We start from the raw sequence: 57559 nt of genomic DNA on the forward strand, positions 1-57559 counted from the left end.
CAAAATACGTATCTTGATATTTTGTATTCAGTCTTTAGTAATTTGACAGTGATAAATGATCTTTCAGAATTATATTTGTGGGCTGTTTTTGGTTTTTTCACTAATATGTGATGGAGTAGGTCTCAGTGTTTTATACCTGGTCATCTCTATATCCTAAGGGAAGAGTATGGAAATATGTTTGTACATATTTTTAAGGAGCAGTTAAGAGAACTTGCTCGCAAAGTTATCATTCAAAGACACATAATAATGCAAGGGAGGAAAAATGTATCTTAGAGAGTCAATTTTGTGTGTCATGGCAAATTCAGAAATTATTTTGGAGAAAATTCTTTCCCCAACAACCAAATGCAGTGAAAGGTCAAGAGTGAGGCCCAAGTGTGTCGGGGAAAGGGAATGGTGGAAGAGCAGGTGGTGGGGGATTGAGCCTGTGCTATCTTGGTCCTTAAACCTTCTGCTGCCGTGTTGGCTTTTGCCAGGGACACCGTGTAAATCTCTCCAGATAATACACTTAACTCACCAGCCAGCATCATACAGCAAGGTGCTGGCCCTCTGTGTCGGGGGTAATTTCTCTGGTTCTCCGGCAGAGGGAATGGACACATTTTAGGGCCCCGGTGTCTGATGCGGAACGGCTGAGGGAGCTGGGCCTGTTTGTCTGGAGAAGCCTGAGGGGACCTCGCCAGTGCCGATCAGCTTTTGAAGGGACGGCGTCAACAGGATGGACCAGGCTCTGCTCGGTCGTGCCCAGCAATGGGACAAGAGGCCATGGGCAGAAACTGAGCCCCAGGAAGTTCCATCTGAACACGGGGAAGAACTTCTTTCCCGTGCAGTGACCGGGCACTAGAACAGATTACGCACACATGGTGCGGAGTCTCCCGCACCGGAGGCATACTGTGCCGTGTGTCCCGGGCTGCCCCTGCGGGAGCGGGGCGGTGGGAGCAGTGCCCCGCAATGCCCCGCAGTGCCCCACAGAGCCCCGCAGGGCCCCTCAGAGCCCCGCAGTGCCCCTCAGAGCCCCGCAGTGCCCCTCAGAGCCCCTCAGGGCCCCACCGTGCTCCCGTGGCCGCCCCATCCCGCCGGGGTTCCCTGGGCGCCGCAATCCCAGCCCACCGACCCCACCAGGGCGCGGGGCCGGCGGCGGGGAGGCGGCCAATGGTGAGCCGCCGTGCCCCGTGACGTCACCCCGGTTACATAAGGGCGGCGGGTGCCGGCGCCTCCCGGCCGTCCGGGCCCGGCCGCCCGCCCGCCCGCCGTGAGGGAGCGCAGGCGGGCCGGGGCCATGGCCGACGGCAACGCCGACTGGATGGGCTCGCTGCCGCCCGCGCTGCGCTCCCTGCCGCTCTCCAACCTCGCCATCCCGGGTAGGGCGGTGGGACGGGGTGTGTGGGGCCGGGGCTGCCCGGGCGGTGGTGGGGGAGTCGCTTCGGCCGCGGCGTCGCGTCCCCCGTAATAAAGTGCTGGGTAGAGGCTGGGGCAGGTGCTGGTGCTGAGAGGAGCCCTGTCCATCGCAGCAGAGAGCAGAGGGCTTAATCTCCCGCAAATATCGCTGTGAGACTCTAACCAGTGACCTGCTGCTTTCACTGCCTGTAGAAAAGGGAGCTGTGACCGCTGGCGGCCCTCCTGAACCTTTGCAGGTACTTTAAGTAAGGCTGAAGTCGGGTAGGGAGAAAGGCTCGGTTGCGTTGACCCAACAGCTGGAGGCTTATCAAATGGAAGGTCTGCCATTATCAAATGGGGCTCTGAGCAACCTGCTCGTGTGAGAAGTGTTCCTGCTCGTGTCAGGGGGCTTGATCTTCAGGCTACGTGATCTTCAGGCTTCCTTCCAACCCAGACCATTGTATGGTATGTATTTTATAGCCTGGTTTACAATAAACTTATAAATGACAAAAACAACAGATGATCTGGAATTTACTTAGGCTGATTTTCCATCTGTAAAGGGCAAAAAATGCTCTTCCTTGCAAATGTACATAGAGAAGATTTATGGGGTGGTTACTGTAGTTCCTTCTGATGCTGGATGTTACACTCTGGTACAGGCTTGGTTTTAGTTTTAATGCTTTAGCTCATCACTAGCACTTTGGATAGGTGATCTAGCACACATACAGTCCCAAGTTGTGCTTGGGGAGGTTCTGGATGGGCATTAGGAGGAGTTTCTTCGTAGAAAGGGTGTTTAGATATTGGATGGGCCTGCCCAGGGAGGTTGTGGAGTCACTGTCCCTGGAGATCTTTATGGAAAGACTGAATGTAGTGCTCAGGGCCACAGTCCAGCTGGCAAGGTGGTGGTAGAGCTTAGGTTGTGCTCTGTGATCTCAGAGTTTTCCAATCTGATTGATTCTGAGTCTATATGGCAGACATTCAGAGATACTTCTGTAGAAAAAGAGTAACTTTGTGTCAGAGAGAATTTAGCAGCTTCTCTAAATGCTCAAATGCCCTTGAAGCATGTTGAGAAAGGTTTGTGCACCTCTTACGCACCGACTGTTGTGTTACCTGAATCAGAACAGTTAAAATGCCAGACTTCAATCAAAAATGGTGCCCTTTCCTATCCTGACAGTAGCAAAAACATTTTATGTGACTCTGTTCTATTGAACAGGGAAGTGAGACAAAAAGGAAATTCAATGTTCATATAAAATTCAAATGCCAGCAGACTTTGAAACTTCTGGCAAAGAAAGGCTTCTCTGTTTTAGGGAACTAATAAATCAACTTCTTGTAGCCATTTAAAAACTGAAAGCATGCAGAATGTTACGATTTAGATTGCATTGGCTGCAGTGCTGCTGTCACTTTGAAGCATCATGCAACCAGTGTTGCAGCAGAGAAACCAAGTAAATGAGTGGTTGTTTCAGTAATGCCATGGTGCTTTTAAAATGGTCAATGAATTTTTATTTTTTTTTAAAATGCTTGCTGTATATGTTTATTTGTGATCAAGGCTGGTACATCTCCCCACCACTTTCCCATATATACCTCATGCAACCTGCAAGCAGGCAAAAGATATTTGGGGTAGATTTTTGCCATTTTTTATTACTATTATTTCAGTCCAATAATTATTTTGCTGAATTATTTTTCTGGCGTTTTGGTGTTGTGCTTGACAGAGCAACCTTTTTGAGAGCTGGGGGGGAATGGGTTTTGAGAGCCAGCAGGATGTGTCCTGGCAGTGTGCAATACACATTGCAGTTGAGGAATCTTTGTAGATGCTGAACAGCAATGGAGACCAGTGTTACCTTCGAAAGAGAGATGAAAGGTCAAATGAGAATCGTTTTTATCTGTGCTTAATCCCTGTGTGTGCATATGACAGGAGTGGCCTGCTTTTGTCCATCTCACGATACATTAGTTTTCTCCCCTGGAATGATGGATTCAACTGGTTTTGATTTGTGGAGTTTATTTTCCCCCCACGCTCCTCGTCATCCTTTGTACATAGGAATAGAGATAGAGCTCTAGAGGTGGAAACCTTAAAATTTTTTTTAACTTGAAATAAATCAGCACTCAAAATGATGGAACTGTTGCTGCTTTATATTTTTTGCACTTTGAAGAATTGCAGCATTTAAAGAATAAAATTTTACCTTTTTTTTTAAGAAAATAATAAAATTATGGTATTATGGGGCTACTTAAAGTGAAAGAATTGAAAGCGTACACACAAAAGAAACTTATCAAATTTAATTTATTATGTACTACTGGGAGTAGGAAACTCCCTTGTATATTGCCCAAGATGTCTTCATAGAGTTGTTCTGCTTCGTTTCTTGCAAACCTTTTGCTTTCACAGCTGCTTGTTTTCACTGGATTTAGAAAAGGTTGCTGTGACTTCTGGGGGTCCTTTTAAAGCTACATTATTCTGCGATTCCATGAGCTATTAAATAATGGTGTGAAACATTTTACTTGATGGTAGAGAAGGTCATTCTTTTCTCAGGCCTTAGAACCAACTGACAGCAAGCAAATAATGCTGAAGATGGGTATTCACAAGGTATATGGGGTGTTTACATGATTATTTAACTCTGCTCAAAATGAAGAGAGACTTTGAAAAAGTTAGGGCCCTTCTCCAAAGCTTGTGTGTGATCAGTTCCCACATTTGGGCTTTTCTGTTGCTGCTGTTGGGAGAAACTCTAGCCAAAATGCTAAACCAGTATAGTCATATGCAGGGAAAAGAGATGAGGTTTCCTGTGCAATGTCACGAGCAGAGGGATCTTTTGCAATGAAAAATTGCCAAATATCAAGTAACTAAAACGTCATCAGCTTTACAAGCATGCAATATAGTCAACAAAAATAACCACTCTCAACAAGTGGTGGTGACCTTGTGTGAAAGTCTAGAGGGTTTTCTCTTAATTATATTCCAGTAATCCTCTTTGTATGTGGGTTTAAAAATGAACCCTTAAACATTTTGATTGTGGACGTGACCCTTGGCAGGGTATTGTATAGTGCTTGTTTAATTTCAAGCTGGTTTACATTAAAGAATTTTACAAAATCACAGTGTGACACTTATCATTTTCCTTGGTCATCTGTTGATCTGCATCTGCTACTTTTTTATTTCTCCATGTAGAAATAGAACACAGAAATCTGGGATGCTCTCACTGATAAGCTTTCAAAGTGAATCAGCTGTTTAAAGAATTAGCTGCAGAGCCTAGTTGTTCCATGCTTGTACTTGCATCCTAATAGTTGATAGCACCATGGTATGTGCAGTTAGTACTGTTCCATTTGAAATGCTGCAGAAAGTTTTAGGAAGGCAAGTATCTTGATTACCTTGGTGCTAGAGTCTGAAGTCTCTGCATCTGAAGGTATGGCACCATTTTCCTGTTTCATCAAACTTTTACATGACTGCTTGTATTAGAACAGGTGAAACACTTATTTTCAGTCTCCACTGTGTGAGGTTATAAGCTCATGCCTTTTGGTTTGAGGCAGTAAGGTAGTCTAGCAGATGTTCACTGCCAACTATCAGTGTTTGTTTATTGAGTGTTTCATTAGTCCACCCTCCAAGATGCTGGATGGATGTCTTGAGAAGAGCAGGCAGTTGTTTTCCTTTGGATCTTGGTAATCATACATTTACTTAATCCTGTCTGGACTATTCCAGCTTTAAATATGTAAGAGCCACGATGTAGCAGGTGTACTTGGAGTTTTGGATCAATCTGTATGTCTTGACTGGTTCCCAGTTCTGGTCAGGATAGCTAGCTGTGAGTTTTTCCATGCTGCTGATTTTCTTTCCTTGTATTCTGGAGAGAACATATGATGGCTTAGGTAGGGCTCCACTTCTGCTTGCAGGAGAGCCCCAGAGGAGTTACAGGTGTCCTTCCGTAAATAACATAAGGTAATCAGAAGTGTCTTCTGTCCCCTGCCTTTTTTTTCTCTCCCCCTCCAAATACAAATGAGTGTGTTCCCCAAGCTAACCTGGTGGGAAGATTTTTGTGGTGATGATGGTTTAGAGGGATTTTTATTTTTTTTTTTAAAGTGGTTCTTGTCAGAAAAGCTGCTTGCAACAGCTGCACAAAAGAGTTGGGCAAGGCCCAGGGTGGGTGCTGGACTGTGTGGATGTCCCAAGGGAACACAAAGGGTAACCTGGTGTGTCATGGTGCTGCAGATGTGGACAGGAAAGAACAACAGGTGGAATGACTGTATGTAGAATAAATGGGTGATTGTTTTCTTTCACATAGTTTGGCTGAAACAAAGGCTATTAATAAAACCTAAGCTCAGTTGGGGAACAATTAATTTGAATCTGAACTAAGTTGTTTGATAGAAGTCACTGAAGAAGAGAGCTAAAGATGGAAAATCTGGGAAAAGTAAAAATGTTTTACTTAAGCACTTTGAAATGTGATACTAAAAAAAAAACCTTACACCAATGGTTTTCTCCTAGAGTGTAAGATTTGTTTTATAAAATTTTGAAGTAAAGATGTTTGTGTTGTATTGTGTTGGTGTATCTAAGGCTGATTTGAAACAGTAAGGAACCTTTTGCCACCAGAAGTCAGTTTTTCAGCCACTGGTACTCCTAGAGCCAAATGTTACACTCAGCAGAGTGCTCTGCTGCTGTGGAACATGCAGGCAGGGCAGGCTGCCTTTCCAGGGAGAGGTGGGCAGCTCTCCTCCTGTGGCTTCTGATGGTATGCAGGGCCTCCTCTGTCATCTTCTAGTGATCCCAGCTGGTAGTTCTCACTTCCTCAGAATGCATGTGGAAGGCTGCCAGAATCTCATTTCTAAGTCAGGCAGAGCATTGGGAATGTGGAGCCATACCTGTCAGCATCAGGTTGGACAACTGCTGAGGGGTTTCCTGTGGGATGATGGGTTGTAGGTAGCCAGAGCTGACAGAAAAAAATGGGGTTCACGGTTCCAGAAATATTTTTTTTTAACAGAGAAAATCATATTGACCTGAATATAGCCAGAACAAGACATATTGGAGACTCAGAACAGTTGGTTCAATTTGACTGTTCACCGATCCCCAAGGAGAGATGTGTCCTTGCTCTTCGAAAATAGTAAATCTTTGCTGTTCCTAACTATGGCATAGTCAAGCTGCCTAATTGCCCCCTATGAAACACTCTTGACTTTCCAGCCAACTTTTTAATGTAATAACTTTGCATAGTTTTTTCATGGTAGTGTCATTATGACTAGCCCAAAACTTGCCACAGTACAGTGTGCCACTGTATTTGATTGTAGCAGCAACTCTCAAATATTTTTAGAGGCTGTTAAACTATTTGGACTGTTAAACTGATGAGAACATTTGATGGAAGTTGTTCCACTATTCCTAAGTAACCAGTATTCCTTTTGTATGTTGCTCTGTGAGAAACTGGTCTAGCAGGCACTGGGTCTGTGTTGGGAGTTCCCCTGAAAAGCCAGTCTTAGGGCTTCTCTTTTTAAAAAACATCTGTCATCTGTTTAGCCAAAACCAAATTACTCTTGAAATGCTGTAAAATTTTCTTCAGACAGTATACAAAGGTCCTAATCTATTTTTTTTTAATCTGGAAAAATTTTCTTCCAGTTACTTGTTAAAATGTGTACCCTAGAGAGGGACTTAAGTCTGTCTGATAAATGACTCTGGTAAAATGTCTTCAACTTGACTGTTCACTGATCTCCAAGGAGAGATGTAAATGGTAAATGAGTGCAGAACATGCCAAAGTTTTTACTTCAAATAGAGAAGACTAGTCATAATGTTGATATAAATGGCTATTGCTCTTGTTCCATGTTGTGAAATTTGTTTGCCTGCTTTTCCAGCAAAGATGCTAAAAGAGGGAAAAGTACCATGTAATAAAAATTTCTCTAGAGCCTTCTCAGAAGAGAATGAAACCTTGGTCCACTCAAGTTATGAATGGTCACAGAAGAGGAGTTTAGGACTCTAAGCTTAAAGGGTTTTTTCTTTTTGGGCATGTGGATCCAGTCAGGCTTTGAAATGGTAGAGATGTGGTGTGTCCTTCTTGCATTCCCATTGCAGACAGCTGAGATGGTTGATAAATGGGAATTCATTGCTAAGTGACCTTAAACTTCAATGGCAATAACTCCAACCAGTGCCAAAAGGATTTCTTCTGTCTGGAAGGAAAAGCAAACTACTCTGTGACATTGGGTCTGACAGTTTTAGGTTGTCTTTAAGCTCTTGCATCCCATTGCACTGCCTGAAAGGGGCAGTGGGGAAAATCAGGGTAGTTCTTGGATAGAGAGGGAGTTTTCCTAAGAGGATTTGGTCTGTATTAGGATTTGCCTTTCTTAATGGAAATGCATTAAGAATATCTAAAGGATTATTATAGGTTTCTTAAAATATACTCATCTCTATAGTTTTAGATAACTGATTATCAATAGGATGTTTCTTATTTCTGCCTTATCTTCTTTTGCTGGACAAGTTAGTATGAACTATTTGATTTGCTTTTCATTTGTGATGAACTTTTAAGATGTTAATCTTCTAATAAGAAAATCTGGATTGTTAATGACCTGAATCCTTCTACTTCTAGACTTTGAGAGGCACTTTTGCTTATTCCGTTTTCCCCTCAGTTTTGGCACCCATAGGACATCTGGTTTAAAAGAACATTAGTGGGATAGCTTTGACTCTCTAGCACTTAGATCCTGTGTTTTTGGAACTTGATTACTGTCCTTCTGCCCACCTTGGCTGTGTAATGCCTGCCGTGCTGTGCCATGTGCAGTGGTTTGTAATGTGTGGGGAATGTACTTTGTCTAGTGAGCAAAGCTTGTGCTAAGAAGTTTAGCGTCACTAGAGCTGGGGTGATTCTTTGGTCATAGGTGACCCTGTAATGCATTTAAGGGATGAGTATGTTTTTTTGACCTTGCTTCTTAGCTTCATGTTATGTTAAACATCTGTTTCTTGCAATTTTTGTCCTGTTAGTATTCTGTTCACGTGAAGATCAATCCAACTTAGTCAGATCTGTTTAAGCTTACTGACAGCACACTTGTCTGCCCTTGTGCTTTCATGTATTGCTTCTTGGTTGGCCAGATGTATGCAGAAAGTGTCTTGAGCTGCTGCTTCTGACTAGTCCACAGCCTAGCAATATGCTAGGAGACGTGCTTGTATCCAAAAAAACCCGTTAGTTTTTGTCTTGTTTTGGAGTGACTGGCAGTGCGCAGGTAGTGTTCTATGTTGGAAGATCTCTGTGCTTTGCGTGTTGTATAGTCATATGTTTAGTGTTCCATGAAGGTAAATTTACAAGGGCTTGGTGACATGATGCTAATCCCTGTCCCTCTGCTGCAGCTGTATTTGCAGGAAGTATTATGTGGAAACAAAAGATAATACCAAATGAATCATAGAGAATCATAGAATATGCTGAGTTGGAATGGACCCACAGGATCAAGTCCAGCTGCTGGCCCTGCACAGGACACCCTCAAGAATCACACCCTGTGCCTGAGAGCATTGTCCAAACACTCCTTGAACTTGGACAGGCTTGGTACTGTGACCACTTCCCTGTTCCAGTGTTTAGCAACGATACGGGTGAAGAACTTTCTCCCAAGATCCAATGTAAGCCTGTTCACTCAGCTTTGTCCTGTTTCCTCGAGTCCTGTCACTGGTCATGAGAGTGAAGAGCTATAGCTGGTATTTGTTGACAGTGGAGGCTTGATAACATTCCGTTGATGACTGTCATTTGTTTCAGCTCCATCATGGGTTACTTTGACTATCTATGAGTAAGTAGCATGACAGATAATTACACTGGGAAGTTAGATTTTACTGCAGATGTGATGATAAAAGGCTGCTGTCTAACAGTTAGTACAAGGGCTTCAACAAAAAGTCATCCTGAACACTGAAATTCAATCTGTTTAACATAAGAATTGAATTGAAAAGTGAGCTATTTAACATACAATTAACTTGAGGAATTATTATAAGCAGAAGGAAAAAAGATGTTTATAAAGATATGAATGAAATTTAATCCACAGTTGCAATTACTGGGATAAAATTATGAGGTTGATCCATAATTTTAAGTCTTGACATCTGAAAGATACTATATAATGTTATTCTAACTATAACACAGCCTGTGATAGTTAAATATCTGGGCATTTTATGGTATGTGACTTCTTTCCTCGAAGCTGGCAGTCTTTGTCAGATGAAAGAAATGAAACTGAAATAAAGCTGCCAGTTGATTAGCAGTCACCTAATTTTTGTTTTTGAATGTGCAGTCTCTTTTATGATTAAATGTAATGCTTGGTGCTTCCTCCTGCACATCTTTACCCAGCTGGAAGCAATTGTCAAATCACCATCTCTTCCTTGTATTTCCTGTGCCTGACTTGGTTTTGGGAAGGGCTGAGCACCAGACTGATGCCATGTCACTAGGGCAGCTCAGTAAGGTTTGCAGTCTGAACATTAATCTGGTCTCATCTACAGTAAGTCGATGTCCTTCACATGCAGGAACATGTTTTTGAGGTGGTTCAGGCTGGGGTTCTGGCCTCTCCTTACTTAAAGGACAATGAAGACAAAATTTCTTGGTTTTTCTCTGCCTTTTGACTTATCAGTGGGTGAGGTGGAGGTTATAAATACCTAGTCTTGTTAGTTGCTTTGTCCACAATCAACAGGTTTAAGGAATAACTTTACTGAATAGGGTGTTATTTATATTTAAGTTGTTAATTGTCGTGTGAAATGTCTTGCTTCAATAATTCTTGAGGTTGTTTTATTCCCCAAGAGAAGTACTCAGCATAATTTGAGGCAATGCTCATTATTTGTGTGGTGGGGAGCAACAGATGGTGAAGGATTTTTTACAGATGGAGAAGACTTTACAGTGTATGTTGCTATGAGAGTTTTAGTGGTTCTTGCTCTGTCCAGGAACTGCCAGCCTTGCTGCTGTCACTGCGCAGTGTCCAAGTACCTTCACACATCCTTGTGTTAGATGTGAATTGAGAATCTGCTTAGCAGCTCCTACACTGACCTCCTGACAAAATGGGGCTGGTCTGCTCCATTCTTGCAGTGTAGGCTTTGCCCTTTGCCTCTGAAGTTTTACAGATTTGGGTTGGTTTAGGTTATGCCTTTTCAGAAAGAAATCATGCTGTATCACATGTATCAGCAACCAGCTTGGCTCCTGACATAGCAACAGAATGGCAAGACTTTTTATGAGTTTAGGGAGAGAGCAAAGGAGAGCAGGGATTATTTTGACATCATGATGCAATCAGCTTAGCATGTACTTAACATCACAGCTAAGCTATATTAAACGGCAGTGCCTGAGCTGGTAGTGTATCACAGTGATCTTAAATTAAAGAAGGGCCTGGTGGATGATGCTGTTACCCCACAGCCTCACAAGTATCCAGTGCTGTTGCTGCAGGGTTTCAGTTTGGGTTTTTTTACTCTTACCAGAGTCAAAACATTGTGGGTCCAGGTTTGGCCTAGATATTGGTGACTGGCCCTTTTAAATGACCACTGAAGACCTAATTGAAATCTACTGTCTTTCCAGACTCAGTATTGATAATAGAATGATCGACAGAATTGGTGATGCTTCACTGCCCTCCTTAGAAGGTGATGTGCTACCAACAGTGAAAAGGCGAATATATTTTGCAAATGCTTCAACTCATGTTCTGCTTGGTTATATCTAGGTGTAGTTGTTGACTTCAATGTAGGAGGGAAGCTCCATTTCCTGGGCTTTTAGCAGAGCCATGGGGCAGGAGTTAATAGGATCTTCTCTAACTATAGAAGCATGTCACACATAGTTCAGTTGGCTGTTAAGGAGTGCAGTTTTTAAATTATGTGTTGAAAAAGTTGCAATGTGCTGACTTGTTTGGGGATTTTTTGATATTGCTTTCTAGTGCTAGGCTCTAAATAGAATTTGGTTTGTGATAGAGCAAATTTTCTCCCTGCACTTTGTATCTTAAAAGCGCCTTGTAAGTGACAAACTACAAAGGAAAGACTTTTCTAGCTGTAAAGTGAATGATCAGAATTAGGAAAATGAGTTGTTTTTTGGTTCAGATTTACTTGGACATTTCTGAGGTGACAACAATATATTAGTGGCCATACAAAAGTCTCATTCCTGTGTAAGTCAGATTTATCAGTCTGAGGGAGCGTAATGGTGCAAGTGAGTCCTATAGGTCTCAAGGATGCTGCACTGTCAGTTAAAATGAAAATATTTCTTATGTCATTAATTTGATGTTAAACCATCTTCTACAGTGACCTAAACAGAAGAAAAAATAAAAATTGATAGAACTAAGAGCTAGGAAAAAACCAAACAAAAACCACAACCAGATGAAAGATTTTGTGCAGAGTGATTAATTCCAAGGTAGAAGGCAAGCCCCTTGTGATTAAAGTCTACTTTGCAAATATTGTAGACGCTTGAATGACTCATTCTGCTGTACAGGGAGGTAGATGAAGCTCAAATATCTGTAAACTACAGTTTAAAACATCATATGGCTTCTGAAATGTCTTCACTAAATGTTTGCTCCTTTTTTGGGGGGTTAGATGTTTGGAGATGGGGAAAAAAACACTCCACAACTGACAGCAGCTGTGTGATGTATTTACTGGGACAGGTACTAAAGCTCTGCTTAAGATGGCATCTTTGGCACTTCACTTCTGTCCAGAAGACTGAATGGAAAGCCGTAACAGAGACACACTTTTACAAATGCTGTGAGCAATTCATGGAGAATTGGTCAGAATTAGTTTTAGTGTTCATTTGTAAAACTTGAAAACTTAACTTTCACACTACCTGCTCAGTGGTTTTAAGTTAGTTGAAATCCATGGAAACAGAGTGCATTTAAGGTTATTGAGAAGTGATGTTTAGTTTATGCAGTCTGTTCTTTCATCTGGATTAAAAATGTCAACAAGATAATCCAATTGCGATCATAATCTTGTTTGTAGCTCTGATCTTGCATCACAGGAAATGCATCAGTGTTCAAGTGAGCACTGGTTCACAAATAAAAGGTTTGGATAAAGGAGGCTGTATGAATGCCTCAGATGTTATCTTGAGGATGAATATGACAAATAGGGATTTTAAAGAGTTGCAGACTGAGGTAGAGGAGGAAATTCAAGAAAAGCATGGTCCTAGAAGCAGGGATGAGCATGCAGGAATGTAAAACACAGATGCCAGCAGCATGGTGCTTGGTCACTGTACCCTGTGGCAGCTGGAAAATGAGCTGCTTGGGTGAAGATGCTTTCTCTGCACTTCAGCAAGTGGGTCCACAGGTTGCAGCTGGGATTTGGCTTAAAGGGCAAACTCTTTGCGCCTGTCCTGAAGACAAAGGGTAGCAAGGGCTGTTTGAGCTCCCCATAATGTTTTTGCTGGCTGGAGCTTCACAAGGAAGATGAGCCTGGAGCAGCTACAGCTTCTTTGCTAGATTGCTGGTGCCTGGTGGAAATTATTAGAAACCCCTGGTAAACCCCAGTCTGTGGTGGATCAGCTTCTGACAGTCTTTGCTTTATGCTGTTCTGGTACAGTGCAGACCAAGATACACTGCCTTTTCACTCCTTGTTCTGTTACTGACTTGGCTAAGGTAGGAATATTTCACTGACTCTGAAGCTTTTTTTTTTTTGGCATTTTATTACTACGTAGGTTTTTTTCCCATTTACTACTGAGTTTTCAATTGGAGGTTTTCCTAATAAGTAAAAATTTTATATTGGAGATGCAGTTTCTCTGCCAAGGTACAGATTGTGTTACAGGAGCTTTTTTGGATGTGCATTATTTTGGTAGGGACTGGTGATTTTGATTGCTGGTTGTATTTTTTTTTTTTTATGAGTTTGCTGTTCACCATACCTTTGGTCACTCAAAAGCATGCCAGGTAAAAGACATGTTCATGAACTTGTTTAACGGGAGCTTGGTATCTATCCACGCTAACTGTGATGTGTTCAATTGTTCCACCTTGAAGTCCAGCCAGTCGTTGCCCACTGGTCAAACTACTAATCACTTGTCTGCCATCTCAGGGCTAAAGTGAGATGTGCTGGTGAGGCAGGTGCAGATCCCTCAATCCACTATGTGGATAAAGATACCTGTTCCAAGATGTTTGGTGTATAAGGTTACAGTTGAACTTACCAGGTAGAAATAAAGTCTCAGATTCTTAAAATTACTCTGGAGTCTAATCCTAAATCAGTCATATGCCAGGCTCTGAGAAAGCTGTGGGGGTTGATTTGTAGTTTGTAAAGGAAGGAATGAAGGAAGTTTAGAAGGAAGTTTCCCTTTACCACAAATGTTTGTTCTGTGCTGTTCAGAGAGCATTGAAATTCAGAGCTTGTGCAAGAAAGCAGTTCAAACTGAGAAGTTTAAGCTTAGCTCTTGTTATACTGTCAGGGCAAAGTAAGGTGTAAAGGATAGTTTGAAAGACTTACATGTGAGCATAACACTTCTGCACCCCTGTCATACATGTAGGACTTCGTTCAGTTTTCAGAGCACACAGGTATATGTGTTCTGGGAGAGTCAGTTTTTCTAAAATTATTTTTTCTTGGCTTTTTTTTCTAGGGTCACATGATTCTTTCAGCTACTGGGTTGATGAGAAATCTCCTGTGGGACCAGACCAAGCAAAAGCTATCAAACGTTTGGCCAGAATTTCCTTGGTTAGAAAGATCATGAAGAAATGGTCAGTTACTCAAAATTTGACTTTCAAAGAGCAGTTGGAAGGTGGAATCCGCTACTTTGATCTTCGTGTATCTTCCAAACCTGGGGAAATAGGACAAGAGATTTACTTCATACATGGCTTGTTTGGCATCAAAGTATGGGATGGGCTGAAGGAGATGAACAGTTTTCTTGAGCAGCACCCCAAGGAAGTAATCTTCTTGGATTTCAATCATTTCTATGCCATGGATGACAGCCATCACCGCTTCTTGATCAACAGGATCCACTCAGCATTTGAATCCAAACTTTGTTGTGTTGAATGTGTAGAATATGTGACATTACTGTACATGTGGGAGAAGAAACACCAGGTAGGGAAAGGATGTTTAATATTTTTCAAACCCAGACTGTTAAGATTTTAAAGAGACAAGCTGGGTGTAGCTCCCACTCACAGGTATTGGACCAAGGATGCTGCTGATGGTCAAGTTAAAGCCCACTAGGGCCTCATCTAGATAGTGTGCATATTTTTCTCCCTTTACATGCTGCTGTGTATCCCCTCATCCATGGTGTGGCCAGTCTGTCATGCTCCAAACACATCTGTTAAATAATTAAACTATAGTGTCCTTGGAGCCTTGTGCTCCTCACAAAGGGTTTTCCCTTCTGGGAGGGTGTTGAGATGAAAAACGAGGGATGGGACCACGGTGCTATTTAAGATGATTTATTGCTCAAGTAAGCCAGATAAGATACTGGTCTTGAAGGTGCGAGATTCGGAGAGGAGCAACAAGTCAGCCATAGCTCAAGGTAGGCATGGGTTTCTTCTTCACACAGCAATATATAACATTTTGGTCCAATAAACAGTTAAAACTTGTTTCTACTTAATAACCCATCACCTTTGCCTAATTCTGCCGCACTGTGTCTGTCTTTTAGCCAATGAACTGAGAGGTCATGTACCCACACACACACCTCTATTATAGCTTCTAGATCCTTGGCCTACCCTAAAAGTCACATTATTACAGCTTAAACTTCTCACTAGTTTATCTAATATAATTTCTTACCTGCTTAAGGCATATTCTTACTTAAAATTATAGGAATGTAAGTTTATAATTTTTCTACTTAATGTTTGTGTATCTTTATCACTACATTAACCCAAGCTCTTTCTAAGGCTGACCCTCCAGCATCTGTGGAAGTTTCTACTTTTCCATTTCTCACAGAAGGGCATGTAGTGCAGACTTCTGTTGGTGAGGGTTTGATTAACTGTTGTCATTGTGGCCAATGTGGAGCATATAAGCTTTAGCATGACTAAAGGTATGGACTGAATTTCTTACCTCCTCTGCAGCCATCCAGATCTGCAGAGGTGAGGTTAATGCCTCTTCTCTGTGGTAACTGTTCCTCTAGGTACACAAAAACTGAGAACAGAAAAGGGTTTCAGCAGCAGCACGTAATTCTTAAACTGGAAATGGGGCTTTGAGGAATCATTCTGAACTGGTGCTGTCAATGCTAAGGTTCAAGATGAATCTCTTGTAAATGTGGGTGTTAGTAAAAAGCTCTGTGCTGTAGAGAAGCACCTTACAAGGTATTAACTTTGGATTTGACAGTTTTGCTGACAGCAGGACTGGCTTTGGTTTCTCGTGCAGGAAGTATGAGCATGATGCCAGTATGTCAGTCATGTGCCAATCAGCCCAGCACACTTCACCCTCTTAGTAGGAGGTAATCAGAAGATGGGAAGAGTGCTAAAATCCTTAACTTCAAGTACAGATACAGTGTTTTCTGGCAGTAAGAAGTTGCAATGCATTTAAGCTGAGTTCTTTAAATGACAGAGGCAACTTGTCATTTTAAACTGATGACTCGTAAAGCATGAAGCAGTCCTGTCCTCAAAGCAGAACAAAATCATCTCCATCTCCTTTGGCAGTAGTGCAACAAATATACTAACACTCCTGACTAAAGAGCAACTTCTTTTTGTTTGGTTCTCTTCACTGCTGTGCTAGCTGCAGCAGTACTATATGAACATAAACTAATGCGGCAGCCTGTTCAAATAAAAATTTAATAATTGAATTTTTGTTTTGTTTCTTGTTTGTTCTGTTAGGTTCTTATATTTTACCACCACCCTTTGTATCAGGAATATCCCTTCCTGTGGCCAGGTAATAAAATGCCAGCACCATGGGCTAATACAACTAATGTGCACAAACTGCTACAGTTCCTGGAGACCACACTTGGGGAACGAAGTCGTTACGGGACTTTCCACGTATCTCAAGCAATTCTCACACCTCGAGTGAAAACAATTGCATGGCATCTAATTCGTGGTCTGAAGAACACCCTTGTTCTTAGGTAAGGACTTGTCTTGATTTTCTCAGTTCTTTATTTAACACGTCTCATGTTGAAAGAGGCACTGAGCAAGCAAGAAATTAGGAGATGTTAGCTAGGCTTGCTGAAAGCACGCCGTTTTGCTCAGTGCTGTTGTTCATGAGCAATAGTTGCAATCATTAAAAATAAAGAGTGCAAATAATAAAGTAACGTGTTTCCTGGTAATTGGAACTTTTTCTGAATGTGATATGATTTTGTAAAATGTAGGATGGATGTGTGGCTTCAAACCAATAATTCATTTCAAACTGGCCGAAGTTGCCTTTAGGGGGGTGAAAAAAGCTTGTGCCACAGAGGAAAATTGCTTATTTCTGGACATGGTTTTGCATTTGTCCATACAAATGTTTCAGTGACTTCAGTAATGGCCAGAGGTATATGACCATGGGCATTATTTCACCTTGTATTTTTAAGGGGCAAGGGGATGGTTTTCCAAAAATTAAATTCACCGTTTGACTTTTTTTAATAATTAAAATTGTACAGTTAATTTTCCTATGAGTAAGGTCACTGTAAGAGGGTTTTGCTTTGATCAGCACAGAGTGCCAGTGATTTTTAATAGCGTTAACAGCATGACCAAGAGAGTTCCATATGATTTATTTTATGGAATTATCAACATGTAGCTCGTTTGCTAAAAATTACCAGAACTATAAAAGTCCTCTTGGATATTAGGAAGAAATTATTTACTGTGAGAGTGGTGAGGCCCTGGTACAGGTTGCCTAGAGAGCTTGTGGATGTCCCATTCCCTGGAAGTGTTCAAGGCCACGCTGGGTCAGGCTCTGAGCAACCTGGTCTAGTGGAAGGTGTCCCTGCAAACGGCAGGGACTGTTGGACTGCGGTGATATTTAAGGTCCTTTTCAGCCGAGGCCCTCAGTGATTCTGTGAATAAGAAAATCGGCGGTTCGGTATAAATCGCGGGATTTCCTGTCCCGTTCCTGTTTAGAGGCGTCGGTCGGGCACAAGCCGCGTGAATCCCGGTGAATCCCGCTGCTCTGGGCTGCGCTGTCGGAGCGCCGCTCGGCACCAGGTGGCGCTGGGGGCCCGCGAGTGCGGGGTCCTGCGGGGCGGCAGCGCCGAGGCGGGCGGGACTCCTGGGCCAAAGCTACCAAAGGATCGCTGCGTTCCGGGGAATGGGCTAGCAGCTCCGTTTCGAGGGATTCCTGGCACAGATCTGTGCTCTAAGCCACTGTGTTAGCGGGGAGCCTGCCTTCAGTCCATCCCTTTCCCTCATCTTTATCACTTGTTTGCAATTAAACCACAAGTTGCAAATAGGTTCTGCTGTTTGCATAAGCATGACTACTTGTGTAGTCATTTGCACAAGCTAGCTGATACGCAAATCTGTCACACAGTTTTATGTAGATGCCTGCCTTCTTGTAGGAAAATTTTGCCCTCAATTTGAATATTTAAGTGTTCTTGAGCTCTGCTAAAGGAGACTTGCAACAAGTCACACTTACCTGGCTGAAGTCTGTTGCATCCCTTGGCAGTAATTATGCCTTCACTCATAGTTCTTCATAATTTTTTTTAATTGTCCTGATGCAGCAGGAGTGGTGTGTCTTTAAGTTTTTTGGGTTTTTTTTTCTGTTCATCATCCTGTTAGCTAATTTGCTAGCCTACCATCTTCTCAAATAATGTATATATGTTACAGCACTAATCTAAACAATGCTAACATAGTCATTTGTGTCAACTGCTGAAAAGCATGGTGTTTTATCTTAGAGTGCAAGAAAGCTAGTGCAGATTCCTGACTTGCACTGTGTCCAAGAAATTACTTGACATTTTTCTCATGGTAGAATTTCTAATTTGATTTGACTCAGTTCCTGACATACCTCTCCTTTATCCAGTTACAGTGATGTATAGCAGGATGTTCAACCCCTATGGAAGTTCATTCTAGGTTTGGATTCCCTGACCCCATTGCTCTGAGTGGGTCTAGAGGCTGGAGAGAGTTTGGGAGAAATGCAGTGTGCTGCCTCCAACAACTTTTTTCCTGCCCACCCTGAGGCAGAGAAGGGCAAGGGAACATCTTGGGCCAGGTATAACCTTGCTTTGTGTTACACTGGTCTGCTGTGAAATTGAGAGTTTGACATAAGGTGTGCTTGGGTGAAAACAAACCACAGTGGAGAAAGTTGCAGTGCAGTGTTAAATCCTGAAGCACAGACTGCCCAGTGAATATAGAGGGCTTTTGTATGCCTTCTAGTTTGGATTGTTGACTGACCAATATACCTGTTTAATAGCCAATGACCAAGTGCTGTGTTAAGCACTCATCTCATCAGCCAGTTGAATTTAGGGTGACAGCCAGGCTCTGATCACAAATATGAGATAATATATTTTGTAAACAGCATGTTGTGTTTGAAATTAGCGTATGTATAGAAAAGTGCCTCTTTTTTCTTTTTTTTATATTTGTTTATTTTAATTTTCTTTGTTTCAATTTCTTTAGGAACCTGCCCATGATTTTGAATTGGGTGAAAGCACAGAAGCCTGGTGTTATGGGTGTTAACATAATTACATCAGACTTTGTGGAGCTGGTTGACTTTGCTGCTACAGTTATTGCATTGAACGACCTCCTTTTGGAAGATGATGAATCTGCAACTTAAATCCTGATTGCTGTGTCCCACTTGTGCTCCTTAGTGGACATCTTTGAACTATGCTAAATGTTTTACTTGTCAGGTGAAACCTATTGTAATCTCTTTATGAAAAAATGTTTCCTAGAGGAAATGTGGTGAAACATCACATACAGCCAGGTCCCTTCTCCTGGAGTGGTGTGGACCTGAGTGAGCTGAGTGCTGTGTGAGTGCTGCTGTGTCAGTCTGTCTGTCTCTGAGTGCTCTGTTTGGCTGAGCTGTGCACACATCTGCTGCTGACAGGGGCTGGCCTCTGGAGCAGATGTACCCCATTGTGGTGCACATCTCCCTGGTGACGGCGTGCCCAGCGCGCCTGTGTATCCGTCCTGCCCGCTTCCCATGGCCAGGGCTCGCTCCAGGGATCGCTGCTGATCTCATGGCAGCGTGGCCAAGCTGGCATTGTTCCTGGGCCACCTCTGGCATCGCTGGGCTCAGCTGGAGGCTGCTGCTCTGTTCATTATGCTGTTTTAGACACTACCTCTGACTTACTTGAAAAGACAATACTGCTGTTGTTCAGGTGGAAGCTGCTAACGCTGCATTAAATATCAAAACTGTCCTTTGGGCCTGAGAGGTGAAGGCTTGGCACAATCTTTCTTCTCAACCTCTGTTTTACTTTATTACTTCAATACATTAATTGCAACTGTGCTTAAGTGTATTTTTTTTTGGCATTAATTTGGAGAATATTTCAGTCTTATTTTGTGGATTATAACTCAAGTCTGAATTCCTGTTTCCTGTGACATATAGGAAACATTCATTTTCCTGAATTCCTGGGACATTTAGGAAACTACAGCATAACCTTTCTCTTTTACCTGTTGGTAGCCTGTTGGTTTACTTGCAGTTTTTTAGTCGATCAAATTTTTCTTTTCTCTCACCCATGCAGCTCTCCTCTGGAAGGAGATGGGCCAAGTAGGGGTTTGCTTGATATTCAGAGAACTGGACCTGACAGGGACTGCTCAAAGCCCAAATATTGGATCACTGTGATTTGTGATGGGACAGTGAATTCTGCAGTCAGACCTGAAAATTGTGCTTGTAGACAGAGAGCCACACGTATTAAGGGAGAAATTTCTCCAGCCTTCACCTGCTTGTGAGAGAGTAAGCAATAATCACACAAGCACAGGCTGATGTTAGTACTGCTTCTTTCTTTAGTCATACTTACTTTTGTGCTGGTTCACAATGAAATGTGACTGTGTATGTTTGAGCCAATGGCCAAACATATGTTGGTACTTATCAGCACTTAATTTACTAGCTGATAATATCCTATGGTCTGATTTACCTTCATTGTTTTATTTTTTTAAAAAATGCACAAAAGGGACTGATTAGCAGATACTTCTCTGCTCAGTCATCTTCCTGAAGCAACTGTTGGTGCACTAATTATCCGGTGATTATGAATTTGTATTTATCTCTAAGCTTATTTATTATAGAATGGATTGTCTTTATACGTATTTAATTCAAAGGAAAAATTTATCTCCAGGTTTATTATTTATTTTGATGTTTTATCCTGTATCTGCCATTATGGTCTGACAACTGTGAAAAAACCCAGCTTTCTTTGCTTGTCACAACTCAGGAGAAATGTAAAGGTTTGCAAATCTTCCATGTGAACCTTGGCTGAGTTCAGAGCAGACTGTAATCTGATTTATCTGTTGTTTGCCTGGCTTTCATTAGAGTTCCTTGAATTTTTTTAACTGAATCGTTTCTCTAAGGGAGTTGGGGGTGGGGGCAGTGCTGTCATACACTGTCTTTCTCCTTTCCACTTGTGTATCAGTGATAAAGGGACTAGTCCCAAAAATCAGGGTTTGGGAACTATGTTCAAATTTGTTTTAATACTTCCTTTTAAAACCACAGCAGGTTTTTATTGGATTTGGTGCTTTTCTTCTTGTTGATAAAACCATCAGAACCTGTTTTGAACAGTTCTGTTCAGTCTGCAAGTTTATTTAAAATAAACTGGATTTTCCTTAGCTGACTTTTATGTTTATTTTACTACTACTTTACTCATGGCCCCAACTGAAACTCCATGTGGATTTGGTTTTGGTGGTTTCCTTCTGCAAATTGTCTTGGTGCTCAGAGCTCAGCTGGGTGTTAACACCAAAGTTGTGGGTTTGTTCCCAGTATGGGCCATTCATTTAAGAGCTGGATTCATTACCCTTATGGGTTCCTTCGAGCTCAGAATATTCTGTGATTCTCTAACTTGGCTTGAATACCAGTGAGGCAGAAATAATATGTTGCAAGGTTCCCTGCAGAACTGGAAGAAAAAGTAAGGTGAAGTGAGTATGGTGTTTGTACTTGACCCTTAATATGTTTTCTACTATATATATATATCTGCCTCAAAATAGATTTATTTGGCTTAACCAATATTTGTATTGTGTGTGCACAGTAATGACTTATTAGTCCTTCTGCTGTATTTATTTAAATAGAGATGGGATGGGCTCGGGGCTTTGGTTAGATGTTTTTAAGTGCAAACTCAGAAGTTTAACATATTTGCTGTTAGCTCACACCTGAAACATGCTGGGTGTTAAGAATGTTAGCAGAGGGAAAAGAAATGGAAAATAGATTTAGTACTAATGGTTAAGTATATGGGGAAGGGAAACATTTCTGTAAGTTTGGCCTGTCAGCAGAGACTTGAGTGTCATTTCAAAGCAGGGCTTGGTGGTGTGCTTCCAGTGTGAGCAACCTGACAGTCCTAAATGGTGAGTTAGGCATTTGGCAGGTAACACTTGTCTATGACATGACATCTCCCTTGGCTTCCTACTCTGGGCAGCTTTCATGCTGGTATTTAGAATTGGTCCTAGGGTTGTCCGAAACCACCCTAAGCAATATGAACTACCTTTCATCTATTCTATTACACAGAGAAAAGCTATCCATATAATGGGCTTATCTTGCTTACTCAACACCAAAACATATCCAGACTTCCTCATGCTTTGCAAAATTGAGCTCATCCAGCTTGGACTTTGGGCTGTGGATTCCATTTTCCAGCATTACAAAATTAAAAGGTGAGCTAGGCAGGAAGGGAGGATCAAGGAAGTAGGGCAGTAGTTTGCATCCAGTGCTCACATGGAAGGTGTGGCAATGCTTAGCCCAGTTCTGGGCAGCAGAATGGAGCAGGTCTGGCAGGTGAGTGACAGCACTTCAGCTCACACTTGCTTGGCCAAGTCTGGCCCCTGAGATCAGCAAATAACAGCCTGCAAGATCAGCTTGAGGAGAATAAAGGTGTGTGTGAGCACAGGAGAAGGCGGGGGGGTTCTTACAGTTGATGTAGATGCTCATCTGGTGTATACAGTGGTTTTAGTCTTGCTTGTATATCCCCAAAGCACTAGAGTTCACTTTTAAGCGGGCTGGGAAGAAAATCTCCCCAGAGGAATTGTTCTGACCTCTTGACCATTTGGTAGGTTCTGGGAGAGGAGAAGCCAGAAAATGAGCAGCTGCTTGAGGCAGAGTACTTAAACTGTGTATTCTTGAATAATTGCACATATAGTTTATTACAGATTCAGGTTAGTTATACACTGTTTTATGACTGTTGTTTCCTTTCCTGGTGTGCAGTCCCTGAATGCTAAGCACACTGGTGGCATTCCTCTTCTCACACTGATTGCTGTTATGTGCCATTTAAGGGCATATTTGAGGCACAGTAGTCCTCTGTGTGTATCCCTCATGGGAAGTAGTAGATGTTTGTTATGGAGCATCTACGAGTTTTTAGCCTCTTACTGTGTCCCACAGGTGAAAACAAAAATCAGTTAGTACTAGATATTGCACACTGACAATCATTTGGCTTTTACTTGGGGTCTACTGTCACAATGTACTGAATTGCATAGGGAAATGGTGGAGTCACCATCTGTGGAAGTGTTCAAAAATGTGTAGATATGGCACTTGAGGATATAGTGTAGTAATGAAAACACCACTGATGGACTTGATGGTCTTGGAGGTCTTGCCCAACCTTAACAATTCTGTGATTCAGAATACAAATGCTGCAAAAAGGCCCATATTCTGTTAAATAGCCTCTTTGAAGGAAAGAATAATAGGGAAATGGTGTCTTTGCTCCTAGCACATGCTGGGTTTTGCTGTTGTTGGTACTGACTTAGCTGAATGTTGGAGTTTAAAAAGCACCTGAACTGTAAGGTGCCTTTTAAACTCCACTTTTGAGCAGGGATTTTGTCTCAAACAGGAGCAGGGCTTCTGCCAAGTTGCTTATCTATTCTCATCTACTAAGCCTTTGGAAATACTTTCTTTGCATACCTGTCTCAGGTGTCAGAGTTCATTGATGCATCATTTAGCAGACCGGGCTTTAGGAGATAGATAGATGAATGAATGAATGACATGGATATTTTGATTTAGAATTGGGTTACCTATGGAAGTCTGAGCATGTGTGACTTGAGGTTTACTTGAATATGCAGTATTTAATATGACATTCATATGCTGTTTTCATAAGACTTTCATCTTGACTTGAACACATAGCTCCCAGTCCCTAATGAGCAGACTTTTTGGTCAGAGGACCACTGTTTGGGACAAAACTTCAGGTAAATTTTCAATGCTTGTTAAAGCACAGAGAAAGTGTCTAATGTGGGGAACAGAACTGACTCAAAAAATTATCTGAATTATTGATCAGGTGTAAATGCAGTCCTTTTGGCAATGAAAAATAAGACTTATTTTTTCTTCTCTGACAAATTCTTACTCCAGCTTTGGTTTTTAGCTCAACAGATGGGTAGAAGAGCCAGAGCATATGGTGAAGAGCAAATAAATTTTATGCTAAGGACATGTATGTAGGACTAACTGTGGTAAGAGTATGGTGATTTACTTAATGACACCTTTAATGGTAATCCTATCAGCTCTTTGGTTTAGGTTGTTAAATCAGTTTCTGTTTTGCATTAAAAATAATAAGTCCCACTAATTCAATACATCTGTTCTGTTGAAGTGTGTTTACTTCTGTATGAATATTTATTTCTTTACAAGTCTCCCCAAGTAAACTGTTAATTGTAGGGACTGGAATAGGAGTGTCAATTTTAGAACTGTGTGCTGAATCTGCTTATACTTTATATCCCTCAATATTTATGCATTGTGTGTTGTCCATTTAAACAGTATTTACCCTTTGTTAGAGCTGTCATACCATCTACATTGAACTGCAGTGTATTCTTAATTTTGAAGGAAGTGCTGATCAGCACATCCTATATAAAAATAATTTAGATGGTTCCTTGATTTTTCTCAATGTCAAATGTATTTTCCAGATTTTTTTTTTATTTATACTCTGAAGGGTGCAGAGGAGACCAGGTGAAGGGGAGTTACCAATTCTCAGTATTTATTTTGTGCAGTCTGTCTTTTGCCAGTTTGTGCTTTCTCCACCTGTCTGATTCAGTTTTGTGAAACCAGGATGCCTTATCTGCAGTCTCAGCTGCAGATAAATTTGGGGTTTACATCTGTTTCTTCTGCTTTATATCATTGGAGGTTTTAATCCCGAAAATAATAAAAATAAAATAAAACTTGAACTAATCATCTTTGCTCTGTGTTCTCTACTGCGGACTGCTTTGATACATGATGATTACACTGTGAGTCAGCTAACATCAGTTGAGCTCGGTAGCTTCTCTGGTGCAGAATGGTGTCATTGAAGGTTGGCGGGGGGATTTTGTGAGGTGCTGCATCTTGCTGCACTTGTGTCCCCTGAGTAGGCAGACCCAGACAACATCCTTATTTTTAGGATGTGCTGACAACTTCTCAGTGCAAGTAGCAGTGCAAAGTGATTAGAAATCAGTGTGTGCTTGCACTTGTGTGTACACACAGCTAACATCTTTGCCTGACTGCACTGGGACAAAAACATGGCCAAAATCCATGGATCCAGTTCTGTCCTGGAAGGCAAGTACAACTTCTGTGCAGCCTCTACTGCTGTAATACAGGTGGTGAAGCTCCATTGTAATACCTGATCAGGAAACAAAGCATTGTTAATGATTCCTAGAGCGTGTGCTAATGTCGGATGTTTGTAACCCAGTGAGATCAAGCACACCCTTTTGGGTTGTTTTCAGTGTGCATGTCTTGAAGATGTGGGAGTACTGGGGGTGGGGAGAGGGAGAGAATGGATGGCCCTGCTTCCCTCATAATTTTAGACAGTGGTAACTGAGGAGGAGCTATCTGTAGATATTTTTTTTTTCAATCCCAAAGTTAGAGCTGGAAATTCTGAGCTTAATCACTACCTGTTGTCTCAGACCTCGAAGTAGGTGTTTGCAAACCAGCCTTCATTAGCAGTGACTCACACAAAGCTAACAATTGGTGTCAGTAATGTCTGCAATGTGCTGTAGGCAGGGAGTGTGCCACTAGTTTTTTCAGAATATACCTCTGCAACACGAATCTAGTGACTGGCATAAGCTGCGAGTGTGTAAAAAGTTGATGGTTAAATAGCTTGGAGTGGCACTGAGGCTTATACACACACACACACACACACACACACACCCATATACCGTTTGCCCAGGCCATGAAAATTATGTACCTTAGAGGGTACAAGAATGAGTCTGATTTCATCATATTGCTTCCCCAGGGGATTTAATGGGGATTTTTTTTTTTTTTCAGTCTGTGTGCCTTTAGCAATGCTGGACAAGGTCACACATGTATATACACGCACATATATGCATGAAGTAAATGGTTATTTTGAAAGTGTGCAATGGGACTGCAAAAACTAGAAGCACTTTCTGTGAGAAATTTATGCACGCCCTTTATACTGAGTTTCGCTGTTGCCACAAACCTGTGATTAGCTGCTCAAACAGAATCATTCCTGAATTGTGTGTCTTACTGTTTCCCTCTTAGGGGATGCTGCTGAACCTGCATGCAGCATTTTTAGCTGTGGAGGTCTGAAGGACAGCCAGTTTGGAGCCTGGTGTATGCTGCCAGCAGCTCTAGTTCCATGTCTAGCTGGAAGGTGAGCAAAATGCTGGCAGGCTCTGGAGCTGACTAATGGTAATGTCACTGATTCTTCTCATCAGTGAGGTGACACACCAGGCACTTGCATTAGACTAGAAGAGTATTTGACCAAAAAGCCTCTCTCAATTTAAATGTACTAAGTGGGGTCAGTTTGTCATGCTCTTGGGGGAGCAGATGCTGGAAAAAGAAGCCAAGTGAATTTTGAACCACTGCTGGTTAGTGAGCCCAGCTGCTCTTCCTGGGGATCAGGGTTTGATCCACTCATCTCATTGTGCCGCTGCCTGAAGTCACAACAAAGTGGATTCTTCTGAAAAGATGGTGAGTGTGACCAGGATCATTAACAGGTAACTTGCTGTATGGGTAAGCTGTTAATACAATCACACTGAAAATCAGCTTTCCCTCAGTTTAGGGGTTTGTTTAAATTAAAAGCAAAATTTGCTTAGAGTAGAAAACAGCTTGTTGTTTTTGTTCTTTCTTGTATATCTCTTATCTGCAGTAGAAATAAAAATACTTTGGCGGAAGAACTTTGGGAGGGTGCAATCTGCTCGGGGAGAAGCTACTGTTGTACACATAACTCTGTAGGTTTATATCTGCAGGTTCAACAAAGATTTGGCCTCAGAGTCACTACTGTTCCTTTCAGCAGCCAGTGAGAATGCATTCCCATGGCAGGACTGCTTACATGACCAAATTTGTGGATTGAAGTTTCCAACATAGTCTGTGGGCTGAAATTGCATACGGCTTTAAATTGGGTAGTACTTCAGAGAGGTGAATGCTTCTTGTGTCTGCTTTGAGTTTATTTTTGTTCTCTATAGTTTAAAAGTAAAACAATCCTATTTGTTGCAATATATGATTTCTTAGCCTGGCTTTTAACCTAAAATTATTGCAAGGGTAATTTTTGCTGCCTTATCTGTAGTGGGTAAGTTTCTTGGTGGAAGAAAGGAAGCCACTGACAGTACCTTAGGCACTAGAGCATCAAGGGAGCTTAGCTGGTAGCTGCATAAAGTGGGAAATGTATGGTACAATGCCAGCACAAACTGTCCCTTTATGATTGAGGCAGATGGATGAACCTTTAAAAGAGTTCTGGTGGCTCAGGAGATGCTGGACAATGTGTTGGTCTTCATGCAAAGGCTTGCAGGTTTCAGTGAAATGGCATAAAAGCTTGGCTGGTGTGTGCAAAGCCCAGATGGTATCTCATGCTTGGGTTTGAAAAGGTATTTTCTGTTTGACCAGAGTTGCAGGTGCCTTTGTTGTTTCATCTCTGTTATAATCATGAGGAGATTTTGATATGGTTTGTGCAGATGCTGCTTGGGTGGCTCAGCAGAGGGACAGGCAAATGGCTGATCCCTCACTTTACTGTGGGACAGCACCTTGCCACTTGAAGTATGTTTGCAACTCTAATACCAAATTCCTCTTGGACTGGACATTTGTGAATGCAAAATACAGAAGAAACTGAGAGCAGAGTTATTTTTGTCATGTTGCTTCTTGCAAATGCTATCTAAGAAAGGGAAAACAAAACTGCCTAGGAGCTGTTTCTCCCTGCAACAAAGTCATCCTTTGAATGGGTGGAGAAAAACACATTGTTTATTTGGTGAGGTCTGTGTAAATGAGAATTAAAGGTGGTAAAATTATTTTTCTTTAATTTTTTTACTGAACATTCACTTTTCATTTTGTTCATGGCAACTGAGCAAAGCGATGGGTTTTGGTATTCCTGGATTTTCTTCTAGCTTGAATTTGCACAACCTAAAATCACAAATGCAAGAAAGAAACAAAAACCATCCAGAGAGGCTGAAGCAGTGGAAATGGAGGAGGAAAGGTATGCAGCAGTGATAGTGCTGTAACTTGCCCTTTGGAACAGAAAATAAAGCTCTTGGTTTGGAACGCTTTTATTTTGAGACAGAACAAATTATTACACCAAGTTCATTCTTTGAACCACATCCAGTACAAAGTTCATTTGATACATTAACTACAGTTCCACATTTGCAAATATGCTGAATTTGATTTGATTGCATCTTTTGAAAAGCTACACTGGCAGCAAATAAAACGTGCCAGGTGCTTCTCCTGAGAAAAATAACAATTTCTAGTATTTCAGCCTAAATATCTCAAATGCCAACAGTTTTGGTTCTTTTTCTCTATTTCTGCTTTTTTTGAAGAATTGTGACTTGAACTCTCTGAAGCATTCGAAGCAGCCAACTCATGCTTGTGACAGTGGATAGTGTTAGAAAACGTGCTTTGGTCATTGCCCAAACAAAAAATAAAGTGTGTATTGCAAAGATAATCCCCTTCTGGCCCTCTATCAATGTGTCTTGAAAAATGTCCTTAGTAACAGGGTTGTCTGAGGATCAGTGACACCTGGGGCTGTCTCAGCAGGCTGACTCCTTTGCTGCACACCACAGCTGTGTACAGAGAGTGATGAACTGGTATTTCTCAAGGCTGGTTTTCCCCTATCTGCTGGCTATGTTCACCGTGTAGGCAAGCACAGTGCTGGCAAAAACACTTGAAGCCAGACATATCCTTCCAGGCTTTAAGATACAGAATGAATCTGAAACTCAATTCTTGAAATATGTCCACAAAGGAAGAGCAAGGCTGCTGTAAAAAGAGTTTACATTAGCAGAGTCTATGTAATTTGGAGGATCCTAGAAATTCCTGTCAAGTAATTGCTTGTTTACACAGTACTAGTTCTGGGAAAAGTTGTGGTGGTGCCAGAATGGAAGAGTGAATTTGGATTGTTCAGCCTGGAAACTAGAAGGCTTGGGGTGACCTAATTGTGGCCTTCCAGTACTCAAAGGGAATCGCTGAGAAAGATGGAAAGGAACTTTGTACAACATGTAGTGACAGGACAAGGGGGAGGTGACTTGAAACTGACGGTAGGTTTACATTAGATGCTAGGGAGAAATTCTTTACTGTGAGGGTGGTGAGGCTCTGGCTCCCCAGAGAAGCTGTGGCTGCCCCATCCCTGGAAGTGTTCAAGGCCAGGTTCAATGATGCTTTGAGCAACCTGGGCTAGTGGAAGGTGTCCCTGCCTGTGGCAGGGGGACTTGGAACTAAATGTGCTTTAAGGTCCCTTCTACCCCAAGCCATTGTATGATCTTTGTATCACCTGGATTTCGTGCACAAAGGAGATTGGTTTCTCAGATGGTTATTTTACTGTCATCTCCTGGAAAGATTTACTAAAAACTAAACTACTAAAAAAATTGCTTATTGTTTATGGCAAGATTGTAACTATCTAGTTTAGATGTCTTCTTGCATTTATTGCCAAGAACAAGAACTCTTAAGTAGCTTAATTTCCCGTCCTCCTGTCTTTAGGCTAAGTTTGTTCCCATTCCAAGGCTGAAGGATGATGTAGGCAGCATTAATAAATGTACCAGGGAACTGGCTTCTCAAGATCAGGATTATAGTGCAATTCTGTTTATCCAAAACTGAAATGAGAGACTTGGTCAGTGAATTTGTTCTCTGTTCTGTTACAATCCTGTGACTCTTGGAGCAAAAGAGGCTGTTAGAGCAAGGATTTTAGCAGAGACTGAGGAAAACAGCTGAAAATCAAGCTTCCAGAGAAGACTGGAATATCCAGTAAACCTATGTGCTTTTGTAGATGGCTAACAAGCAATCAGCTTGAAATCCTTGTTTTCCTGCCCCACTAGCTGTGAGTGGTTGGTTAGGGCACTTTAGAAAAGATGAGAAGAAAAATCCTTCTCACTATCCTTATACATCCTGAAATGCACTATTTAGTAGACACATCTGTGCTGCTGTCCCTCCTGCTTCTCAGGGGCCATGGGCTGCCAGAGGCCTAGGCTCACCAGGGTGTCCCAGGTGCCTACCATGTGTTCTGTTGTTGTTGATGTTCCTGGGACCTTGCTTTGGGGCTGGTCTGGCTTTAGTGGTTGTCACACACCCTTTGTGCCTGTGGGATGGATTTCTTTCATCGGTCTCAAGGCTTGCCAAAACTACAAAACGTTTTGGAAGTGGCAAACAGAAAAACCTGTGCTGTTATGTTTGTTTAGAAGAAAACAGTGACTGCCTTCTGATATGCTGCAAATGACAGTGGTGATCATTGTACCTGCTGAGATGGCAGAGGTGTTGCATAATTTATGTTCATTAAAGCCTGAGGAACACTCCTGCTCCAGTGCTGAGGAAATCCATAGCTAGACACAGGCACTAGTCTGAGCAGACCGAAACCAAACTCCCACATACAGACTCAAGAACACCCTCTGTGAAATGCTGGGGTGCTGTCTCACCTGGCTCTTCCTGTGACACACCTCCCTGGGGAATTCGGACCTCCAGGGTCAAATTTAGACTCAAGCATGTGTTTTGAGATACCATCTCTAACATTTAAGGGCACCACACCTTATTCTTCTTTTCTTTAAGGCTCCTGGATGTGGTACTACAGAGGAATGAATACACACTACCTACTGGCCTAGCTCAAGCTCATGCTTAGACCTCTGTCTCACTTCTATCAGAGTCAATCTTCTCTGTCCAGCAAGTGTCATCACTGATGCTGGTGCAGTTCCTTTCCTAACTCAAAGGTAGCTGGCATGTGTAACCATGTCCCACAACACTTTAATGAGGTAGGGCTTTCTGGCTCCAAGCTGAGACAGACTGACTGGGTTTTTTCCAGATCTGATTGGTCTAGGAATAGTGTTGAAAGTTGCTTTTTAGTTTCAAAACACTTAGCCATCCTTGTAAATTATTAGCATTGGCAAGATGCCACCAAGCGGGACAGAGTCCAGTTCTGGCAAGGTGGTAGAACTGCTCTTTTAAGTGGTTTTTATTGAATAACAACCACAAAAGACCACCTAGTACTCATCCAGGTTTTTCCCCCTGATCTGATGGGAGCAGGATGTATAAATAGCATTGGGTCTGAGGGAAATGTGGGCTCTTCTCTCCCCTGCTTTTGTTTTTCGTGTGTGCCAAGTTAAGGAAGAGAATTCAGAAAATGAAAGGAATTCTCATTTCACTTTTCCCCTTGCTTGTTTTAAAGTGTCAAAGTCATAAACCAGTACCTTAACATGTCTTCTGTTTATTACTACATGACACACTTTGTGATTTTGATATGTGGAGAGGGAGCATCCTTCCCCAGGGGTATTTTGGACTCCTGTTATTGTATTTGCTGATGTTTGTAAAACTCCATTTGCTATTCTGTCTGTTAGTTGTTCTGTTTCAACACACCTTTAGCTGACCTATGCTCCAGAGAACTGTTGAACATTGCAGGCATGCTTGAGGAAGGAAACTGATATTCCTTTCAACTTGGAGTGCAGCACTCCCTGGAGTGACAGAAGGAGCAGTAGAAGTGCTGTGGGTGGTGCTAAACTGGTTTGGAGAGAGCTGGGAATGGCATGAAGTGTGGAACAAAAAACTTTATACTGTGATGGGATGGATAAGTTAACATCTAGGTGCTGGAAGATGTCAGACTTTGTTTTGTGGGGGTGCTAGAGCTTTAAAACATTGTGGGCTGTAGAAGGAGCACTTTGGAAAGTCTTTGAGCCCCAGCAATGCCTTTGCCTTGGAGAAGGCACAGGAGAAGGTCACCAGAGATGGTTAATAAAGCTTTAGCTGCTGAGCTCACTAAACATTCTTCCAGTTCAATGGCCTATGCAGAATGATGTGTTTAGTCAATGTTTAATTCCTAAGCAACAAATGGTGATTGTCATACTAGAAGGCACTTGTGGTGTTGACTGAAGCAATGGAGGCCAAGGATTAAAAAGGTCGTGCAGGGAGATCACTTTGGCAGCCTCAAAGCTCTCACCTCTAGGTCAGGTCCCTTCTCAGCAGGAGAAAACAAGGAGAAGTTCATGCTGCCTTAAGGCCAAAAAAGGTTTTCCAGTTGGAAAACAAACTTGTTTAAAAAAAAAAATTGGCTGCAGGAAATAAAACAAAGGGAAATGTGAACTGTGGTTAGCTGGGGGAAGGCAGGGGAAAGCAGGAAATTAAGAGGCATTTACTCTTTCCCTGGTGATGGGAGGGCAGGAGTGGAGCATGTAGCTGGTCAGCAGAGGCAGGCTGTGACTGACAGCAGGAGGGGAATTGGGCAGCAGCTGTTGAGGAGGTTGAGGGCTGCTTGAACAGTCCAGACCTGGAGAAGAGATGAGAGAGGACTGCAAACAATGACTTCATGGAGCAGGAGAAGACCTGGATGCCATGTCAGGCAGAAAACTCAAGAAACTTTCTTGTTGAATGAGTCAGAAATTAGAAGTGCCCTCTCAGTTGAGAGCCTCTAACCCTGTCTCACCTTCAGCCTTCTCCAAGATCTGATTGCCAAGGCCTGGCCCCTGGGCTCTGAGCAGCCACCAGGGTTGTTTATCTCCAAGCCTGTCCTGGTTTAGTCTGAAGCTCCTTTATCCAAGGATTCTGTTAACTCAGGCTTCAAGGGGGGGTGTGGGGATGTAGGCATGTGACATTCCTGCCTCATACGAAACTAGCTCAAAGCATGTAAAGTTTACAAGTCTGTTTATAAAGTTTGGCTCAGGCCAATGGGACTGCTTTGCTGTTTCCTACATATAGCAGTTCACTTCTGTATCAGTGCTAGGAGGATTGGGATTATTTGTCCTTTCATGTTCTTTATTTTCCATGTTTTATGCATCAATATGCATAATAGCAATTATTTTGTGCTTTTCCAATTCTGCTGGGTTACATGGGGATTTTGTGATAAGACAGACAAAGGGAAAGTGCTGTTCAAACCACTGCACTTTCCAGGTTGTGACTCAGTCTTTGGGATTGCTTTGTCTTAAAGACAGATAGAGCTATAACCAATTTTTTTTTTTTTTTTTTGCTAGGCTCTTACTTTGCCTGGACGTGTGTAATGCAGACCAGAGTTCTGCTTCAGTTTTAGGAGATTAGGGCAAGGTTGAGTAGATTTTCTTTGATCTACCAAGACCTCCACTGCTGATCTACTAAGAGAGCAAGACTGCAAGCCAATACAAGGGCTTACTTGTGGCTAGGACACAGTACTTCTTCCATACTGGATATTGACTCCAGCACTTATTTACTGGGCACCAGGAATAAGTTTTTGCCCATGCAATTTCCAGCTGCAAGATGGGTTTAGTTCTAAATTACTGATCTGTGATGATTTCCATCATGACAATGATTAATTTTGCTGAGGAGTTGATGGTTTTATAAACATGTAGGGCAGCTCTGCAAAAGTCATTGTTTATGACGTACTTGCTGCTTTTCCTTTTCAAATTTCATGCTGTTTACCTTGAGAATGAAGAATGAATGCTGTATAAAAGTGGCATGTTCTATGAGGCAGTATAACTTTGCTCAGACTGTTAGCAGGGCTGAGCTGTTCCAGCCATAAGGGTGCACATTCCAAAGCAATTAGAACAGTTTCATAAGTAAATACTGCTCAGCAGCTGATAAAATGCCTTTCAGATGTCTTTGCAAAATAGATTCAGGTGACCAGCAAAGAACTACTTTCTTTAATCTTTGCACTCAAATGTGAAAATACTTATTTTGATTCTTAACAGCTTTTTCATTTAAAAATTGCTGTGAATCGAAAGCACTTCATCTCTCTCATTGAAATACCCTGCAACTGAGTCACAGGGAAAAGAAATGGTGACAATCATGGATTCCCCACCCTATGTGTTTCATCAGGGTCTCTGCCCTCTCTGAGCATAACCACATATTGAAATCATTTGATGCTTGGCTTACTGTGAGTATAAAAACTTCTAGGGAGGAGGAAGAACAAGTGGGAGGGTGGAAACAAAAAAAAAAAAAAAAGGATTTCCTCTGCCTATAAACTGGTGTACGAAATTGCAATTCATCTGGGAAACTGAAGCCTGTTTTCTGCTTAGAACAAGCATGGTTTCAAGCTGCAGCACTGATTCCCAAACTTCTTGGACCAGCTTTTACCCATATTGTCCCTTGTCATAGAGCTTTGACTTCCCAACCTCAGCACAGGGCTGTGGTCTCCAGGCCCTTTTGCAGGCCCACCAGCTATCTGTATTTCCAGCTGCCCCTGCCCTAGGGCACTCTTTGGGTAAATGCGTAGGATGCTGGCCATTATGTACTCCAAGACCAAAGCTAATGATCTTTTTCCAGAACCATTCTTTCAGAAACTAAACAAAACAGTCTTTTAGATGTGGATTTGCTTTTCTCTTCTGTTACTTTTGTTTTCCATTCTTTATTATCTTTTTTACCTCTTGGCTAGTGTTACTTTCTGCAGATTGTTTCCTTTTTTTGAATCATAAAATAGTGTGAGTTGGAAGGGACCTTTAAAGGCCATCTAGTAAAAAACCCCTGGAATAAGCAGGGGCATTCTCAACCAGACCAGGTTGCTCAGAGACCTGTCTAGACTAATCTTGAATGTTTCCAAGAATGAGGCATCCACCACCTTTCTGGGCAACCTGCTCCAGTGTTTTATCATGCTCATTATAAAAAACCTGCTCTTTATAGCTAATCTAAATCAGCCTTCTTCTCATATAAAACCATCACCCCTCATCCTATCAGAATAGCCCCTGCTAAAAAGTTTGTCCTTATCTTTCTTATAATCAGAGAATCATCAAGGCTGGAAGAGAACTCTACGATTATCAAGTCTAACCATTAACCCAGCCCTGCTATGACCTCTTTAAGCACTGAAAAGTTGCTCTAACAAGAGCCACCTACTCCCATGAAGAACAACCACAACTCTTTTTGCTTATCCTCACAGGAGAGGTGCTCCAGCCTTTAGATCACCTTCATGGCTCCTCTGGATCCACTCCACCAGGCCCATGTTGTTTCTGTGCTGAAGTCCACATGGCTGCTTTGTGAAGGATGGCTAGAACCCTATGGAGGCATAGGGTTTTTCAAACACTTTTGTGTCTGGAGAGTGTTGTTGTGATGAGTTGCACAAGAAGGCAGGCAGGAGGGAAGGCAGGACACTCACTGGAAACTCCAGCTGCAAGGATGAAGGAGGCCAAAAACGTGAAGTAGGGCTGAGTGCTGAGCCTGAGGAGTTGTAGAGAGTTGGAGGTGGGCCTCAAGCAAAGACAGCCGAAGTGCATGGACAGTGCATGAGCCAAACCCTAAATCTGTTTGCTTTGACTGGGTAACTTAAGACCTGCATTTGGACACTCTGGCCAGGCCCTGGCCAAGCATATGGAGCTTTAGCCTGTGTACGTATGAGGAAGAAATAATCAGCTTTGGCAGTCTAAGTCCCAAGCCTGTCATATAAGCACACTGAACTTTAAACCTGTGTGTAGCCCTGTTTCCAGTACAGCATTTGAAAATGTGTCCTCACTCCAATCCTTCACCCTGATGAAGAAAACAGAATTTATAAAGAAGATTTTAAGCATAAAGTTGCCTTTTGTTCTGTGGTGTACTGGAGCACACAGATAGTAATTGTACACAAAGATCTATTTAATTTCATTTACTCCAGTTAGCAGAAGTAGAACTAGCATTGGCTTGGGTTTTTTTGTGTGTTTGTGTGTCGGTCTTGTTCTGTTTTGATGTGGTTTTCCTGGGGATGATTGTATGTGATGTGGTAGCATGAGAACTGTCAGTCAAAGAACTGGCTTGGCAATTTTCTGTGGATATCCAGGAGGTTGCTAATGGCATGTATCTGGAAAGGTTCCAGATATGATCAACTGTCAGAAGATATTTCTCCTGACTCTTGCCCAGACACTTTCCTCCCCTTGCTACCCCTTCAAGCTTTCTTCCAGAACAGCACCTCATACTTATACTTGGTAAAGCCCATTTCTGCTAGAAACCTTGGCCAGCTCTGCAGCCTGATGGGATATCCAGGTAAGTCATATCCACTTTTTATCTTCCCTGCCTCCCAAATCTAAATATAAAAATCTGTGTTTCCGTGTGGTTTTTCTTTTATAATCCCATGTTAAACTAAATAGGGAATCCTGTTAATTATGCTGTGCAATCTTATTTATGGCATGATTGTCTTCCTCAGCTAGACTCAGCTTTTTTAAAATAAAAAACAACAAACCAAATATTTCCAGAATGAGGTGACTAAAGCTTTCCAATGCCTCTGTGACCTTCAGTTCACAAGAAGTGTCCTGATACCGGTTTGCTGTGAGTCAAAACCTAAACAAAATCATTAAGTCAACCTTACTTCCACCGCTGATCTCCACTATGTTAGAGCCAAAGGTGCAAATTTTACCTGGATTATTTACCTGGAAGAGCTTTAAAGGACCTTCCTCAGTTTGGAAACCTTGTGGAAAAAGTAAGAGGAAGCTTCTATAATTTTACCTTTAGTTTCAAGCTGGAGTCAGAGTTTTCATAGTATTTTCTGGCTTTGGTTTGGAAAGGGAGCTGCTTTGGCCATCGGCCAGCTGGCACGGGGTAACTTTCAGCCCTCCCCATGGAGCCCTGCTCTCTGCAGGTCAGCAGCTGAGCCACAAAGTCTGGCCACAGGAGGGTTGGGTCCTGGCCAACTTGGCATGCTCAGCTCTGCTGGGTAAGGATGGAGCAGGCGAAGAACTGAACCTCTGGGAATCAGGGAGAGAGCCTGTAAGGAGCCTACCTCTGCCTCCCTTGGGAGGGTGCTGCTGCTTCATACCAGCATCAGTGTGACCAGAAGGAGGTGTCTCCATCATTCAGGACTGGATGGGAGGATTTCTATGTCTCTGTTTCCTAATTCCACACTAAGAGGAACAGGGTTGAAATCAGCAGCAAAATTAGCTCTGAGTCTTACACCTCTGAGCGATATTCACTCTTAAAAAGAATTTAAAAGTCCTGTCATTGTTCTTAAAATCCAGGTGTTCTTACCTGCTTCAAAGCTTCAAAGTGGCTGGCATTACCAGCAGAAGTCCTATATGTGGTCCCATGTGATGAACAATGTGATTCACCTGCAGAGGAGGAACTTCCTGTAGAAACATAGAATGGTTCTGGTTGGAAGGGACCTTAAAGATAATTTAGTTTCAACAGCTGTGCTATAGGTAGGGATGCCACCCACTAGAGCTTGCTGCTCAGGTCCCCATCCAAGGTGGCCTTGAACACTTCAGTAGATGGGACAACTTCCTCAGGCAGCCTGTTCCAGTGCCTTGCCACTCTTACAGGTAACAATTTCTTCTTAATGTCTAATTTAAACCTTCCCTCTTTCAATTTAAACCATTGCCCCTTGTCCTGCCACTATCTGCCCATATAAAAACTCCCTCTTTTTTATAAGCCTCCATAAGGTACTGCAAGAATGCAATGAGGTGTCCCTTGAGGCCTTCTCTTCTCCAGACTAAACAGCCCCAGCTCTCTCAGCCTGTCTTTGTAGGAGAGGTGCTCTGATCATCTTCATGACCCTCCTCTGGATTTGTTCCAACAGGCCAATGCCTTTCCTGCTCTGGGTCCCCCAGAGCTGGATGCTCCCACCCCAGGTAGGGTCTCAAAATGGAGAATCCTCTCCCTTGACGTGCTGGCCAGGCTGCTTTGGATGCAGCTCAGGATGTATTTGGCTTTCTAGGCTGTGAGAGCACATTGCCAGGTCATGTCCAGTTTTTTGTCTGAGTCCTTCTCCACAGGGCTGTTCTCAATGATTACTTCTTCCAGTCTGTGCTTCTGTCTGGGATTGCCCAATGCTCCATCAGTTGAAACCTGAATGGTCCTGCTGGATCAGTGTTGCTGTTTTGTCCATCACTGCAGGCCACAGTCTTGACCTCAGGTACAAAAGTGTGGTGAAGTCTGCAGCTTTACAAGTCTGAATGTGGTCACCTGGGCTAAACCTGGCCCGTGTTCCTTGTGCCTTGAATGCAAAAGGTAAATCTTTCTCACTTTTAAACTTGTTGGTTTTCCACTTTGGTATGTTTCTGTTTGAATTGTTTCCTGTGAAAGAGAATGTTAAAAGCTGCTCTTTTGCCTCTAATTTGGTAAAGTAGGCTGAGTGCTGCTAATATGACAATGCTTAAAGGGATTAGTTAGCACATTAACAGTTTCAGTTGCTAATCTCCAGTACAACACAGAGGTTTGGAAGGGAATAACTGCTTCTCCCTAGTGACTTTCAATTATTTGTTCTGCATGGATACAGGTATTCCCTCAGTCTCTGCAGAAGGCTAGCAAGCAGTGTGCAGAGGTAACAAATGGTGTGATAAAAAATTTCACAAAAATTGGTAGTCGGATGAGGTGCTGAGTTAGCATTAAAATCATCCTATGGAAGACCATTGGTCATGATCAAAAATACAAAATGCTTCATGGCATGACAATGTCTTCACCTCTCAGGGAAGCCAAGAGCAGCTTCTCAGTCACACAAGGCCCATGATGCCTAATCACTTCTCATTACTAAGAACAAATAGCAAAAATCAATTTCTTCTGAGTTTCTGCTTTCACTTCCAGCTTGATGAAAAATCTGTGCTTCCCACACCCCCTTGAATTTGGTCCTTGCATGCATGATCTACATGGTGTTACTTTACACTTCTCTGTGTAAAGCTAATAACTTGGGCATGCACATTTTCCAGCTGGGATGGTAGGAAACTGCTCATTTTCCCCCATGTCCCAGATGCTTTTAGTTTGAATGCATAATGATAGTGGGGATCTTGAATCTCTGTGTTCCTGTGGAACAGCTGCCTGCTGATTCAGGTGGCAGCTCACGAAGCAGAGTGCTAGAGAGCAAGATTCATTTGTGGTGGAAGATGGACAGAGGAAAACAAAGTCAGAGTTCTCTCCCTAAAGAAGCCTTTGCAAAGGTGTTTACATGTTGACACAAATTATCCATCCCATCTCTTCTGCCTTAAATGTGTAATATTTTTTTTCCATTAGAGAAACAGACATCTCTGGCTACTCCTTCTGAAGGAGGGTAGTAAAGTTCAGTAGGAAGCCAGAATTAAAATCCTTTTGAGATGTGCAGTGTGCTGTGTAACCCGCTGGATTCCCTCTCATGTGCATTTCAGAATAGTGCTTGCCTGTAATCTGGAGAATGTCCAATCAATATCTCTTAGTGAATTGCACCATTTTTATTTTGGGTGAAGCTCTAACACTCTTTTCATCAGTATTGTTTTCCTGATCTCAGCCATGGTCTCCTACTACTTCATCTCCCTAAAGCTCACTTGTGTTCCAAAATACTTCATCGGAAATTAAGTATTCAGGAAAAAGATAAAATAAAGGCCTTGCAGCACCTTCTGGTGTTTAACAAAAGGTTAACAAATGCAAAAATGGCTCCTGAAAGCTGTGGGCAACTTCAGGCCAGGTTTGCATTTTTCAAATTCTTGCTTTACCTTATTTGGCCATGCAAAATGGGATCCAGCAGTCCCCAGGGATTTGGCTGCCCAGAGATTGGGCTTTGTTAAGAAGAAAGTATGTGTTTTTTCCTTGGGAGACACATGGCTAAATATGGGCTGTGTTAATAACAAACGAGTCTGTTTGCTGGCAGAGTTACAGATTCCCAATGTCCTTCAAGTTAAAAAGGCAGGCACACAGCAGCTCTCTAGCATCGAGCTTTGACTTTGACGGGACTGTATTGAAAGGTGGGGGAGTGGAGGGATGTGCCAACATCAACAGTCATGGACCTTGTCCTGATTTTAGTGGGAAGTAGTTTGGCAACAAGACAGCTGCAGTTGTCTAAAACAACTTGAAATGAAACCAACAGAACAGAGAATCAGAGTTCAGTGATTTTTGTGAGCTGAGACTATACGTCATCTTTTCTTCTTCTTTTGCTAAATTTTTCTTTTTATTTTAATTGTTTTTACTGTGAACAATTCATCTGAAAAATGCAAGTAGGTAAAACAAGCTGGCCAAATAATATGCATAGTTTTAGGGAGTAAATACTGACTTAGTATCAGGTGTTGGTCAAGTGATATGTTTGAGGTGTGCCCTATAAAATGTAGCTCTTGGGACAGGAGTGGTATCGGATCAAAAACCTCTGCTGACTGCAGGTTTTATTTACCTATTCACAAGGGTTCACCTCTGTGCTTTGTTAGGCATGAAACCTGTTGATGCTTGGCCTGAGGTGAAGAGTGTAAAGTGGACAGCAGTGGAGAAGTATTGATGTATTAAAGTATGTGTTGCATAAAACAGTAACTATATAAGCACTTTTTAAAAAAGCCAACAAATTGAAGAACTCTTGCAGGAACAGGGGAGTCACAGGCAATCAGGGAGCTATCAGGACCAAGGCAGATGTCAGGAAAAAGGTGTAAGTAGTTAAACAGCTCCTAAGGCTTACTTGGGCACTGCTGATGGGATAATATGAGCTAGATCCTCTTGCTAGTTGAGCAGTTTTAGCTCTTCAGAAACGATTACAGGCCAAAATCCTTACAGATGATTCTCTGCTCACAAAAACAAAGCCTAGATCAACCCAACTTAAAAAAAAGGCCAAAAAAAATCAGTGAAAGTATAACTTTTCTATTAAGTGCAACTTGAGGCAAATCATGAAGGAAAGGCAGAGAGGGTAGGTTCCTTCCCCCTGACACTTTGATTAGGAACATGCTACATTTCAAGCTCAGTCACTTCACAAACTGAGGGGATGAAAACATGAATTATCTAAAATGCTATTTGAAGATGTTGGGAATAGGACAGCCCTCTCTTGATATCTGTTCTTGGTAAAGTAATTCTAAACCTGCTACAGTCTCCATGTGTTTATATATTACTACCTGTATTGTTTTCACTACAGCTAGTTGAAATTTTCTTGTAGGAAGAGTCTTGCAGAAAAGGATTTTACTGAAAAATGAAAATTTCACAGGGAAAAGGAAAACTCTACTTGCGACATTGCTTTGGATTGTTCTTGCTATCTCTGTTCAAAAATGTTTTATGTGAAAAGAGAATGATTTTAAAGAGCCTTTCTTTCAGACTTCCTGTGAACATTTGTGGTAGGATGGAGGGGAATATTGGTTCCCATAAGCGTTGTGTGGATTCAATACTTGGCAGACCTTTGAACATGTGAACCATTACAAAACTTCTTTTATTTTTGATGTAAATTACATTCTCAGTTGTCTTGCAAATGGTTTTGAAAACCAGAGAGCAAAGAGCTCCAAAAAAGACAAGTGTATTTGCATGTCCAAGGGCAACATAACTACGGACCACTAATTTATTTGTTTGCTTGTTGGTGCTCAGGTTTGTACCTGAATATTTGTAAGAATGAATGACTGGTTGGGGCTGAAGATGGTTCAGGATTATCTCAAGTTCTGCTTGGGCACCTCAGGCCCCACACCAGGATTAGGGATATTGCCCTGGAGGTTTTGCTGCAATTTTTCCTCATAGCTGTCACTGGTTTTTTACATCGCTGTTACATGATGGTGAGCTGATATTTGGAGAAGATGACTGTGTCTGCTGAGGACAGATTTCACAATTTAGAAATGTGTGGCCAGTTCAGGAGTCTGCTCTGGACTGAGGTCCTGAGGTAGCTGGAGAATGGGTGAATGAAGGACTGAGAGCTGAAGACAGTCAAGTCCCCTTAAAATGGTGTCTTGTTTTACTCCCTATGGCCTGTACCGAAGGCTAATGAATTTTACTATTTCTTCTGCATCCTTTCTATGGACAAGGTCTAGGATTTTGCTAAGCTCTATCTTCTCATGCCCTTGGAGACTGTTAAGAAACTAAGTGCTTGTGCAAAAGTGGGGATGCAGCAGGCTTGTGGCTTTTCACAAAAGCCAATCCATTCCTCTAGCTGAGGCAAGATGTGCTACAGGAATGAAGCCACTCCTGCAGCCCCTGTGGGCTTTTCAGTAAGGCTGAGCCAGGCAGTTACCAGATTTCTGCAATACTGATGTTATCTCTGCTTGTGCTGCCTGTTTTGATTCCGAGCACCGCCCACGTTCTCAGAGATGGTTTGTGAGGCTTTCACCGCCTGTGCCCACATTCTGGGGTGAGCTGGGACAAGGCTGGGATTCATGCCTGAAATGCCTGGTGCATACCAGCAAACCCACTCCCACTGCCCGTCTGCTTGGAGGAGGCACTGGCAGACCAAAGGGCTCTCCTGGCCTCCGATAAGTTAATTACTGATGGCTTAAATGTTTATGGGGTGGAATGTGCCTCCCATTCAGCATCTGACCTGTGCTGAGAAGTTGCCTTTGACATGTTGTTTCATGGGTGAATGGTTTCAAGTGTCTGTGCGAAGTTGAAAGTTGTTTGAATGATGTGTTATCAGTGCTCCTTTATAATACCAAAGCTTTTGATTTATAATATGATTAAGCCCAGTACACTGGGGCTGGGGATGTAAGCTCATCTGGCACAAAGGTGTCTCTGAAGCTGTCATGTAGCCCCTTCAAACCCAGTGTTTTTTGTGTGTAATTGTGTTGTTGCTAATTACAAGGTAGTCATTGTTTATATCCTCATCTACCCTTCCGGCTTCCTCTTGGAAGAACAGGCACGGCTCCAGTCTCCCTGAGGCAGCCGGAGGCTGTGGCTGATGGTGGTTGGTGGCACCAGCCAAAGTGTGACACTTGAGAGGGGAATGTCTGAGTTGGGATTCAGCAGTTGCCCTCCAGATCATCCTAACCCAGAGCAGGACACAGAGGAACAGCCCCTCACGGGGAAGGGGAGGCTTCCAGGATGAGCAGCAGCCTTAGGGAATGAGATCTTGTGCAATGTACAAAAACCCCCTTATTCTGCAGTAAAGTGGAACATGAATGCCATCAGAACAGTTCATTTGAGACAACTCTGTGCATAATTGACTTGATAATTCCCTTAAATCAGGGAAAGGTTTCAATTTTATTTTTCTTTTAAAAAAACATTTTCTTTTTAAGGAAATGAGAAGAAAGAAGGGATGCATGCTTTTCCTTTGGAAACAATAATGAGGGATTTGGATTATCAAATAGCAGCTGTGTTGATGCAGACACAATAGCTGTCTGTCAAGAGCATGCAGACAGCTTACAGATGAAATTACTGTGCTTCCAGCTCCCAGCAAACACTGGTATCCACTGTGGGAGAAACTGATGATGCCATGGGTGAGGCACTTCCTTAGCAGATTTCTCCATCATTATAGCTTTACATGCTGGGAAAAATTTTGATGAAAGCATTTTCTGTAGAATAGAGAATGCAGTTTTATCAAAACTAAAACACCTTCTATGAAACTGTGGATCCTGGAAAAAAATACTTGGGAAAAAAAAAAAAAAGAGTGATTAGTTTCCTCTGTTTGGTAAAGTGAAATGTCTATACCTAATCAACTGTGTTTTGGGAAAGTAGTTTGGTTTGTTGAAGAGGGGAATTTTTCAGCCTTTTTTGCTTGTTAAGACTGAATTAGTCTTGAACATCACAATGATTTTCAAGAACAAAACCTGATTCTTGACCAGCTTATCCACAAGAAAGCATTTCATTCAAGTAGCTACCTAACTGCTAACAGCCTTCAGGACACCAGTGTTTTAGTTATTTCATTTAGGCTGTTAATCTCTCCACTTGAAATAACAGCTCCTCACCATTCAGTGTTTTGCCAGGAGCTTTTTGTACCACATGGAACAGGCAGAGAAGACACAACCAGCCCAACATCACATCTGAGCTTGACTTGCTTTAGATTCTTGAAAGAAAAAGCCCAAATGGTGCTGCCCTGGCAAGCTGTACAAGACCAAGCCCTCCACTTGTGTTAGTGTGTTAGTGTGAACAGAACTCCCTTTTAGTAGCATCCTGCAACACAAGGGAACTTAAAAATCATCACATTTGTGGGCACCTCTTTGTATACTTGATCTACTCATTGTCCTCTGAAACATAGGAAAGACAACATGGGTGCAGGTCTTCTGTTGTGCTGCACTGGTCCTGGAGGATGCCACAGTCAGATGGAAAAGCCATGAGAAGAAAAGATTCAAAGCATGTTTGTGATGGGAAAATGAAGTGCGAGAGACAAAGCAGGAGGGGAAAGAAGTCCCTGACCAGCATACATTGCTTTAGAAGGAGTCAAGAGAGACTCCCTGGCAGCAGGACCACTGGCTTCCAGCAGATTGGAAAATGATTATGGACTGAGAAAACACAGGGCCTGGGAAAGGGCATATTCTTCAGCAGGGTTTGGGACAGTTATTTCCCTCTGTCTATTCCTGTCTTGCATAAATACTTTAAACTGGCACCAGTCTGTAGCCTATTGCAGCCGTTGTTGCATGTTTTTTATGTACCACATTTTGAAAATGTGACTCAGAACTGCCTCGATCTGAAATGTAAGTTTAATTTTAAAACTGGGAGGAATGGCTTATAAGCCTTTGTGTAAAAGGATATGTTTTAGTACACTGTTATTTTTAAACATGTTATGGCATTGCAAAGTAGTGTGAATCAAGTGCTGATTCTCATGTTGTACCTAGAAATAGGAAAGTCTGTATTGAAGAGTCAAATAACACTGAAAGTCAGAAGGTTAAACTAGGAGCAAAAAGGAGGTTAATGCAAGTAAAAAATTAACCTGATTTCTAAAGATGCAGAGTTGTTTAATCAGACCTGGTAGTGTATCTGCGTGTCTTTTTCTGTCTGAAAACTCTTTTTATCTATTGTCCAACTTCAGGTGTGATAGTGGGAGGAAGATATTCAAAGTGATTAATTTTTGTCAATGAAATGCAGTGAAAGGGTGGAGAAGATACTGCTGTTCCCCAGAGAGAATTTAGAGGTGATTTCAATCTTGCATAGACACCAGAGAATCCATGCAGAGGAGCCCTTGTGGCAGGGAGAGCCACCCTGGGAGGTTGTGGAGGTTCCACAGTTCCACCTTTGTACTGGGCTAGGCTCTTCTCTTTCAGCATCTTTATGGGAATAGTTTTAGCGGGATAGTCACACAGTGATGTGTTCAGTAAAGCCCTGTTTGTTGGAGAATAGATATGGTAGAGTGTAGCAATGGTGATGGGCACTGACATTTCCATGCAAGCCCAAAGGTATTACAAACCCAAAGAACTATAAACACAGAGCTGAGATTGCTCAGCTGTCTCAGCAATGAGCAGCATGGCATGGGGGGAAGAATTGTGCCTCTAGCAACAAATATGAAGTCAAGATGGGCTAATTCCCACCCTGGGAATTGTTTTAGAGTATGGAGTGGCTGTTAAATTGCAGAGATTAAAGGCTACCTCTGTGTTTAAAAGTTGTGTAAATATGTAAAAAGTGAAAACGACGGTGCAAAAGAGTGCAGGGCTTTTATAAGGCTGCATTTCACAGATGCAAAATGTAACACATTTTTGCAGGTTTTTCCTAGTACTGCTTTCTCATTACTAGATGGTGGAGTTGTTCACTGGACCTGCTAAGGAGAGGTGCAGTTTAAATGCCCTGCATAAGCTGATTGTCAAGCATCACATTGCAGGGCTCAGTTTCAGAGCAATGAATTCTTCTTACCATGGGGATTGGCCATGGCTGCTTTCAGGTGACGTGTGACAGCAGTGTGGAGCACTGGGTGATGAGCCTGGTGTTGATACTGAGTCTTCCTTACAGCTGGTCTAAGTCTCTTCTTTGTGCTTACAGGGAAGAAACCTGCTCCAAAGTGTCCTGTGGACTCTGTGAGGACAGGATGTGACAGTGCTGGCACCATGCTCAGCAAGACTGAACTTCAGGCACTCCACACTGTGGTGGCCAATATTGAAATGGTATAAAGCCAGTTCTTTAGCAAACAGAGCTCGTCCATGCCTGATGATGATGATGATGATGGCCAAAATAGGAATGTTTTGCAACGGCAGGAAATCCTGATGAAGCATGCTGCTGACACTTGTCACTGTGGAAAAGCTGTGCTCACTTTAAAGATCTTCAAACAGACCAAGTTTCTAATTTATTGTCTATTTCCTACACTGTGGAAACGATGTGCTCACCATATTATTTTATGGAGTAATTGTGGTGGGTTTGTAATGGTGTTAAATATTTGGCTTTAGCAGAATCATAAGATTTATGAAACAGTGATGTTTACAAGTGAAAGGAAAAATCTCAGGGAATTGCAGTAGGCAGTTTTTAAATCTCTGAAACTGTAAGGTTCTAGAAGTTTTTGTTATGGCCAAATGTCTCTTGATTACCAGCTTTAAATGCCTTTTGCAGTCAAAGATATTTGTTTCCTCATGCAAATCAGTGAGGACTTTGCTTACTTTGGTCCTCAAAGTGAAAGATCCACCAACTAGTGTTTATGAGAAATTATGCTATTAGAGTCAACAAGGTATAGTTTCCGTAATGCCATGCTTGACTGTGGAAGAGAATAGTACAACTGTGAACTGTAAAACAGAAAATTGCTGCAAAAGAGTGCAGTTTAACTTAGCAGTTCTAGAAATCTGGAAATTTTGAGTTTCTGTGAGACTCAGGTGATGGAATGTTTTGTGTGTGTCAAATAATACTTTTAGATCCAGACATCTTAGAACTCTGGTTTTATAGTGCTATTATATTTCCCTTGGAAGTAAATGGGAAATAAAACCAAGCATGTGCAGACCACATTGATCATGGATGCTATCAGCTGATGTTTTTCAACTTGAGCTGCACTGTATTTTTGGTCCTGTTCCTTTCTTATTCTTTCTGTGTTCTTTTTGGATCCTGGCTTTGTTGAAACTGGTCAGACCTTAAGCCATTACACTTGTGAATGCAATTCTTACACTCTGCCTTTTGCAGGGTGCAGCAAGCAAAAATGTTTTTGTTCCACCCAGCACAAACACCAGACACAGCCTGGCTGTGCATGTGAGAAGGGGAGCGGGATCTTGTGTGCCAAGGAGCAGTGACTGCCTGCGAGGTGGGCTCAGTTCTTGTGAGTGCTGCAGGCATATTCTTCCTCTGCAGTTACTGTGGGCTGGGCTGTCAGCCAAAATTCCTTGAACTGGAGGGGAAAAAAGAGTTTGGTATGGTGCACTACAAGCAGCAAATCAAACATCTGTGGTCCTCTTGAAGAATGACAATTATGATGAGGGTGGTGAGGCATAAGCATAGGTTCCCCCAAGATGCTGTGGATGCCTCATCATTGAAAGTGTTCAAGGCCAGGTTGGATGGGGGTTTGAGCAACCTCATCTAGTGAAAGGTGTCCCTGCTTATGGCAGAGGAGTTGGAACCAGATGATCTTTAAAAATTCCTTCCAATTCAAACCATTCTATTATCCTATAAAGAGTGTCTTGGGACCTGCCTTTCAAGGGAACGGTGGAAGCAGATGAGCAAAGACCTCATTTGCTGCAGAGAGGCCTCAGAAAGAGATAATTAGGAGATCAGCTTTTGGAAGAGACAGCAAGAGGTGGCCATGTCTTCTGAGAGGGAACATGGAATACTTGTCACTTCTGCTTGGTAATTTCATGCTTGCTGAAGTTGTTTTAATCTGCAAGTTTTCTCTCAGAGCTCTGCAGAAAAAAGGACTTTGATTCTCCCTTTTCAATAGCACGGTAGTTTACATCAATCTTTAAAAGATGATACAGGCAAATGTGGATGTGTCCTTTGTTAATCAAACATTCTAACTAAATGTCGGTATTGTCTTGCTTGATAAGTCTGGGGAACTATGATCTAATCAAACAGCAGATCAAAGAAGTGCTCTTCAAGCACTAGCTGGGATCATCATCCAAATGAAAATATTCATCCAAGAGGCCTGAAGTCAGTATTTTCCCTAATGATTTGGATGATTGAACAGAGATTCATTATTAAATGTATTTGATAAAGTTATATTTCAATAGCTGGAAGTGGGGCTCAGGATTTCCAGGCAATGAGTTTCTGGTTCAAAATAACTGAAAGAAATTGAAAAAATTATTTGGAAACAGATGATGTAGGCCAGGCAGGACAAATGTGAATTTATTCACTGTAACAAGCAATAATTGGTCACTTGGTCACAAGGTGGGAAACAAATTAATAGATTGCAGTTCTGCAGAAAAAAATCTTAAAATGTCAGTGACTGATCTATATATGTATTTTCTCTCAGTAATATATTTATATTTACCAGTAATATATATTTCCAGTTACTCCACAAGGTTAAACTGACAGAGGTGATAATACATGCAAGGAGAGGCTACTCCCTCTAAAACCAACTGGAGAGGCTTGAAAGGAGTAAGAAAGACTGGAGCCCTACGCAGTGAAGAGAAATACATGGGTTGTGGAATTTAAGGAAAGCAAGGCTGAAAAGAAACCAAATTAGCTGTTTGCAAAGACAAAAGCAATGCTCTGTTCTCTGGGCTGTGGTGGCCAAAAATGGGCATTAAGATGGCTTTGCTGAAGGTAACAGTGGCTGGAGTAGGCAAGTTGTAGATTCTCTGTTCAAACCACGCAGGTGACATCTGCCAGGGGTGGTGTGTACTCAGCTGATCCTGCCTGGGAAAGTGTGGTGTGAATTCAAGGTCCTGCTTGGTCTTGTGCCTGTGATTGTGCTGGGAGGTGGTGGGGGAGGGAAGAACCCTTAACCTGTGGTGGTCTAACTTTTTGGCTAATGTTTGCTTCTGCCTTTCTTCAACCTCATGCTTCTAATTCCTGAACTCAGACTCTGCTCTGCCTACTTGTTGACATAAACTGTGCACCCAGTCCTTTCAGGCAGGGGCTGTGTTTACCTGCCTATTTATCTGGCATCAGTGGGGCTCCAGTGTTGAGTGGTGTTCCAAAGCATAAACAATAACCATTGTCAGAGTAAATTATTCAGAGCAGAGAAATCTGAAGTCATTTGGTTATGAAAAGCTCCCCAGAGCATGACTGCTTGCTGTGACCCAGAAATGTTGGCACGAAAATCGATTACATGGTAAGGATTTATGTGGCAAACTTGTGGCTCTTCCTTGTACAGACAGCACATGGTGTCATGGAGATGGCACCTATTGTGTGAAATGTACATGTGCAGCCTTCCTAAAGGGAATAAACTCCAGCCATGGGAAAGATGGCTAAAAGAGCCCATTTGTTTGGAAAGGGGGCAATGAAAAGAGAGTCTTTGGAGTTCTCAAAGCGAGATGATATAAACAATAGTTGCTGGGGAGGGAGTGAGATGCAGGGGCCAAAGGTGCAGGGTATGAAGCCAAGTGACTCCTGTTGGATATGGTCTCCGAAGAAATGGCAGCTCTGTTGCTTGAGAGCTGATTACACAAAGCACTGAAGAATCCAGAGCTGTTTGAAATGGGCCAGAACCCCTCTTTCTCTGCCCTGCTGCTTTCTACCTTGGATGAACATTCCTGCCATATTCTGCTTGCTTTTTGGTTGGTGGGGAGAAACTGGGAAAAATTGCTCCTATCACCTGCCCTGTTTCAGAGAGCTTTGCTGCTGAAGGTACAACAATGGGGATTCAGGCCCTGGAAACTGATGTTATATTCCCCACCAAAATTGTGGAAACTGCTAAAGTCCTCAGCTGTTTTGCCCTGTCTGTTTCTCAGAGCTGTAAAGGACAGTCACCTGAGCAGGCAGACTAGGTGCACAGTGCAAAAAAAATAAACTTCTATAAACTTTGGATTTCTCTAAAACAGTTTTAAAATGCAAAATTTGTACCTTTTTGTGCCAACCAAAACCCCCCAAAATCAAAACACCCCAAAATGGCTAAAGGTCTTTATGGAGACTGTGTTAAATCTTAATCTGAAATGATAAATCTGCCCCAAGGACTGAATCCATCTGAAGATGATCAAAGCCATTCTTCCAGTGCATTCTAACTAGCAGAACAAGGGAATTTCCTAGTAAGTCATTATTGGTATGTAAAAATGCAATGTGTTAAATATCTAAAAAGTATGCTCAGTTCAGAGCAACAAATGAAACTTGTCTTAATTTCTGCTTTGGACAAGTTTCAGAAACACAGAGACACAGAGCTAGAAAAGTAAAGCAGCAAGAAGATATGCATGTCCAGCATCCACATCTCCCTCTGGGGAAAATCCCCAATTCTTGAGTCTACAGCAAACCAACCACTTACAGAGCTATGAACTCGTGTGATAGTTTCATATGCAGTGAGACACAGTTTCTTTTCTAATCCATATGGTGATCAGTTTAAACCATGAAGTGTGAAATGTGATTACCCTTGTCCAGAGTTTGAATTAGGGGACTGCAAGGAAAAGCTCATTGCTCTGGGTTGCATGAAGGAGGAGAGAACAGGCAGAGACTGAGCTGCTTCTACGTGTCTCTGTGAGGCAGGGCAGAAATATTCCTCTTCCATTTATTCCTTGAGATTCAAGTATGGTGAAATAGATAACATTCCCTCAGGAGGGCTTTAATACAGATCTGCCACACAGATGCAATGCACTGACTTGGAGCCCTTTCTCCTACCCTGCCCTGAAAGCTTTTCTAATAGGAAAGTTAGTGTGCTTTGCTGCTAACACTGGTACTGTTCACACTACAAGGCTGAGAAATTCACTTTAGGGTTACATAAGCTTTCTTTTGAATCCGTGCTGCCATTGGAGCTGTCAGCTTCATAGAGAAACCCCACTAAACTGTATGTAAATCTAGAATGTGTAAATGAGAACAGCTAAAAATCAGTAGTGTTTTTATTGAAACACCTAGTGTAATTTTCTGTTGCTCCTTCACTTGCTGAATTTCCATATTTTTTTAAGCAGTTATGATAGCCTTCTAGAATCAGAAGAGTCACTGCTCTGCTCTGGAAGCAGCTGTGTGAAGTATTTTGGTTTTAAGTGTAGTTTCATCTTAGTGCACTGGCATCCTGTGACTGCATTTAGAGAGACAAATCCCATCACAGCTCTGCGCTGTAATCGCCTGCTTGCAAGTACTTGACTCTGCAGTTGCTTGGACTTGGACATGTTATAATATTCATGAGATATTGATGGTCTGTATCAAAGGAAAAGAATTCATTCTGCTAGCCAAGTCTGGAAGCTAGACTTAAGGAAATCCACGCAGTACAAAAATCTCAGCTTTAGTTTGGCGGGCTGCTAACATTGATTGGTTTATCTGAGAACAGAATAGTGTTCTTCACCTGCCTATAAAATGCTACACAGCAAATACATTAGAACAGTAAAGGTTTGTAGTCTTTATGCTTATTCTCTCTTAAAGGCTTTCTACTTGCCTTTGAAAACAAACTAATTTTCAATATTTCAGTATTCACTCCATGCAAGCTATTGTGTAGACTATTGGCAAGCTACCTACAAAGAAATTCCAGTCTGCTTGCCTGTTGCCTTTTTCTGTCACATTATTTATGTATTAACATCTTTCCAAGCATAAGTCTGTGCACTGATGGTTTTTTTTCATTCAGGGCGTTTTTTCCCCAGTCTGCTGTGTCCTTGAGGAAATTCTGGAGGGATGCTGAAGAGCTGTTGTCAGGCTGGGTGAATCCCACTGCTGAGCACAGGGATTTTCACTTGTGAGTGGGAGCCTCAGACCTCCCTCCTTGACCCAGTTCCATGACTTTGCTGTGCAATAAGATGCTGGAAGAAACAGAGTGGTTTTGGGTTGGGAGCCAGGAAAGGTGGGGAGATCGCTGTGTTTGGCTTGCTGGGAATTTGGGTGGGGTTTTGGGGAGTCTTTTAGTGAGCCTCCCTATTCAGCAACAGTGTTCTCTTCATTCATGCCCTGTCCTAGGCTTGAATGGCCAGCATGTAGCCCAGGCTGTAGATCCTGTACTAATTAGAATATAAAAGATCCATTGTTTCTTATAAAAGAAGCAAGTAGAGATAGGAATAATATAGCTTGAGCTGTGATTCACGTCTGACTCACGTAAAGGTTACAAGTCCAATTCTACTTCCATCTGTATCAAGTGCTGTTCTGCTGCTGGTGCTAATACATGCAAAAACAGGTGTTAGTACAAGAAAGCATTTAATGTGAGGTATTCATCTTATCTTATTTCAGACTAGGTATTTCGACTGTGTCATCACTTGTATTTAACAGTTGTCAAAACAGTTGAATATGGTAGAGGGGTTGTTTCTCATCAGCAGACTTTGCAGCCTGCCTGACTTCAGATAATAAATCCCTTCATAGCAAAAAATATTTTCCTATGGAGAAACCAGTTATTAACTTTTGCCTTCCTCAAAGTTTTAATAATATGCTGCATACAGGAGATATCTGTGGTTTGGATAGGATAGAGATGAGAAGAAATATAGCAATTTATTTTTACATATTAGGCAATATGTCTGGATGATGGGGGATGTGATAGAATTAATTATGTAGAGCTGCTGTGACAGCTAAAAAATGGAGCATACAAATACAGATGTATTTGACTGTTTGCTAGTTCTAGCCACCACAAATTATAGAGACTATAAAGCTGGCCCTGCTTGGTTTGTTCATTATTTCCAATTAGCTCTAATTTCTTTCAGATGTATGTGGCATTAGTCATTTTTGTATGGTGTGTGTATATATGGTTTGTTTCCACTTTTTCAGATCATTTGCTATTTGTACTCTGGGTTTGGTGAAGTAATCCTGATTATATTATTTCTGTTTCCTCACTACTGACCAAAGGGCACTGGCAGAAGAGCACTAAAGAAAGGAAGGAAATGCACTTAGACATCCTAAATTTCATAATCTTGTTAATAGTGATCACTGTTTTAGGAGCCACGAACAGTTTTACAAATACTTGGTAATTTCCAAACATTTTCAAGCCTTTAATATTCTGGTCTGGTAAATGAACATAAATTAAGCTATGAGTTTAATTTCTTTTTAAAGCCATGCTTTGCTTTAAGCTTTCTTTTCCCATGCTACAGTGTTTGATCAAACTGCTGCTAGCCTCAGGGGTTTGTGTTTGTCACAGGCTATCATTTTCCACAGGAAGCCAGGGGGCTTTGGGTTCCTGAGGCTGGGAGCTCTCTCGCTGCATTTCTGTGTTTTGTTCCCGGGGTCTCTGCCGTGCTCATGGTCATGCTCACCCTGCTGCCCTGGCTGCTTTTCTCTCTCATTGCTGTGGCAGGAACTCAGCTGGACTGGGTTTGCATGGCAAAAGTCTGGTAGCAGGGGGGCTACAGGGGGGGCTTCTCTGAGAAGCTGCCAGAAGCCTCCCCCCGTGTCCAGTGGAGCCAGTGCCACACGGCCCCAGGATGGACCAAGGCTGAGCCCATCAGTGGCAATAGTAATACCTCTATCACAACATGTGTAAGAAGGGGAAAAAAATTATTGTGCAGAAGCAAATTGCAGCCAGAGAAAAGCAGAGTGAGAACATGTGAGAGGAACAGCTCTGCAGACACCAAGGTCAGTGCAGAAGGAGAGGCAGGAGGTGCTCTGGGCACCAGAGAAGAGGTTCCCCTGCAGCCCATGGTGAGGCAGGTTGTGCCCCTGTGGCCCAGGGACATCCATGGTGGAGCAGATATTCACCTGCATCCCATGGAGCAGGCTGTGCCAGAATGGGTGGATGCCCAAAGCAGGCTGTGACCCTATTGCAAGCCTGTACCTTTTTCTCTCCCCTGACCCTCTGAGGAGGGGAGTGATAGAGCACCTTTAATGGGCACCTGGTGTCCATCCAGGATTCAACCCATCACATCAACTTAGCTCAAGAAATACATTTTTTTGGCACTGGAAGTCACTCTTATGGTCCTTGTGCCAACTATCTGGTGCACAAAACGCAAAAAGCTCCTGATCTCTGCTTCCAGGCAGCTCTCATGACTGGTATCATCAATTACAACCTTCCCACATCAATCCTTATCTCCTTCTTCCCCCCACATCTCCTAATTGTTTGCTGATACATCTTCATTTATGGTTCTTAAAATTAGTTTACACCACTATTGAGGCTGGTAACAGTAGCAGCTTTTGACTCTGTGCTTTGTGCATGAGCAGTAAGAGATGGTTCAGCCAGAGCTTCTGTAACATCTGACATGCAGCTTGTCTAGAAAACCTTGATGAAGACATTGTTCATCTACAGCTGGATGTAGAAATGAGGAGGTGTCATGGACCCACCTGGAGCCTCAGCTATGAGCCTCTCATTTTTGGTACCAGACTTCCATTTTCTGCTTTTCTTGAATCCATGTAAGTTAAGAAACAGCTGACATCTGTCTTGCACATCTCTTCACGTGTGAATAATGGATCTAATGACTACCAAAGGAGTGGAACAAGCAATAGAGATTCACAGGCTCAAAACTTTGCAAAGATTTTAGCTGTCTAGCTCCTTGGGATGTTAGTTTTATTTGTGTGGCTCCTAAATTTTAGGGTTAATTATTTTAAATACAAGCTAAGCAGAATACGTATTTATGTACGTCCCTTAGCATCCTTTGGAATTAAAGATAATTTTGCTGCTAGATCCCACAAACTTCAGGGGGAAAATACAGCTTTATAATATCAGGCAATAAAATTAGACTTTTTCCTAGAATAGACCTCTTTAGATATTTCTACATCTTTGCACATTGTCTTGGAAATGCCTGATGTTTGCAAGCATAATAAACCTCCTGCAGTGTCTCAGCTGTAGGCAGATGGCTCTGTCTCTGAATGGCCCATGCAAGTGGTTTTCTGCACTTGAGGGGCAAATTGTATGATTAGGCAATTAATAGTAAACACTTTTCTCCAATGGAGTGCAGCAATATTCAGTATTCAGTATTGCTCATTTGTTCCTTGTAGCTCGTTTTTCTTTCTTAAACAGTCAGCACTGGTTGAGTAATCATTTTTTTCATATAAGAAAAACAGTTTTGATTGCAGTCACCCCTTTCTGTAGTCCTATAAGTGAATACATCTCCCATTAATTTCTCCTTTTCAACCTACCTGTAGAGGAGTCACCAATGCAAGATACTTGCAATTACCTCTTCTTGTTCAGAGAAGGCAATTAAGCATGTGATTTTTCATGTTGTAAAGTGATGCTTTGTCATAATGGGCCATTTTGCAAACAAATTCTAATGATCCTTTGAGCACACAGGTTCACATGCTACAGTCTCATGCTAATACTGTTGCAGCCATGGGTGGTAAATAGGACAAAGGGATATATGGCAGTAGCAGTATTTCCATAAGGGCATATGATGTTGCTAAGGGAGAAAAGATTAGCATTGAAGAAAAAAATAGTCTTCTATTCCTCATTGAGTCACTGATATCCAGAAGTAAATAATTCAGTCTTTCCAGTGTCATCACTTTTGATAATATGGGCCCGTCTGTAAGAAGCAGGAGAACTTGCCCAAACAGACAGTGCTTTTGGCAAGCCATTTCTTCTCCTTAGAAAGGATTATGTGCATTTGCTGATTTATTTGGCATAGGTGCTTGATTATTTTACTTTGTTAGATAGTATTTACAGTTGTTTTTTTGGTTTGGTTTAAACTCATTTGGTTTGTGAGTTTAAACATTCACTGCTGAAGGGAATAAATATTCTGGAGGAGGATGTTTAATCTGTCATCATTCTTCATTAATAAAGCAAAATCTAAAGAAAAGAGTGAGGATGGACCTTAGTATGGCTGCATTTGATCATGGTCTTGTGAGGTATTGCCTGCTTAGGCTATCTAGCTTGGTTTTCTTTTGCAAGCAGAGCCCCTGCCAGTGTCTCCCAGTCACTAGGGATGGCTACTTCTGATCAATTAAAAAATATGTTTTAGTCACGATTAAAGAGTTAGTCAGAAAACCAGTCTTTTCAATTTTATGAGAACTGGAGATACACCTGCATAAAGCCTGCAGACAACTTAGGGCTTGAATCTGTAGGAACATTCCTTAGGCTATTTCTGTTGATAGATGATTTTTGTATAGGAACTTCTTAACTTAGAGAAGACTGGTTTTCAGTTTTGAATGGTTGTTGTTTTTTTTTAGTGAGCTTTAAACACTGACACTTCTAACACATTTATTTTCTTAATATGAGTCTTCTCACTCCATCTCCTTTTCTCTGCACCCTCAAAAGATATTCCAACATGTCTGACTGTATTATTTGGACTCGTGAATGATGTCAGTGAACATGGGCAGCTCTGGTGTAGGGGGGAAATAGAAAGGGAGGTGTTTGAACACCCCTTTCACAGGAGTTTAGAGGAGAGGGATGGCCTGAAGCTGGGAGAAGGCAGCACATGAATGTGCACACCCATCACTTTTCCTGGGTTTTCTACACTCCCTCTGTCACTTTTAGGAACTTGAGTATGCAAGAGTTGGATGTGAGGACAGAAAGGCAGAACAGACATGAGTGGGAGAGGCTGAGGCACGTTGTAAACCCTTGTGCATTTTGGATGCTGTCAAGGTCAGTGACTACACTCCTGAAGGTGAATGTCAGCTGCCAAAAAATCCAGGGCTCAGGCCAGATGTCTGCAGATGTTTTGTATCTCCCCAGCAGTGCCAAGGGCACTTGGACCACTGAAACAGTGGGGCAAGGCTGAGAAAGCCTTCCTCAGGCAGGCAGCTTGGAGCAGGAGCGTTGCTTCAGAGAAGCACTTGGCCATTGCTTACATCTGAGGCACCAGGGGCCATCAGTGGGTGCTGAACAGCAGAGCAGGGCTTTGTTTGCCCATGGCAGGCAGCAGCCCCCTGGGGCTCACATGTAGGTTCAGGATATTGCTGCCCCAAGCAACCCCTGCCAGGAATGATCTGCAGAAGCATCTACTTCATGCTGCCACTTCCCCCAGGGAATGAAAATTCTCCTTGGACCAAAATTATTCCATGGCATGGGAGGGGTATCTGGCAGTTCACAAAGGAAACAAAAAGGGATTCTCCTGGCACAGCTCCTGCATACTGTATTGTCTCTTCTTCAAAGATGTATTAGTGTCACTGGTTGCTAATATATCCTGGATAGAAAGACCAAAGATGAAAAGGGGGTGCATGAGGAGAATGGTCCTGTAATGTAACCTAGACAGTGAAATTACCCTATCCTTCCCTTGCCCATGAAAATAGCTGTTTACAATTTACTTTGAGGATTGTGACTGAAAACTGCATGTGGATTATGTTTAATTCACAATGAAGTCACTGCTACAGGCACAGGCTAAAATTGCATGGTGTAATTTTCTGAAGTGACAATTGGTGAGGTCTTCTTGAAATACACTGTAGGGTCTGGGCTTTCAGAGGGAAAGTCTTCAATGCTGTCTGAAAAACAAAACCATCTGAGCAGTTCTGTGTGTTGAATATGGCAAATCAGATATCCAAACTCACAGATACTTTAGAAAATATGGATTAAAATATAAGAAAATCTATTCTTCATCATTTGATTTCCAGGGTTAATTCTCTTGAGATTACCACTGACAGAGACATTGTCAGTCTTTCATTCCTCTTGCTGTGGGTGCCTAATCAATGGGAGCATTGTAAGACTTCAAATTCTTGTAGTGCAAAGAAAATCACAGCCTTTTTTATAAGATTGGTTTGTACTGACTGAATTCAGATTAAAATCACAGCCTTTGGTTTAAAAGTTTGGTTACACGGTGACTTTTGGCAGTCTTTTTCACAGAATCAGTCACAGAACCAATTAGGTTGGAAAAGACCCCTAGGAATTAGTCCAACCTTTGGCTGAGCACCACCATGTGAACTAGACCACAGCACTAAATTTTTCTAGATTTTTCTTGATTTTTTTTTTAATCTAGTTTTTCTTGTATATCACAAATCAAAACCTAAGTGAAGTGTAGCAAGACTTCAAAAATATTAATTTTTCCAGATGTGACACTTGAGTACAAGATGTTCAAAGAAAAAGCCTTTGGCTCACTACCAAAATGTCAATGACATTTGTGATGAATTAAAATAAATTTTGTTAGTTGCCAAAAACTGAATGGGAAAAATAAAGCATTTACAGCCACAGAAAATTACTCTGACTCCTTTCCATTATGCTGGATGATAAGGTCTAAATTCCCTACTCGGACTGATGCAGATCCATAATAATTCTCCCAAAATCAATTCCTAGCTCAAAGTTACTTATTTACAGGCAAGTATTGCTCAGGTAATGTCTGCAACCTTGATAGAGGTTCCAGTTTTCTCAAATGAATCACCTCAGAGTAAACTTCTAAAATGTTTACATAGGTCTTAAAATCTATATATTTTTATCATTCCAAATTGAAAGTACAGAGCATTCTGTTTGTGGAAAATAAAGCCATGGTTTAATTGATACTGGTTACATCCTGTTAAAATATTTTCTGAAATGTAATAATAAGTGGAACTATATACTTAAGAAAAAGCTGCTTATTTAGAGTTACACATATGTATAATATACTGTGAATTAAATTTTAACAGCCTGGTTGCAGGCATTGAGCATTAGGAGTAGTCACCAACAAGTGGGCAGGCCTTAAAATGGTAATAGTGAAATTTCATTTTGGATTAATCTCTGAA

At 42.0% G+C, this 57559-nt stretch overlaps 1 protein-coding gene across 2 annotated transcripts; it reads left to right on the top strand.

Annotated features, from left to right (window-relative positions):
* The first annotated feature begins 1225 nt into the window (after positions 1-1225).
* PLCXD2 (phosphatidylinositol specific phospholipase C X domain containing 2) lies at positions 1226-19513 on the top strand. 2 transcript variants are annotated; one of them, XR_001331524.2, is made up of 5 exons: positions 1226-1355; positions 13812-14272; positions 15985-16226; positions 18092-18280; positions 18685-18817. XR_001331524.2 is itself a non-coding variant. In XM_005523982.3 (4 exons), exons 1-4 carry the CDS (start codon positions 1274-1276, stop codon positions 18839-18841), a joined length of 942 nt encoding a protein of 313 aa, XP_005524039.1. In that variant the 5' UTR covers positions 1226-1273; the 3' UTR covers positions 18842-19513. The 2 variants fall into 2 exon arrangements, 1 of the variants encoding a protein (XP_005524039.1); XM_005523982.3 differs by lacking the exon at positions 18092-18280 and having other exon boundaries at positions 18685-19513.
* The last annotated feature ends 38046 nt before the right edge of the window (positions 19514-57559 follow it).

Source organism: Pseudopodoces humilis, chromosome 2 (assembly GCF_049639895.1).
Source record: "Pseudopodoces humilis isolate 2021_Gansu_Grassland_sample_001 chromosome 2, ASM4963989v1, whole genome shotgun sequence".
NCBI classification, from domain to species: domain Eukaryota; kingdom Metazoa; phylum Chordata; class Aves; order Passeriformes; family Paridae; genus Pseudopodoces; species Pseudopodoces humilis.

Bases quoted from the DNA above. Each gene is read 5' to 3' on its own strand.
- PLCXD2 (XM_005523982.3), top strand. From the start codon at position 1,274: ATGGCCGACGGCAACGCCGACTGGATGGGCTCGCTGCCGCCCGCGCTG. The intron at 1,356-13,811 runs GTAGGGCGGTGG...TTTTTTTTCTAG, and splicing joins CTCCAACCTCGCCATCCCGG to GGTCACATGATTCTTTCAGC. The intron at 14,273-15,984 runs GTAGGGAAAGGA...TTGTTCTGTTAG, and splicing joins TGTGGGAGAAGAAACACCAG to GTTCTTATATTTTACCACCA.